The 72089-nt window shown below is 37.0% G+C and overlaps 1 protein-coding gene across 3 annotated transcripts; it reads left to right on the forward strand.

Annotated features, from left to right (window-relative positions):
• The first annotated feature begins 1270 nt into the window (after positions 1–1270).
• Positions 1271–57767, forward strand: NGLY1 (N-glycanase 1). 3 transcript variants are annotated; one of them, XM_059390829.1, is made up of 13 exons: positions 1379–1451; positions 3099–3171; positions 12327–12441; positions 16937–17182; positions 27921–28086; positions 35866–36088; positions 38615–38736; positions 39751–39896; positions 42142–42252; positions 43513–43677; positions 47515–47700; positions 54563–54740; positions 55109–57767. In XM_059390829.1, exons 3-13 carry the CDS (start codon positions 12427–12429, stop codon positions 55282–55284), a joined length of 1734 nt encoding a protein of 577 aa, XP_059246812.1. In that variant the 5' UTR covers positions 1379–1451; positions 3099–3171; positions 12327–12426; the 3' UTR covers positions 55285–57767. The 3 variants fall into 3 exon arrangements, with proteins under 3 accessions (XP_059246811.1, XP_059246814.1, XP_059246812.1); XM_059390828.1 differs by lacking the exon at positions 3099–3171 and having other exon boundaries at positions 1271–1451; XM_059390831.1 differs by lacking the exons at positions 3099–3171; positions 54563–54740 and having other exon boundaries at positions 1271–1451; positions 55109–55271.
• Positions 57768–72089: the final 14322 nt, after the last annotated feature.

A 72089-nucleotide genomic window follows, 5' to 3' on the forward strand; every position in this document is an offset into this window, starting at 1 on the left:
AGAAGCAAACAGATAAATCATCAAGAACATTTAAATAAGCAACTTACGCAAATAACTTACCCTAAAAACACAAGGTCAAGAGAATATTTGTTGAAGTTTGAAAGATATGTCTGCAAAGAAGGAAGCCATTGGTAAAGCACATTTTCAAGGACATGGTGAAGCAGAGAATGGATTAAAGAAGTTAGGATTCATCTTCTAAAAGGAATGAAGGACATTAATGACATGATCTACCTATGAAGCAAAGTCACAAAATAACACCTGCCCTTACCATGTGAGATGCATTTTTTTACTGCCAACCGCCCCCTCCCATTTTATTCTATTCTATTTTGTCCTTATGGTATATATGCTGGTCACCACACGGTAAATTGAGTCCACAACCCACTACGTTGCAACCTGGGTTTGAAAACTAATTCTCGGGGCGCCTGGGTGGCTCAGTGGGTTAAAGCCTCTACTCAGGTCATGATCCCAGGGTCCTGAGATCGAGTCCCCCATCGAGCCTCAACCGGTTCTCTGCTCAGCAGGGAGCCTGCTCCCCCCCCCACACACACACACCCTCACCCCGCCTGCCTCCCTGCCTACTTGTGATCTCTGCCAAATAAATAAAAATCTTTAAAAAAAAAAAAAAACTAATTCTTTACAGAGACGTCATGCTATTTGAACTGGCACTTATGAAAAAGATTTTTCCATCATTCATCTAATTCTAAAAAGAATCTATATATACCAGAAACCCATAGAGTTTACAGACACCCATTTTAAACATTTGTTTTATACAAGGTTTTAAGCATTTGTCGCTCGGTCCTTCTGGGGTCTTTCATCCACACTTATCTAGGAACACCGAGCAGTCTTCGAGGAGGAAGCTGTAAGACTGTTTTGTCTGGGGGGAAAGGGGTGGTTGTACTACGGCGTTTTCCCACCTTCTTGGCTGGATCAATGGAAGACCACACTTAGGCGCGGAAGGAGCGGGGTTTCTGGGACAAACTGGCCAGCGTGGGCCAGCATCTCCCTGCCCCACCCAGCTGAAGCCCCCGGGCCCTGACAACCAAGCACCCCGCCCCTTCTTTCTGATCGAAGCCCGAGGCCCTGGCGATGACGCCAGGTTTGGACTCCAGGTCCAAACCCCCGACTGTCCCAGAGTCGTCCGCAGCCCGCCCGGCTGAGGCCACCCCCGTCCCGGCCCCTGCCCCTCCCCGCCGAGCCCCCGACCTCCGGGTCGAGTGCCCCGCCCCTCCCGGCTCGCCGCAGAGGAGGCAGCGCGCTGTAGCGCCTGCTCAGTGCGGGACGCGGCGCGCGAGGGGCGGCGACGGCCGCGGGCGCTCAAGCATGGCGGCAGCGGCGCTGGGCGGCTCGTCGGGTTCCGCGTCCCCGGCGGTGGCCGAGCTGTGCCAGAACACCCCGGAGACCTTTCTGGAGGCCTCCAAGCTGTTGCTCACCTATGCGGACAACATCCTCAGGTGCGGGGCTGAGGAGTCGCGCGGAGGGGAGAGAGGGTGCCACGGCGGACGGTGAGGGGGCGCCTGGTTGGCCTGGGTTTAGGGGTGCCCGCTCGGGCCCCGAAGGGTGGCGAGGCCAAAAGGGACTGGGGTCTGAACCGGCCTTGGCTCAGTATCGGAGCCCACGGGCCAGGGGCCTCGAGACCCCGTCTGGCTACTCCCTCCCGAGAAGAGTAAGTTTCTTTGCACTTGTGACTTGGCACGTAATGTCGGGGTGTTCTAGGGTGAACCGGAGGTCGCGGGGATGGCGCAGGGTGGAGGAAGGTGAGAAGGCGTAACCTAAACATTTGCCTCCTTTCGGGTTAGCTGTCTTAATGTCAGCACAGAAACGGTAACAGTGTTTCATTCCCAATGCGTGGATTTTACCGAACAGAGTGCCTTAGCCACAAGCTTATGAGAAGTTAGTCTCGACAAAATCCTCGCCCCAACGTTTTGTGACTACCTTAATATTAAAGCCTACTACTACTGAAGTGGTGGGGGATTTACATTTTTATGGTCTTTTCCTGCCCGCTTTTGTTGGTTGAAATATTATTAACCATATTAAAGTTATAATTTTCATATTGATGCCGGTATTCTGCTTTTCAACATGACCTTTTAAATAAGAATTGATAAAGGTTACCTTGGCTGAGAGTAATTTGTTTCATTCTCTTGTGAGCAAAAGTACACTTGTAGATCCTTAAGGGACCTTACAGGTTTGGGGAATTGGGATGCAAGTTTGATTATTCATTTTGAATCATTATCTGCTTCAGTTCTTAGATCAAATCATGTAGTGGCTTGTGTGGGGGAGGGAAATGGAACCGAGGGTAAAAAAAGAGCTCCAGCTGCCAGGTACTTGTGGGGTTCCTTATTCATCAGGTCACCCTGAGAGGTACTCTCGCCCACCTCACCCCTTGGTGCACTTTTTCTTCTAAGTGGCGGGTATATTGGCATGAAGTCTAAAAGGAAATTCTTAGTTTCAAGGTTATAGATTTTATGTGACCCAATTTTAGAGACAGTGGTTACAAATGTAGTGTTTTAACCCACGGTATTTCATTGTTCATGGCAATATATTGTTCATAGAGGTAGCATTAAGAATTTTAAAAGTAAATTGAAGGAAAAATGAGCCTTTATTATATGCCAAATGCCATAAGGGATGTGCAGCATGTGTAGTGTACACAGCTACACATTGTGACCTATGTGGAGACTGCCTTTCTCCTCTGTGACACCTTCTCAACTCACCTCTACCTTGTGAGGTCTAACAGGTTTTCAAAGCACAGGGATGCCAATAGACTCTGCATGAATGAACTCATAAGCTGAGTCCTCTAGGTCTTACTGAGCTGGGACCTCCAAACTGGAAAGCCACCAAACTATTTAAATCCCATTATTCAGAAAAGGGAAGTGGCCTTGTAATAGGATTCACTTCTGCTTTTAATCTAGTGAAACCCAAAATGCTAAGATCAAGGTGTTTTGAGGAAGGAAAACTTTGCATGCAAATAATGACTTGGCATCATAATTACCAATATGAATATTTATCAAACTCTTAGAAGAAGCCTTGGCATGCTGTCAGTTCATTTTACAGTCTTTCGTATGGCTTGTGTTTCTGATCTGATTTCTGTTTCTGATTCAAAGGGTATTGAATTAGGAATCTGGAACTCATAATTGAAGATGGTATGAAAAGCTACCCTTGTTAGTTTAAGTACAGGTATACCTTGTTTTATTGCTCTTCACTTTATTGTGCTTTGCAAATACTGGCTTTTTGTTTGTTTTGTTTTTTACAAATTGAAGTTTTGTGGTGTTGAGTGAGTCTATTGGTTCCATTTTTTTCCAATAGCACACTGTGTATCTCTGTGTCACATTTTGGTAATTCTTTTAATATTCAAACTTTTTCATTGTTAAATTTGTTTTGGTGACCTGTGATCAGTGAGCTCTTTCAGTTAATTGAAATATAGTTTACACACAATGTTACATTAGTTTCACTAGTACAACATAGTGATTCTACAAGTCTATACATTTTGTAGTGCTCACAAGTGTAGTTGCCATCCATCACATACAGTTCTATTATAACACCATTAACTATATTCCTTATATGTATCTCTTATCTCCATGACTTTTTTTTTAAACTGAGCTCTGTCCAGTGTGGGGCTTGAACTCATGACCCCAAGATGAAGAGTGACATGCTCTACTGACTGAGCCAGCCAGGCGCCCCACCCCCACACCCGTGACTTACTTATTCTAGAACTGGAAGCCTATATCTCCCTCTCCCCTTCACCCATTTTGCCCATCTTACATTTCCCCCTCCACCCCTGCAACCATCTTTTGTACTCTGTTTTTATGTGTTTGATTCTAATTTTTGTTTATTTTGGTTTTTTTATCCACATAGAGGTGAAATTATGTGGTATTTGTCTTTCTCTTTTTGACTGACTTCTCTTATCATAATGCCATCTATCTAGGTCCATCCATGTTGTTGCAGATGATAAGATCTCATTCTTTTTATGGCTGAATAATATTCCATTGTGGTTATGTATACCACATCTTCTTTCTTCTGTGATCAGTTATCTTTGATGTTAATACTGTTTTAGGATGCACCAACTGCACCTACATAAGATGGTAGACTTAATCTATAAATGCTGTTTGTGTTTTGACTGCTCCACCCATTGGCCCTTCTCCTGTCCCTCTCTCTTCCTTAGGCTTCCCTGTGTCCTTACAGGGAAATTAGGCCCATCAGTAACCCTGCAGTGGCCAGGTGTTGCAGTGAAAGGAAGGGCTGCACGTCTCTCAGTTTAAACCCAAAACTAGAAGTAATTCAGCTTAGTGAAGGCATGTTAAAATCCATGATAGCCCAAAAGGTAGGCCTATTGTACCAAACAGCCAAGTTGCAAATGCAAAAGAGAAGTTCTTGTTTTGTTTTCTGTTTTTTGGTTTTTGGTTTTTTAAGAGAAGTGCTTTAAGGAGATTAAAAGTGCTACTCCAGTGAACACACAAATGATGAGAAGGCAAAACAGCCTTATTGCTACAAATGGAAGAAGTTTTAGTGGTCTAGATAGAGGATGAAGCCAACCACAACATTTTCCTAAAACCAAAGCCTAATCCTGAGCAAGGCCCTACCTCTTCAGTTCTCTGAAGGTTGAGAGAGGTGAGAAAACTGAAGAAGAAAAGTTGCAGGTTAGTTGAGGTCGGTCAATGAGGTGTAAGGAGAGAGGTTGTTTCCATAACACAAAAGAGCAGCAAGTAGCAGCAAGTGCTGATGAGAAGCTGCAAGTTATCCAGAAGACCTAGCTAAGGTGATTCATGAAGGTGGCTACACTACAACAGATTTTTCAGTGTAGACCAGATAGCCTTTTATTGGAAGAAGATGCCATCTAAGATCTCATAGCTAGAAAAGAGAAGTCAATGTCTGACTTCAAAAGACAGGTTGATGTTATGTTAGGGGTTAATACAGCTAGTGACTTTACGTTGAAGTCAGTCTTATTAACCACGCTGAAAATCCTAGGGCCCTTAAGAATTATGCCAAATCTATTTGGCCTATACTCTGTAAATGGAAAAAACAAAGCCTGGATGACAGCACATCTATTTGCTATGCAATTTACTGACTGCCACTGTTGAGACCTGCTCAGGAAAAAAGATTTCATTCAAAATACTCCTCATTAACAATGCACCTGGTCACCTAAGAGCTCTGATGGAAATGTACAGTAACATAATGTTGTTTTCATGCCTGCTAACATCCATTCTGCAACACCCATTCTGCAACCCATGGATCAAGGAGTCATTTGGACTTTCAAGTCTTTAACGATTACATTTTGTAGAGCTATAGCTGCCATAGATAATAATTCCTCTGATGGATCGGGACAAAGTAAGTTGACAAACTTTTAGAAAGGATTCCTCATTCTAGATACCATTAACATTTGTGATTCATGGAAGGGGGTCAAAATATCAACCTTATTAGGCATTTGGAAGAAATAGATTCCAACCCTCATGGATGACTTTGAGGAAAGACTTCAGTGGAGGAGGGAACTACAAATGTGGTGGAAACGCAAGAGAACTCAAATTAGAAGTGGAACCTATAGGGGCACCTGGGTGGCTCAGTGGGTTAAGCCTCTGCCCTCGGCTGGGGTCAAGATCCCAGGGTCCTGGGATCAGGCCCCGCCTTGGGCTCTCTGCTCAGCGGGGAGCCTGCTTCCCTTCCCCTCTCTCTCTGCCTGCTTCTCTGCCTACTTGTGATCTATATCTGTCAAATAAATAAATAAAATCTTTTAAAAAAAAAAAAAAGTGGAGCCTACAGATACAGCTAAATTGCTGCAATCTCTTGATAAAACTTTCATGGATGAAGAGTTGCTTCTTATGGATTAGCAAAGGAAGTGGTGTCCTGATATGGAATCTGCTGGTGAAGATGCTGTGAAGATTGTTGATATGACAAAAAAGAATTTAGACTATAACATAGTTTGTTGATAAAGCAGCAACAGGGTTTGAGGGGACTGACTCCAATTTTGGAAGATGTTCTGTCAAACAGCATTGCGTGTTACAGAGAAATTGTTCATGAAAGAAAGGGTCAATTGATACAGCAAACTTCATTGTCTTGTTTTAGGAAATTGCCCCACCGACACCAGCCTTTAGCAGCCATCAACATTGAGGCAAACCCTCCACCAGCAAAAAGATTACAATTCACTGAAAATTCGTATGGTAGTTAACATTTTTTAGCATTAAAGTATGTTTAATTAAGGTATGTACAATTTTTAAAAACATAATGCTATTAAACACTTAATAGACTACCGAATAGTATAAACATAACTTTTATATGGAGTGGGAAATTTAAAAAATTCGTTTGACTTGCTTTAGTGTAATGTTCACTTTATTACAGTGGTCTAGACTCAAAACTGTAATACCTCAGAGCTGCGCTTACAGTAGTATTAGTCCCTGCTCTTAAATTAGAGTTTAAATTCCTTTAGGCTTCAGGAAGTTAGAAAACACTCTTTTTTCCACTTCTAAGTCCAGTGACTTGTTAACCTCTAAACAGAAAAACCTCTGATCTCTTTTTTATTCTAACTACACTACCTTATAGATCCATTACTCTGACTTGTTTAAGAATAGAGAAAACCAAGAGTTCTGTTCCTTTTGCTGTTTTGGGAAATTGATTGGTGTTAAAGATAAGGGACTATGTCAGGGATGTTGTCTTGATAAATCTTGTTCCTGCCTCAGGGTTTGACATAGTATCTTATGAAATAAGTGCTGAAATAAGAATTTCATTAGTAGGTGTTTTGGTTTTGTTTTGTTTTTTAATTAAGATTTTATTTATTTGTCAGAGGGCACAAGCAGAGGGAGCAGCAGAGGGAGAGGGAAAAGAAAGCTTCCTGCCAAACAGAGACCCTGATACAGGGCTTGATCCAGGACCCTGAGATCATGACCCAACCCACGCAGGCACCCCTTGTTTTGTTTTTTTAACAGCATTACTTGTCACTGCACTCAAATGAAGATAATACCTTTGATTACATTTCAGATTTCTGCTTCAGGTGATGTTTGCTTATTCCCCAACTAAGAGTCATAAAGCTAATGAAATTCTAGAATAAAATGTAAGCTAATTCAATACGATATTCTATGGGTTTGAGACTTTTTACCTTTTTTTTTTTTTTTAGTTCACTAACTTCTAGATAAAGATGAGCTGTCTCAGTACTAATCTACTTTGCAAAGTTCATAATAGTTTGACTAGCATGTGTTCCATAGATAATTTGCTCCTTTCATTCTTTAAAAAAGATGGTTGATTTCCTTTGCAAACTGCACACAGTTATTGGTTACATACTGCACTGCATATGGTTGGGAAGGGCCAAGAATGGAAAGTGGTTTCTTCCAAGAAAAAAGTTATGTTTAGGAGAAGAACACAAGTATGGAAAGTAGCCACAGCATTAAATCTAGAGAACAATTGAAAGACAGTGTTCAAGAAGTTACATGTTTATGTCTGGAGATAGCAGAGGGACCTAGTGTGGAAGAGTTTTGAGAATGGAGGTTTGGTAAGATGGGATAGGTTCAAGGAATAGCAGAGAACATATGTTTGACATAAGAGGCAAGAGAAAATAATTTTACTTTCTAGAGTCAAAGAGAAACATGAAGGAATTTCATGTAGAATAGTGATGTAAGGCACAAGCATGGGTTTCATTTGTGAAGCTATTACAGTAATCATAAGCATAATTGGGGATAGAATGTAGAAAGAACAATCAGAGGCAGGGATTGGCAGTTCTTGATGACAGAATGCAATGAGTAGAGGAGACAAAATAATTCAAAGAACTTCAGCTTTCTAATCTAGGTGACTGTTGACAACTAGAGAAATTGAGAGAGGGAAGTTAATTGAGGATTGGTGAGTTTGTTGGTATATTATATCGTGGAGAGTATGTAAGCTTTGTAATCAGACCAATGGTTTGAATCCCAGTCAGCCATTTCCTAAGAGAAATGTGGCTCTAGGCAATTTATGTAAAGTCTCTGGGTTTCAGTTTCCTCAATTTTTTTTTTAAGATTTTATTTATTTATTTGTCAAAGAGAGAGAGCATACAAGCAGGCAGAGTGGCAGGCAGAGGCAGAGAGAGAAACAGGCTCCCCGCCAACCAAGGAGCCCAACGCGGGACTTGATCCCTGAACTCTGGGATCATGACCTGAGCTAAAGGCAGCAGCTCAACCAACTGAGCCACCCAGGCGTCCCCAGTTTCCTCAATTTTAAGAGGAAAGAAAAGTGCCTGCATTATAGGATTGTTGCAAAAGAGATTATTCAGTTTTTTTCATGTTGAACAAGCTAGATTACGTGTGTGGTTCCCTTTTTGTCAGCTACATAGAGTGGTAGAGTTAGAGTCAGAGATGGTTCCCAGATGGTTCTAAAGATGTTTTTGAAAAATTTACATGTATCACAGAAGAATAGATTTTCGGAAGGACTAGAAATATTTTCTATTTTCTAAATGGCCTGCAAATCAACTTTTGTGATTAGTAATAAATACAAGATTATAGGATCTCTTGTGTACTAGATTTCTATTTATGTAAACCCTTTCTAAGATTATGAATTCTAAAGAGGTAGAGGGCCAGTAAATGGCTAAATATATTTAATTACCAGCATTTCTGAAATTCTAAAATAGAAACATTGAAGGTTTTCTTTTTTCTGAGTCTGTGACCTCTGGGAAACCTACTGTTAACATGTCTTAGGATCTTTTTTGGGTGCCTGGGTGGCTCAGGCAGTTAAGTGTCTGCCTTTGGCTAAAGTCATGAGCCCAGGGTCAGGGGATCAAGCCCTTCAACAAGCCCTGCATCTGGACTCCCTACCGAGCGGGGAGCCTGCTTATGTGCAATCATGCGCGTATGCTCTCACTCTCTCTCAAATAAAGTCTTTTAGAAACAAAGCTTTTTTTTTAAAGATTTTATTTTTTTGTTTATTTTAGAGAGAAGGGGGTGGGGGAGTGGGATTTAGAAGTGAGAGGAACAGGAAAAGAATCACAAGCAAACCCCATGCTGAGCACAGAGCCTGACCTGAGGGTTTGATCCCATGATCCTGAGATCATGACCTGAGCCGAAACTAAGAACCTGACCCTCAACTGACTGAGCCACCCAGATCCCCAAAGTCAGTTCTGACTTTGAAGGTAAAAAGCATGGATTTTTTTCTACCATTCAGTAATAAAAACAAAGACAGCAAAATGTATTCAAAGTGGTAGTGAGGTGCAGGACATTTTGCTGCCCTTTCATGATCCCATTCTTTTTAACATTGTCCAACAAACACACCAAAAAAAAAAAAAGGTAAAAATTATTGCAAACAAGCAAGATAAATATTACAAATTGCAGAAATAGTTAAGGGTCAGCAGAGGTAGAAAAAAACACATTGAATTATTACAGCAAAAAAATACTTGAGAAAAATCTACAGAGGAAATTAAGTTAATGAAAGAAGAAAATGAAGCAAAAATAAACGTGATCCTTAGGGCTACTTTACCCACTGCCAGATAAGGAGAATAGTAACGAGTTCAAGGATGGTGGATACTTGGGGATGATGTTGTGAAGCTAGAGATTTAGAAAGTGTTTGTTTGTACTTTTCCAGAGGCAGGGAATGGGATCTGTTGGATTTGAGCTCTGATGGCTTTATGGCCAAATTCCCTCTGCCTTTGAGGGCTTCAGGACAAACTTTTGGCACTATTGTATGTTCAGTGCTATGGCTGGTGTACTCAGCATATTTAAAAACAGGAAGATAGAATTTGGGTAGCCAGACATTACTGTTGGTCTTTTTGGTTTGCTTTTGTTTGCATTATTTTTTTAGTGAGAAAAACAGATAAATGGTATTGTGAGGCCCATAATGTTAAAAGACAGAAAATTGCTGACTAGACTAGACCAGAAAAGCTGTATCAAGAGTTACTTTTAAACATGTATCAAAATAATAAGCTGTATCAGATCAACTAGTCTAGGTTTTTTTTTTTTTTTAATTTTATTTATTTATCAGAGAGAGAGAGAGGGGGAGAGAGCGAGCACAGGCAGACAGAATGGCAGGCAGAGGCAGAGGGAGAAGCAGGCTCCCCGCTGAGCTAGGAGCCCGATGTGGGACTCGATCCCAGGACGCTGGGATCATGACCTGAGCCGAAGGCAGCTGCTTAACCAACTGAGCCACCCAGGCGTCCCACTAGTCTAGGTTTTATAAGAATTTTTAAACAGTGGTGAAAGAGGGAGGAAAAAATATAAAATTAAAGCCAGAGAAAGACTGATCTTGTAAAAATCTGGGAGCTATTGGGGGAAAAATAGGTTAAAAAAAAATCAGGCAGTTTTGCACCAGTACATTCTATCATCCTGGTGGTACTGATGGTTATGACCCTGTAAAATGTGTTGAATATCATGCTTCATTTATCTATAACTGGCCTTGATAAAGTAAGAATATTGTATAGTTTAATGTTTTTTAAGTGGTAAGAAAAGGAGGCACACTTATGATATAATGTGGCATAAATGCTAGGGATGCTAAGTATCTTGCTGTGTTCAGGGCAGTCCCTACAATGAAGACCTCAAATGTCAATAATGCCAAGGTTAAGAAACTCTCATTTAAAACAAAGAATAAAAGAGTGGCACATATATTTTTCTTTGTGTTTTTTAACCATCCATGTTGAAGAACAGTGTTTTCATTTTTAATTTCCAATTTTTTGTGGCTCTGTAACTTTGTAAAGTACAATAAAAATTTCATGGCAAATTGTTATAAAATTGCTGAGTAGTCTCAATTTCTGCACTTCTCATGAATGACTAACAAGGAGTTTACAGGTGGGCATCAGTCTGTGGACCTTTTGAATAATACTATTTTAGACCTTTATCTCTGAGTATTTTGTAATAAACTTGTACAGTTTTTGAAATTAAAGAAAAGTTTAAAAAAGATTTATATATATATATATGACAGTTTGGCAATAGAGAGTTGCTTGATAGAAAACAAATGTGAAATATGTTGAAATTTCTACAAATTAGGACAAAAATGCTAAATGGTTGCTAGCAGTTGCTAGCATTTATCCATCATCACCATTCCATACCCCAGACAGATGGCCTCAGCACTCCTTCCTATGGACCCCTGACACGGCCTCAGAATCCTTCTTAGAATAGTGGTAATGGAAGCCACTACTATTGCAAGGGAGTTTGTATCAGATATGAAATTTGCTCATCGGGATTCCTGGGTGGCTCATTCAGCTAAGTGTCTGCCTTTGGCTCAGGTCATGATCCCCCAGGGTCTTGTGATCAAGTCCAGCATCGGACTCCTTGCTCAGCAGGGAGTCTGGTTCTCCCTCTGTCTGCCATTCCCCCTGCTTGTCCTTGAGAGCATGCTGTCTCTCTCTTTCCCTCTCTCTCTGACAGAGAAATAAAATTTAAAAAAATTTCACCATCCTAAATTATGTTCTGAAGTTCCATTGTGTAATAAAAGTATAATAAATGGTGTCATTATTTTTTTTAAATTTTATTTATTTATTTATTTGAGAGAACATGAGTGGGGAGGGAAGGCACAGGGAAAGGGAGAAGCAGACTCCCCACTGAGCAGGGAACCCAATTCAGGACTCGATCCCAGGACCTCAGGATCATGACCTGAGCCAAGGCAGATGCTTAACTGACTGTCCCACCCAGGTACCCCAATACTGTGGTTATCTTAACCTTGTATTTTTTTCTGTTGTTTTTTTTTTAATACAGCCTTTCTGATTTATCAAGGTTATTAAAAATATCAAAGTTTTTCATATGCTGGTCTCATCCCATGTGATACCAAAATCTTAATCATGGTAAAATTAATTTTTGGCTCTGACAAAAATGTATCTTGAGCTGAAGCAGAACTTAGTATAAAAACAATCATTGGGGGCGCCTGGGTGGCTCAGTGGGTTAAGCCGCTGGATTTGTATTTGTCAGGGGTAAAGTGAGGAACTGTGATCCTTTTTTGTAAAGCTTCTTAGTTTCTTTTATTCATTCATTTCATAAGTATTTATTAACTGCCATTTATATGCATCAGGCACCATTCTTGATTGATCAATCAGAACAAAATAGGCAAAACTTGCACCCATGTCTGGAGCTTATCTAGATTTTTTTTTCTTAGCAACCTAAAAACTCATAAAGGTATGTGGCTTTAACAGCATAGAATTAACATGTCGCATGGATTTCCCTTATGGAAGCATTAATATCATTAGCTCTGAAATTAAACAGTAAGGTGGTAGTAACTGTATATTGAGGTAAGAATCACAAAATCTGGCTATTTTTCTGGACTGTGCTTCCTTTTTCTTTAAGGCTGGGAACCTTACTACCTCGTAGCCAGTATAGCCAGTATAAAATGTAAAAAGGAGTGCAAAAACACTTTGGAACGTGTAAATTGTTGTATATAATCATACTTTTTTTTATTTAAATCAGAAACCCTAATGATGAAAAATATAGATCTATCCGGATTGGAAACACAGCTTTTTCTACTAGACTCTTACCTGTTAGAGGAGCCGTTGAATGTTTATTTGAAATGGGCTTTGAAGAGGTAAGTTAAAGGGTTTCTTTTCCCTGGTTCACATATAAAGAATTTATTATAATGTTGATGGATAAATATCTAAATAAGATATATTTTTAAATTAATACATTATTTTGAAAATGTGTGGAACTAATTACTTCTTCACCTATTAGATATTTAAAAGTTACAGTAAATAATTATGAAATCACAGTAAAGTGTAACAACTCTCCCCAGGAAAAATTCTTTCAAGTGTTAATTTTTTAGAACAGGAAGGTCAGATGTACAACCCAAAGACCAAATTGTGGGTCACTTTAGACTTTTGGCAAAAATCTGATTTGTAAGTATACATAAATACTAGTATGGTCTAACCACCTGTCTCCAGTAAGAATTGAAAAGAGTAAATGCAGAAAAGCTGAGTTAAGTTGACACATGTAAGGGATTTCTTCTGTGACAGAAGAGAAGAATGTCAGTACTTTTTTTGTTGTTTTTTAGTCAAAATAAAAGTTCAGTGTTTTCATCTTCTCAAGTCTTATGGCATAGCTTAATTTTATGACACAATGAAAGTTATCAATATTGTCAGTTTTCTTTATGTATATATGCTTAACCATTTCTAGTTTATGGACTATTGAAAGACTTTGAGCCAGGTTGTGGATGCACAGCAATCCATAGCAGTCAGAAATGTCAAGACTATAGAAATTGTTAAAAAGAGATATGCTGAGTTGCCATAAGAAGTATTTTCCTTCCTGCCTCTCTGCTTTTCTCCCTAGATTCTGTTTCAGGCCCTGAAGGGTATAGTAGTGAACTAGAGAAAATGATCTCATCTCACATGAAGCCTGATTCTAATAGGTTAGACAACAGTAGACGTGAAAGCAAAGATGAGTGCAAAAAAGAAAATAAGGCATGCTAATAAACTAAAAAGCAGCTGTAGAGGTGAGCAGCTACGTAAGAATGAGTGGTCAGGGATGGCCTCTCAGGAGATAATATTTGAGCTGGGAACTAAATGAAAAGAAGCCCTCAGGTAAGAGTACTTCAAACAGAAGCATTCAGATGTGCAACAGACTTCTAGTAGGATTAGCTTTGGCACAGAGAGTGGCTACACAGGCCAGCAGAATCCAGGGTGTGGGGATATAGACTTGGTCTTCATTATAAGTGAGATGGGAAACCATAGGAAGGTTTTAGGCAGGGAAGAATGTTTAAAAGATTACATTAGCGGCTGTATAGAGAATGTTCTGGATGTTCTGGGATGGGGGCAAGGGATCAAGCAGGGAGACCAGTTAGAAAGCTTTTATCAGCCTAAAGGAGAAACAAAAATGGTTTGTATAAGTTCCCTGAGGGCAGAGCCTTTTGTCTTTTTGTCCCCTGTGTTGCTAGCTCCTAGAACACATTGAGGCACTCAGAAAACATTTGTTGAATTAAAGACTAATAGCAGTGGAGATGGGGGAAAAGTAGAGGCATCTAGAATTTTTTTTGAAGAAGAGCCTGCAGGACTTGCTGATGAATGTGGGGTACAAGGGAAAGGAAGGAATCAGGGATACTACTAGGTTTGGGTTTGAGCATCTAAATGGATGCACGTACCATTAATTCAGATTGAGACATCTTGGAGTGTGTAGCAGATGTCAGGAGAAATCACTACTTCTCTTTTGGATAATTATAACCTATATACTGTTAAACATTCAAGTAGAGATAAAAAGTAGGCAGTTGAATATATGAGTCCATAACTCAAAACGAAAGGTCAACCTAGAGATAGAAGTTATGTTGTCATCTGCTTATTAGTTACAGACCTCTGAACATAAAGAACTTTGAAGTATAGTAGGCAAAATTGAGAACATTGCTGATTTCGTTAAAGGAAATACAGATTTTTGAGTTAAATGACAGAAAAATTTAGTAAATGACAACTGGAAATTATACTGATTTCTCAGTTTTGAAATGTCACATACTCTGTGGAATCATGTTTGTTGTTTCATTCAACAAATATTTGAGTGCGGCGTGTGATGACCACCATCCCAGTTTGCCTAGGGCTGTCCTGGGTTTAGGACTCAAAATCCCGCATTCTAGAAAACCCATCTCAGCCAGACCCAAAGGTTGGTCACACCATTGCCAGGTAACAAGCCACACTGAGAGCTGGAGTAGTATTTGACACAAGTGGAGCAAGTTTCAGAAAAGATTAACATGTTTTGATCAGGCTAATTTATACTTCAAGGTTCTGATTGTCATTAGACTTCACACCGCAGGACCCATCTGCAGTAAATGTTTTATCAGTGTGGCTAAGTTGCAGAAGGAACCAATGGAACTGCAACTGAACTCTACCATTAGAAAGAAACTTAGTAAGCTGAAAATGAAGTAGGAATCTCAGACCTGTCCCAAAATGTTTGTTGTATATTAAAATCTTGGGCACTTTTGGGCCTACTTGCCTCTGAGGCTACATTCTTTGTGAAGATTTTGAGGAGGTTGAGAAAGACTGGGATCCACATGAATATGTGACTCAGCCAGCTTGCTGAGTGAAGTGATTCTCGCCAGGTCCCATGGCGGGGGGCGGGAGTTAGTTGTCTTGGTGACTAGAAGATATTACCAGCACTTAGTGGGCAGATCCAGGTTGGCTTAGCATCTGATAGTGAAAATTGTCTTCGCAAAAATATGTTGAGAAATACAGATTTTGTTCAATACTGGAATTCTCATTAATTTTTTAAACTGTTATTAGATCTAGTGCATTAAGCCTGTAATTTTGTCCTTTTGCATTAAGCCTCTAATTTTGTCTTTTTGTGAAAAGACAGTGTAGTTGATGAAACTTTTTGGTACATAGCCTTTAGCCATAATCATACATTCTTTTAAAACTGGTTCTGTAAAGCTAGAAGGGAAGGGAGCAAGGCACAAGTAGCATCTCTGTCTTATCAGGGCCTTCTCTGAGGTATGGACTGAACATAGATCCCGGTACCTGTTATGCTGGATTTCTACCTCAGCCCGTGGTGTCTTCTGCCTCTCTCAGTGTTGCGGCACTAACAGTATGAGATGGGAAACCTCCATATTTGGTTTCAGCCAAGATACCTGATTTCTGAAGAGAAACCTCATCAGAGATGTGGGGTGGTTCCTTTCTAATGTTGGGAAATCATTATGATCCAATTTTTGCTAATCATGTATGCCATCACTGCTGTAGAAATACTTTTTGCTCAATACTTCCAACTATTAGTACAAGCTTATGGCTTTTGGGCCCTGTTCAGTCTAAGATGTAGTCAATTCTAATGTAATGATCAAGGTTTACTCCAACAATTAGTCTGTAGCATCAGGCAGATAATTTTACTTTTCTGAGCTTTCATAATTTCATATAAAGAATAGGGGTAAACCTAATACCTACATTTCAGGATGGTTGTGAGAATTACTTGAGATAACATACATAAAAGTTTATCATAGCACCTAGAACACATGAATACAATAAATGATAGTTTTGTTTTTATAAATTTTATGGGAAATGAATATATGGAGCTTAATGGTGTCTTTTGAAAGCCTTTTAAAAGGGATTCATATGAAATTAATTTTCATGTCATTAATGAGAAATGTAATGGTCAGTTGATTCTGAAAGGTTTGCCATCACCAGGGAAATAGATCATTCTCTGTTGTGGAGCTTAATTTAAGTGCTTAAAATCTACAAGTCTGTCTACTGCACATTAACAATATTTTATCCCATATCCATTTGGTAGAATTTCTATTTTAACACTGTTGTTTCTCACAGCTTTGAAACTTGATTGAAGATTTTTCATTTAACTTTTTTTTGTTTTGTAATTTGTTTCACATTGTGAGCTTTGTTGTAATCTTTATTGTGTCTTAAAGCACTCTGATTATATTATGGGTATTCATTAAATGAATCACTACTTGAGTGGGATTTTCATTGCTTGATTGTTTTGTTTGGACCACCTTTGTATTACTGTTAACAGTCCATAGTTTTGGCTTGACCACCAGGCTGTACTTTTTGTTTTCTAGGAAAAATTAGTGGACACCCTTCCCCCATCCAGACTTCTAATCACGTAGCTGTTCTTCAAAGTCTCGGGTTTGGAGAGTCAAACTTCTTGACCCCAGATCATTTTGTATGGCTACATCTCTAGTAGTTACTATTATTTCATAGGGAATTTCACAGAGAATAGTAGTATCATATACTACTATTGCAGAGAAGATAAGAATGTGCATTTTTATAATTCTTATGAGACTTTGTAACTTATTATTCCTAAAAGAAAGTATTTTTCTAATGGCCTTTAAACCAATCAGATAAGCTAAGCATTATATTGCAAAGGAGGAGACCAATTTTCTTAACTTCCTGGTTCATATATAGATACTTTTTACCTTTGACTATTTAAAAAAAAAAAACCATAATGGTAGGAAATGAGAATGATTGTTAAAATTATGAGGTATTCTATAGTATTGATTTCATTTTATATATATATATATTTCATTTTATATATATATATATATATATATATATGAATGACTATCAGTATAAAGCAAAGGTTAAAATTTTTCCCAATTTTATAAATTCCAGGGAGAAACACATCTTATCTTTCCCAAAAAAGCTTCAGTGGAACAGCTGCAAAAAATTCGTGACCTAATTGCCATAGAGAGAAGTAGCAGATTGGATGGATCAAATAAGAGTTACAAAGTTGAATTATCTCAGCAACCTGCATCCAGGACCCAGCTTCCTGTAACACAGCCTTCAAATCCTAGTGGGTTAACCCAGCATGCAGGGAACAGTGAAGGACAGTCATCAAATCCACCAACTGCTTCAACGGTAATGTTAGAATTAAACCTTTCTTAACTGTTCAAAGTATTGAAACAGCAAAAGCTTTGAAATATGTTGTGATTTATTCCTGAATTTTTGCTCTTGTTATTGTTGGTTCTTAGAATTGTAATTCATCCAAATTTCCTTCAGTCTTTAAAAAATTGTCAAATTTGTAACAAAGTAGGGAAAATGGTTATCTTTTTTTATACTTTTAAATCTTAACTTTTGGTTCATTGCTTCTTGGGCGTTTCATCATTTTATCATTCATAAATGTACCCATTGCCTTGGTACGTAAATCAGTAACATTCATTAGCATATGTTTTTAACCTAAAACCAGAGTAACAGACTTGCTGGACAATGGCAATCAAACCTCTACTGCACTGGTACTTCTGATCTAAATTTTACCTGCTGCCATTCATTATGAACATTATTAATTCCAATAGCCTAACCATTATTAACCCCTCAGTTTGGTAAAAGAAATCAGCCTCTTTAAGGTAAATAATAATGCATTAATTTATTGAGGGGGTGCCACCAGATTAATGAAGTTCAGTTAGTGGCATATGCAGTACATGTTTCTGAAGAACTGCAATCCAACTTTCTTCTCTTAACAGGCATCCTTGATACACTGAACTGATCTTATTTAATAGGAAACTGTCCTATTTACAAAAATTCCTTTTGATAGCGGTGCTTAAGTTTTCCTCCGAATTTTCACTCAGAAAGATTTCGCATTTTGTTTTTTTTTTCCTATAGTAATTTTATCACTAACCAGCTTCAACTCGTATCCTCTTATTTTAATTTTCATAAAACATTTTGTCAGTGTCGTCCTCCATAAAGCAGACCTTATATTAGAGAGTCAGTTATTAAATCTACCCTTAATTTTCTCCAGTTGAGTAATTCCAGAGTCCTTAACCTCACTTCCCTGGGGGTCATTTCTTTGTTTATGCTGAGAAGACACTAAGCTTGTCTTTAAAAAATAAAGAATAAAGGTGGTAAAGGCTATCAGGGGAAGAGACAGTGTTAACTGTCCTTTGGCTTTCAGACTTTTTTTTAAATGGAGAATTAATTCCTCTAAAACATATTTCTTTGTGTTTCAATTTACTTAGATTAACTTTTAAGTCTTGAAAATATTTTCTCTTCTAATTAGCTTCACAGCTAGTGTTTACAAATGTCTTCTAGAAACTATTACTGGATATGTCTGATCAACTAGAAATGATACTAAGTGGCTGTGGGTATTCCATGAGATAGCATATGTGAAAACATCATAAACTATAAAGGACTTTGTAAATTATAAAGGTTTGCTCTTGGTAATAATAATTCTTTTTGTATCTGAGCTGCTTCATTCACAGAGTAACAGAAAAATGTAACTACTTAACTCCAGTGTGACATAATAGTGACCCTAGTCTGTCCATTCCTTAGAAGAGTGGTTTTTGGTTACACAACTTAACAGTAATAAAATGTTGAGTATATAACCCAGCATCTATTTCCTTATACATTATATACTTCTAATATGTTATGCACTTATACAACAATTTTTTTAAAAAGTGAAATAAAAAGTAAATCTAAAATGTGCCCCAGTGGATTCTTTTTGTGCCCGTCTTGTGAGCATGTGTGTTCCATATTGGAATACCTGAGGTTGTCCTCAGTTTTACAATTAAGGTTGATAACAGAAGCACATTTAACTTCATTTTGAGCACTGTTTCTTTTGTTTTCTAACTATAGTGTTAGAATATATCTTTTAAGATTTCCTTTTAAGATTTAATTTCATTGTTACAATTTAAAATGCACAGTACTAATCAGCTTTTCAGAAAAGCGTGTAATACACAAAAACATTTTATTTTACAAAATAGCTATTTCCTGGACTAAGTAGTATTTTGTTAGTGTTCTGAGGGAGGAGGTAAATTCACATTTTCTGACTCTTCTGTAACCTCTTTTTTTTCTTCATTCCTTTTTTTTTTTTTTTTTTTTTTTAAGATTTTACTTATTTTGTTGGGGGAGTATGAGAAGGAGGAGGGACAGAGGGAGAAGCAGACTCTGCTGAGCAGGGAGCCCGATGCAGGGATGGATCTCAGGCCCCTGGGATCATGACCTGAGCTGAAGGCAGCCACCTGACTGAGACACCCAGGCACCCCTCTTTTTTTCTTAACCTTGTAATTCATATATAATTTGAGGCCTTTAAAACTCTATAATCACTAGAAAGCCTCTGTATTCTAAACTAAAAACAAAATGTCATTTTATTGACAAAACAAATGTAGAGTTTAGAGGAAAATAAACTTTACCAAAAACATATGCTTTTAGTAGGCAGTCTATTACCAATTCTTATTTCTCTAGTCCTTGGGACACAATATCTTTTTCTGAGTTCCTTCAGAGAAATTAGAATTAATCTTATTTTTTATCACCAAGTCTTGTTTATCCATGGATCACTGGAATGCATAGTTTAGAAAAAGTATTTTGTTTTTTAAGCATTCATCACCACTATTTATTATGTTACAGAATTTGACAGCTATGTTCCCCTGCCTTGCCTATTTTGAGTGGGTATACTTAATTGATAATTAAAATAGACCAAAGGCAAGCAGCAAGAGAAAGATTTAAAAAGCACTGAATGGGGTGCCTGGGTGGCTCAGTGGGTTAAGCCTCTCCCTTTAGCTCAGGTCATGATCTCAGGGTCCTGGGATTGAGTCCTGCATCAGGTTCTCTGCTCTGCAGGGAGCCTGCTTCCTCCTCTCTCTCTCTCTCTCTCTCTCTCTCTCTCTCTCTCTGCCTGCTTCTCTGCCTACTTGTGATCTCTCAGTCAAATAAATAAAAATCTGTATAAATAAATAAATAAATAAATAAATAAAAATAAAAAACACTGAATGTGTATAAACTAGATAAATCCTGAGCACTGATGTGCTCATAACTATTACAATATTTCTTTGGTTAAAACTGCATCAAGTAAAATTTTGAAATACAAATCAAAGTGATAGTGATGTTGAAGTTTGCCAGTAAGCTTTTCCTTTAAGATGTAAAGTCCTGGAATATCCTGATACTCAATAAGAGTTGATGTTGTTAGAAACTTATTTTGCTGCTTTCTCTGGATATTTTATGTAAATGGAATTACACAATATGTAGTTTTTTTGCTTTTGCCTTCTTTGTGTGTTTTTGAAGTTTATTCATATTGTAGGATGTATCAGTATTTTATTCCTTTTTGCTGCTGGATAGTATTCCATGATGGATATTTGTTATTTCCCATCTTTGCCAATTAGGAATAAGGCTGCTATGAATATTCACATACAAGGCTTTGTGTTTTCATTTCTCTTGGGTAGATTCCTAGGAGTGAAACCACTAGGTTGTATGGTAAGTTTATGTTTAATGGTTTAAGAAATTGCCAAGCTGTTTTCCAAAGTTGTTGCACCATTTTACGTTCTCACCAGCAGTGCATGAATGTTTCTCAATATCCTCCCTGACACTTGTTACTGTTGTTTTTATTATGGCAATTTTAGTGGATGTTGGGTAGTATCTCATTGTGACTTTAATTTGCATTTCCCTAATGACTCAATTGACTTTTAAATTTGCTGGTTATACATGCTGAGTGTTTAGTGTTCCTAAAGGACATAATTTCCCAATAAACCTTTATATATTTTTATACCCTTTGTCTTTGAAAAGCAGTTTTGAAACAGCAGAGAGAGTTTTTCAAAGACATAGACCTTGGAATGTTAAAGGCATTATATTTCCAATTTTGCAACTTTATCTAGGTTGAAAATATGTGATTCTGAAGTATGATTTGCTTAAAATAAGCCTCTGTTATTACAGAACTAGTTTAGCTGCATACTTTTATTTGCCACATGCGTGCTTTTAGCATTTGTATAGAATTGTTAAGGACTTCATCAACTCTAATCACTCTAGAAATTATTGCCCATTGTGTGTATGGGTATGCATTTATTTATTTAAAAGCATTATCATCTGAAATTACTCTTGAAATTATGTGTGTAATATTGTATTATTAGACAATGATAAAATGAGTTGGCTTATTTTTTTTGAGTTGGTTTAAACTTAATCTCATAGGAAATGTTTTAGTCTGGATCTCTATATGATCTTTATTTGATAAGAAGTCTTCTATTCGGACATTAGATTTCCAGTTTCTTGTGAATCTACCATTCTTCAAGGTAAACAATACTGCATAACCTTCAATAGTGGCTCACTTATATTACAACATGTCCATATACCAGGATTCTTAGCATCCATTAAAAATGATGATACGGTCTTTTGGGCATTAAGAGAGTTGTTATATGGGGGAAAAGTGATAAACTGAGAATTCCAAAATTAAACAACATATGTCGTGTATATGTATATAATATTTCAATTTTCTTATTAAAAATGCACATACACAAATACTTTAATTTTCAAAAGGTATGGAAAGCTATACACAGGTATCTTAGCCATAATTTTATCTTAGGGTGAAATTATGGGTGATTCCATATTGTTTATACCACTCGGTATTTCCTGACAATTTATTACAACAACATTTACTTTTATAAATAGAAAAAAAAAAAAAAAAGAGGGGTTGTAAGAAATAAGGTGATTAAAGTCACAAACTGTTTAAAACTAATGTTAAATTATTAAACAGAACTTCTATGCTTAAAAAGGCAGATTCTAAATTTAAAAGTCACAACAAGGCTGCATAAAGGCAGGAGGAAGACTGGTGGGCTTGAGAACCCCTGGTCCTTTACTAAAGAAGTAAATTTGCTAATCCAGCTTGTACGGATTATATCACATGATTTGACAAAATAAACATTTTTTTTTAATTAATGAAGAGTCTTGAATATATTTCAATTAGAAACCAAAATAATTGAAATATAAGTATTGATCAGTGAAGCAAACCATCGTTTTGACCTAAAACCAGACAGATTGCACATTTTGAACTTCTGTTTGTATGCTAAATAACTTCACCTCTCTCAGGCAATTACCTGCTACCTGTTTATGTGGTTGCCCCACTGCTGTAGTCACCATGCAACCAGCAGACTTTGCTTTTATCTCTTAGTGTGTATGGAGTTGTGCCAAAGAATATGTAAAGAAATCAGGCAAGAAAATAAACTCTCATTCAGGATTGTTTGAGTGCCATAAAAACCACAAAGAGTGAGGTGGTTTCCAGATTGGAAGTATCAAATTGAAAATAAAAATTCTCTAGATGAGTTCTTACCCTCTCTCAGTAAATGAAAACCTACATATAAAAACAACAGCAAAAATATAGCTGTGCTTCCTTTTTGTAAGAGTTCTTTAAAAATGGAGACCTGTTTTGTGTGTTTCTGTATCAGTTTTGGTAAAAGAGCGTACTCCTCCCTCTTGGGAATACCCTGGATTTCTCATCACGAGACCTTCAGTAAGTGTCTTTAATCCTCTGTTGCACTCATCCCTTCTGTGAATGGGGAACCGTGTCTGCTCTCAATAAAAGGCAGTTCCTTCTTTGTCCCTGCGTCCCTTCTCCTCCGTTCAGTGTGGAATCTCCTGTGGACTATGTGCAGTCTTGAACCTCGTCTTATCTCGGGAATTCTTTTCATTGGCATTTAAACCTTGCTTTAGTGCGGTTTTCATCTGAGGTTAGGCTGTTGGCATCAGGATGAGCTGCACATTCAGGTTCCTAGATGTAACCCAACCTTAGACTGGCTAAATCGGAAAGGATGGGGGTGGAATTAGGTAATCTGTGTTTTTCACAAGCAGATTAATGTTTAGGAAGCCTTCCTGTAAACTCTTATATCTGAGAAACAAGCCAACATACATATATCCCTGCGTACTACATGTCCTCTGGGTCTCATTTCTTTACAGACATTTTCTGAAAGAGCTCCCTGTACTCATCACTGTATCTTTACTTCTCATGTACATGTCTAGCAAGCTTTCCCTTCTTTAGTCATGTACACTATCAGTAAAATGTTTGAGCATAGCCTTATAAATTTTTGTTTATAAATTATATACATGTACTGTTCTGCCATTATACTGTATCAGGAAAAAATGTCAACAGAAGCTAGTGAGTAAATATTTTTAATTCTTTTTTTTTTTAAAGATTTTATTTATTCATTTGACAGACAGAGATCATAAGTGGTCAGAGAGGCAGGCAGAGAGAGAGGAGGAAGCAGGCTCCCTGCTGAACAGAGAGCCCATTGTGGGGCTCGATCTCCGGACCCTGGGATCATGACCTGAGCCGAAGGCAGAGGCTTTAACCCACTGAGCCACCCAGGCACCCCGATATTTTTTTAATATTTTAAATAACCTCCACACCCAACTTAGGGCTTGAATTCACAACCCCAAGATCAAGACCTGCATGCTCCACCAACTGAGCCAGCCAAGTGCTCCCAGTCTTTGTAATCTTTTACAGGTTGAGTGTTTGTTAGTGAAAACTGTATAACATAATCTGTAAATTCACTTAGCCAGGTACATATGAATTGCCGAACCTTATAATATGGTAAGTAGTATTAAATGTGAAAGTGCCAGTTCTAACTCCCCCTGTACTTTGTGGTCCTGTCTTTCCTCAGGCCAGCTTGCTAGCCACTAATCACCCAATACTAAGTGTTCTTATAACCTAATTGCTTTAATTATTTTTGGCTAAAAAAAAATAGTTCTAATAATTTCTGTACACTTTCCCATAGACCATTTTATGCTGCTGCTTTAGGTACTTATAGGCCATTTTGGGACACAGTTACACAACTAAATTTTTTACAATTTGTTTTTTACTAACACTATCAGAAATCTTCCTAAGATCATCAAAAACCTCCATGCTGCCAAATTTAATGCACTTTTGTTCAGTTCATTTTTACTTAACCGTTCATCATCTTTAGGTCAATCATTTCTTGGTTTTTCTTCTACCATAAGTGGTTCAGCCATTGACCCAGTTAGTTGTTCACTCAAAATCCACAGATATTACTAATATATTTTCCTACTTTTCCAGCTGCCCCCTGACTCCACAGTTCAGTCACCAAGATTTGCTGATCCTGTTTCCTAAGTTCTTTTTATTCAGTTTACTCCTACTAAAGCCACTAGCTCTTTCAGAGTTCTGCAGTAGGCCCCCCTTGGATCATCTGTAACCTCCGTTCTCAAGATTCAGCTAGAGTGATATTCTGAAGATGTAAATCTGATGGTTTTACTCCCTTGCTTAAAAGTCTTTAATAGGTTCCCATTGCAATGGAGGTAGACCAGAAAGATAGCTGCTTATTAACTCCGCATCATGCTCAGCATTCTCTACCATTCCCTCTTGGTTTCCCATGCTCTCAACACCCTGAATTTTCTCTGATCCTACATAATTTCCTGAACATATCCCCACAAACACACTCTCCAGCTACCTATATGCTGTTCCTTCCAATAGGATTCACCTTTTCCCTTTCCTATTAGCTTCTTATCCTTAGTACTCAACTGCAAATATAAAAAATACCATTTTTTCAGGGAGTTCTAGGTTCAGAACCCTGTTGTACAGTGTCACTATCTTCTGTATTTGCTTACTCTTCTTACACCTGTTTTAAATTGACTAACTTACTATTATAGCCCCGGTACCTAGCAAATAATAAAGGCACATTAAATATTTGAGTAAATGAACATTGTTGTACCAGTATTAGTTTCTGTATCAATAGACTACTTTGTGAGGATAATATCCTTGACTGTTTTGGTCTCTATTATTTTTCCAGTATGTAACATATACACACATTTATACACAAATATTTGTTGACTTAATATGGTGGTTTTGTCATTATTTAATACCTTTCCTCTCTCTTAGACAATAAAGTGATGTCTCTTAGACATCCATCCCCAGGACTTTATAAAGTCCTGGATAATAAGAGACTCTTAATGTCACAAAACAAACTGAGGGGGGCCGGGGAGAGGGGGTTAGGGAGAAGGATGGTGGGGTTATGGACATTGGGGAGGGTATGTGCTATGGTGAGTGCTGTGAAGTGTGTAAACCTGGCGATTCACAGACCCGTACCCCTGGGGCTAATAATACATTATATGTTTATTTAAAAATTAAAAAAAAAATGTTTAAGTCCTAGATAATGTCAGGGAGTATTTGATAATGGTTTTTATTTTTTAAATTAATCTGACTCTGCATTTTAATATACATATTTAATCTGTTCATATTTACCATAATTGTTAATATGTTTGAATTTATTTCTGACCTCTTATTTTGTGTTACCTGTGTCCTTGCTTTTGTTTTTTCCTTTTTTCTATCTTTGTTTTATATTGAGAGCAGTTTTCTTCCACTCTTTTCTGTTTAGAAGTTAGAAAGTTAAATATCTTCTTTATTTAGTCCTCTATTATTGCCCTTAAAATTTTTTTTAAGATTTTATTTATTTATTTGACAGAGATCACAAGTAGGCAGAGAGAGAGGAAGGGAAGCAGGCTAGCCTGTCAATGTGGCATCTGCTTCTAGCAACCATGGGTAGAGAGCCCGATGCGGGACTCGATTCTAGGACCCTGAGATCATGACCTGAGCCGAAGACAGAGGCATCAACCCACAGAGCCACCAGGCACCCCTATTGCCCTTAAATTTTTAATACAGATATTTTTTAAATTTTTTTATTTATTTACCAGAGAGAGAGAGATCACAAGAAGGCAGAGAGGCAGGCAGAGAGAGAGGGGGGAAGCAGTGTCCCCACCAGGCAGAGAGCCCGATGCAGGGCTCAATCCCAGGACCCTGAGCTCATGACCTGAGCCAAAGGCAGAAGGCAGAGGCTCAACCCACTGAGCCACCTAGCCACTCCAACTTTTATATTTTTTTAATAACATAACAAGACAGGAACCTCAGAAAGCTTTAACTCTTTCTGCTCCCTTCCCTGATACCTTCTTTATGAGAAAAATTGAGATTTTCCTTTTCAGTTATTATTTATAATCAGAACTTAGGTTTTACTAGTTTATTTTTTTAACTCACTTCTCCCGCTTTTATTTATATCAATTTCTACTCCTGGGTCATCTGTTTATTTACTTTGATTATATTGTATTTTGAGGGGAAAATAACTTCTCTAAGAATTCTTTTAGATAAGATTTGTGAGTGGTACACTTTCTGTACTGCTACATATCAGAAAACGTATTTATTCTGCCCTCCTGTGTGATTAGCTTGGCTGGGTAGGAATCCTATATTCCCAGTCATTTTCCCTCAGATTTTCAAAGAATTTGCTTCATTGTTTCCAATGATATTATCAGATTCATAAAAGGCTTTGGGATTTTGTTTTTCTACTTAACTGTTATGAAATGTCACTACTATATGCTTTGTTTTATTCTTCCATTCATACTGGCTTTTCAGGTCTCAGAAATTGGTTTCCACTGTTTCTTTGAGAAGTTTCTCTTTTCTACTGTTTCTTCTCTACTTTCTAGACTTCTGTTAACTGGATTTGGAAACTTGGATTTATCTTCGGCATCTATTTGGGTTTTTTGTGCCACATTTTCAGAAAATGTCTTGGCTCAGTCTTCTAATTGATTACTTTTTAACTATGTTTATTCTACTGTTTGACACAATGTATACTGTATTTCAGTGTTTAAATTTTTAATTTCCAAGATCCATAGTTGTCTTTCTCTGAATACAGTATGCTGTCAAATCTCTGAAGATAGACTTGCTGTTATGACCACAGGGTTAGTTCTTCTGATGTTGATTCTAGTGTATCATTGCAACAGTGTGGATTGTTGCAGATCCAGTGAGTCTGAGAGGTCCTGCTAGCCTGTCAATGTGGCATCTGCTTCTAGCAACCATGGGTAGGGGTAGAACATAACAAGATGGGCTGTACCAGAAGCCGCTGTTCTGAGCTTGGATGTTTCTCTTTCCTTTGGGACTAAGCAGCCTCTCTCACTTCTCAGAAGCATGGTTCTTTGTTGAGAAGGAATGATGGGGTGGGGACAGCGGGGAGATAACTGGCTATTCCTCCTGCAGAGCCCAGCCAGTGTCACTAATGTTTGTTCCAAGGCCCTTTTCTGCTTTGGATCCTGTGGCTCCTCTGTCTTTGGGATTGTTTTGAAAACTTTTTTTTTAGTTTGTGTAACCACTCTTTTGGGGAGTCATATTGCCATGGTTTTTTCCTTTAGACCATTTGTATCTGTTATTCTTAGGAGTTTCTCAAAATTCCTGATCCTTGAAGATCCTTGAAGATCCTTCCTTTACTAATGCCATATGGAGGGGTTTTTTTGTTTTGTTTTGTTTTGTTTTGTTTTAATTATGTTACTTGCGGGGATTTGAACTGGAAGGGCTGTTAAATGTATTGCTCAGAGCACTTTTTTTTTCTTTTTTTAAGATTTATTTAGAGAGAGAACACGCAGGTGCACGTGAGTGGGGGCAGGGGCTGCAGGAGAGGGAGAGAAAAGCCTCATGCAGACTCCCCGCTGAGCATGGAGCCTGACTCAGGGCTCAATTCCAAGGCTCTATGGCCATTACCTGAGCCAAGAAATGACCTGAGCCAAAATCAGGAGTTAGCCACTTAACCGACTGAGCCACCCAGGCACCCCTCAGAGCACTATCTTGATCCAAACTTGTAATCAAGAATCTAGCATACCTCTGTTTAAATATATCCTCAATAATGTATTCCGAGAAAGAGAATAGATAATCTTCGACTGTGACAAAGATATCTCCTAAAGATATACTCCTAGGGTATCTCCTAAAACTAATATTATTTAGGCTTTGAGTATTATATTTTAGTAAATCCATAATTCCACTTTACCTATGAAATCATAGAACCACCATTTTTTATTATATGTTATTTTTGTAGCATACAAAGAAAAGCTAACCAGTATTTTTTTTTTCTATTAGGTTACTACTGATTCAGTCATTCTAAAAGTTCTCCGGTCCAACATTCAGCATGTTCTGGTCTATGAGAACCTTGCTCTCCAGGAGAAAGCACTGGCTTGTATTCCAGTCCAAGAATTAAAAAGGAGATCTCAAGAAAAGTTATCTAGAGCTAGAAAATTGGATAAAGGTAGTAGCTTTATATAACCATTCATTGCTAAATATATATCTGTTGCTAAAGAGAAACACTGAAATGCTGCCTTTTGCTGTATACATCATAAAATTCTAACCTATTTCTGTTCTGATTTTTAAGATGTTTAACAGTGGTAAAGTATTACTGTGTGTACATCATAGACACATCATTAACACATTTTTTTTTTAAACCTCAGTATATGTTTGCAGCTTAATCATTGGTATATGAATTTCTTTAGGTATAATATAATTTAAGTCTGTGGAATATATGATAGTATTATTAGTGAATTTTAATGTGAATTAGAAGCCACATTGAGGATTAATCCATATGATTAGACCATTGATTCATTTCGGCTAATAAAGAGATAGTATTTACGGGTATATGATATTGTTCTTCTCACCTACTGCTGTCTGGGAATAAATTCAGCTCTGCCACTTTTCTGTACATTACGGAGCAAGTAATTTGATCTCTGTGTGTTTCTTTGTTTGAAAATAGGATGATTTTTTTTAAATAAATGAAAATAGTACATATAAATGCCTCAGAACGATACCTACCACATTCATCAACCAATAATATTTGTGTGTTATCATTAATAGTCTTAAGATCTTAGTTGTCAGGTTTTTCCAGTGTTAGCATTTTTACTTTGAGTTTTTATGTGATTAGCTTTTATCTAAGTCATTTCTTAATACTATATTTTCTAGGGGATTATATAATTTCTCTGGGGGTTACCTTAGTTTGCAATATATGTTTTAACTGTGTCTACCTTCAAAAACACTATTCTACTTAATGTATAATGCAGATACCTTTTAACAGAATCATCCCAGTTCTTCCCTCCATACTTATAATATTGTAGTCATATGCTGTAATCACCCAATACATTGCTCTTGTTATGATTTTAAAAAGTTACTTTTTAGGCCAAGAATAAGGAAATAAAAGATTCTCTTTTACCTTCATATATTCCTTTTCTGACACTTCTTTTTCATAGATCCAAATTTCTGATCTATATCATTTTCCCTCTTCCGAAAGAATTTCTTTTAATATTTCTTTCAGAGCAGATCTGCTAGAGATGAATTTCCTAAATTTTTCATTGCCTGAGAAACCCTTAATTTTTTCTTCACTTTTGAAGGAAATATCACTGGGATATAGAATTCTAGGTTGGTGAGGTTTTCTTTCAACAATACTTTAAATGTTTTACCCTCCGGTCCTCTTGTCTCCATTTTTTATGACAAAAAGTCTGTTATAATCCTCATCCTTATTCCTGTCTAGGTAAGGTTTTCCCCATTTCCCCCAGCTCACTCCCATCTCCAGCTTTATTTAAGATTTTCTCTGTTTTTGGTTTTCTACAGTTTGAATATGACATGTCTTGGTGTAGTTTCTTGATTGGTGTTTTCTAAGCATCTGAGGTCTGTGGTTTGGAATCTTACTAATTTTGGAAAATTCGTGGCCATTATTGCTTCAAATATTTCTTTTGTTTCTTTCTCTCTTTTCTTTCTGGTATTCCAAAATGAAGGTATCCTATTTTGCTTTTTTTTTTTTTTTTTTAAAGATTTTATTTATTTATTTATTTGACAGGCAGAGATCACAAGTAGGCAGAGAGGCAGGCAGAGAGAGAGAGAGGGAAGCAGGCTCCCCGCTGAGCAGAGAGCCCGATGCAGGACTCGATCCCAGGACCCGGAGATCATGACCTGAGCCGAAGGCAGAGGCTTATCCCACTGAGCCACCCAGGGGCCCTCCTATTTCACTTTTATCTGTCTCTGCCTCAGTTTCCCACAGTTCTTAGATGTTCTGGTCCATTTTGATATTTTCCTGCGGTTCTTGGATGTTCTGTGCTCTTTTTCCTTTTTTTTTTTTGGTCTTTGATTTTCAGTTCGGGAAGTTTCTGTTAACCTGCCTTCGAGCTCACTGACTCTGTCCTTGGCTGTGTCCCATCTACTGATGAGCCCACGAAAGGCATTCTGTTACAGTGTTTTGGATTTCTATCATTTCCTCTAAATTTTTTTGAAGTTTCTAAACAGACCAAAAAAAAAAAATCTATATACATTATCCATCTGTTTCTACATGTTGTTTACTTTTTTCGTGAGAATACCTAATATCTAGTTGTTTTAAATTCTTTGCTAATTCCAAAATCTGGGTGGTTCTGATACTTGCTTTATCACTTTAGACTGATTTTTCTTGCTTTTTAATACATCTTGTATTTGTTTGTTTTAAGTTAGACATGATGTATTGGGTAGTTGGAGCTGAGGTGAGTAAGCCCTTTATATAAGGTCTTACGTCCATTTAACAAGGAGTTGGGTTATGTTTAATGTTAGCAGTAGGTGTCAGAAACTTCAGACTTCCTCTGGTATTCTTGTCTCCCCTGTTGTTTCCAAAAAACTCCTCCTTAGATATAGTCTGCATCTTTTAGTAGATTCCATCGTTGTTACACCAGAGCATTTTTGGTGTAATGGTAAGGCAAGGGGGAGTAGAAGCCCTCTGTAATCTGATGATTAAATCTCAGTGCTTTAGTGGGCATGTATCCTCAGACCTGTGACCCTGCCAAGTCTTTCTTAACTTTTTCTCCCATAGATGAGATAGGAAGGCTAGATAGAGGTGGCTAGGGTCAGGGAAGTTCCCTTTCCCTACTTCTGCAAAGGCTCTGGTAAAATCTTTTTCCCTGAAGAGTAAGCCTTAATTGTAAAAGAGGCTCTGGGCACACTTTGCAATTCTTTTTTTTTTTTTTTCAAGATTTTATTTATTTATTTGACAGACAGAGATCACAAGTAGGCAGAGGGAGAGGGGGAAGCAGGCTCCCTGCTGAGCAGAGAGCCCAATGCAGGGCTCAATCCCAGGACCCTAAAACCATGACCTCAGCCAAAGGCAGAGGCTTAACCCACTGAGCCACCCATGCACCCCATACTTTGCAATTCTTAATCTTCTCCTCTTCTCAGAGCTATGAGGGGATCTTTTTTGGTTCTTCACCAAGAAAACCTGGTAGAATTGTTGGAAGGAAAGCCCACAAGAGTGTAAGGAACCCCTCCTAAAGATTGTGTTTCTTACTAAAGCTTGTCCATATTCAGACTCCAGCAGTTTGTCAAAATTATCATTTAAGTGTTCCTACCAATTAATGGCTCCAGTGGCTTCTGTTCCATATAGCAGATGGCTGGTTGTGATTCCATATATTTGGCTAAGATTCTCTGTATTTGTCTGTCTCTCCAGATTTCAGGGTGACAGTTTGCCCTGTGAACTCTAAGGAGCTTAAGAAAAGTCAATGATTTTGGTTCGTTCAGTTTTTTGTTGTTGTAATGATGGGAATGACAACTCTAAGCTCTTTACATGTCAGAGCTAAAACCGGAAGTCTCTCTGAGGGATTAACTATGAGTCTCTTTTCCATTTTTTAATCACTCCTCACGTATCTCATTTAGGTATTTTGCTGCCTATTGTATTTTGGTAGTTTTGTTTTTATTATATTATACTATGTCATTTTCTTGTATTTAAAAACCATTCTGGGCCTGAGACTTAATTCAACAACATTGTTGTGAGACCTTCAGACAATTCTTCATATTCTTGAATTAACAGGGTTTTTTTAATAATTTATGAAGTAAGAATGCTTATTAATATGTGATCACAAAGATCCTGTCCACATTAAAGTACTGTGCTCCTTTAGATAATCCTTGACATAAATGCCTGTTTAACAGGTACTTTTACCAGAGCATGTTTTATGTGTGACTCATTTGGCTGAGCCCCACAGAGGAGACACAGCAGTGTCCCTCTCGACATTTGTCTGGCATTTTTTCCCTATAATTATAAAGATAATACATGGCTTTTTTTTGTAGAAAATTTAGAAAATGGGGGTAAGATAAGCCATCCATAATTTCACATCAGAGTGTGACTTATGAGATTTGTCTATATATTCTTTCACACTTAAAATTTAAGAGCACTATAATGGAGCTTTAAGTAGGGAAGAAAGAATGGTAGAATGGTATTGTGAAAATCAGTAGAAGATTGAGGGTTTTTGTTTTTTTTTTTAGGTTATAAAGGATGAGTTGGAATAATAACCTGAGATGCCACAGGAATTACTAAGGCAGAGGTCGGGGTATTGTTCCAAATGTAGTGAACAGCATGTATGGAGGCAGAAGAGTTATATTCTATGTGGGGAACAGTGAGGAATAAAATCTGGCTGTGTATAGTGTAAGGAGTGGGTAAACGAGTAGTGAGAGATCAGGTAGGCTGAGATCGTATTTTGGTTGACATTGAATTTCAGGCAGAGAAATATATACTGAATTTATCAGTATATATAATTTATATATGCTCTTTCCTAAAAGAACTAGAGATAAAATGGAACAAAGAATACTTTCAACAAAGTTTTGAAATAGAAAATAAGGACCAAAGAAATTAGGAGGATGTACATGTCTTAGTGGTAAAGCTAACATTACAATGTTAGTATGATTGAACATGAAGCAAAAAGGTTATGTAGTCTGTTCATTAGCAAGGAGAAAATAAAGCCATTGCTCAGGGAAGTCAAGTATTCTTGATTACTTAATTCAGCTGCATTAACCATTGAAGCTTTAAGCACGTAAGTGACCTCAGAGGTGTGCTTAATTGATCTAGCTATAACTTGTAAGATGAACAAGAATAACAGAGTGCAAGGAGAGAAGAGTGGAAACACAGTAGTAATAGAATTTCCAAAAGAGGAATTAGGGTTAACAGGGTATTGTGACAGCAGGGGAGAAAATGGATGTGAGTTACTGGGGTGATAGAATACATGTTGTTTGCAGTTGCTGAGTACATTTGATGTGACAAGGCATTGTGTATGCTTAAGGAAAATGTTAAGGAGGACGGAACAGTCTTTGAAGGGAAATGCTTTAAAGTACCTGCTGGCCATTATCTGGACCAGGTGAAAATGTAGGCCTGGAGTACACTTTAGGGTGATAGGTAAATCTGTGCAAGTAAAGGAGATTTCCCAGAATGAAAAGACAAGGGGAAAAGGAGAGATTGCAAAGATTCTAGAAAACAGGGCAGTACTAGCCACATATAGGTATTTATATTTAAATTAAGCTTTAAAAAATCAAAAGTCCAGTTCTTTACCTACAGTCAACACATTTTAAGTACACATTAACCACAAGTGACTAGTGGCCTTGCATTTTTAAAAAGATTACTCTGCTTTAGGCACTTAATGGAGAAAAAGGGCGGCAGTGCTGTATTTCTGAAGTTCATTTGGAATCTAATACAAACTTTCATATTATATGAGAAAAGCTAAACTCTCCCTGCCAGTCAGTCCTATACCTCTTCTGTAGGTAACAGCTATTACCGTGTGATATGTTCCTTTTCATACCTTCTCTTATGTATTTACACGCATAGTTACCTGCAAAAATAGTTTCAGTTGTGTGGGTTTACATAAAATTTATCATCCCATGTATCTTCAGTTTCTTGGTGTTTTTCATTTACTAACTTGTCTTAGAAACCTTTTGAACCCTCCATAGTGTTCTATAGTATGCATTTACTAATGTTTATATAGTTCCCTGTTGCTAGACATTGAGACTGTTTACCATTTTTCTCTATTCTGAATGCTCCTGCAGTGAGAATTCTTGCAAAGCATGCCTTGTGGTGTATATGCACAAGTGTTTCTCTGAGATGAATACAGAAGTATCAGGGGTGTGTGACTTAACACTGTAAAGGGTCCTATCAAACAAATTGTCTTTCAGTTTACATCAGAAGTACCGAAAGTACTTATTTCTACTTAATGGAATTATTGGACTTCTTTTATAGACTTTGAACTTTTCTAATGGGTTTGCTAATATTCTTACCAATTTATAGAAATTCTTTATATATTCTGGATACTTTGTTAGATGTATTACATTTTTTTTTCTCCCAGTGTTGTTTTCTGTTTGTTTGTTTTTTTAAGATTTTATTTATTTGACAGAGAGACACGAGAGAGGGAACACAAGCAGGGGGCAGTGGCAGAGGGAGAAGCAGGCTTCTTGCCGAGGAGGGAGCCTGATGCTGAGCTTGATCCCAGGACTCTGGGATCATGACCTGAGCTGAAGGCAGACACCCCTTTCCTGGTGTTCTTTAATTTCATTTAGTGTATCTTTTGAAATTCATAAGCTATAACTTTTAATTTAAGAAAGCTTATTCTTTCCCATTATTGATTTCACAGTCTACATCTTGCTTAAGAAGGCCCTTCCCTACCACAGTCATTAACATATTCTTCTGTGACTTCTGTTAGCTTTCTAGTATTCCTTCTCTCAATATAGAATTGATATATTGTCCCCAAATTATTGAGTGAACAGTCATCTTCTTAGAACTAGTTTGAAAGGCTAACTTTATTAGATAGCATGTATCACTTAGAAATCTTTTAGGAATCAGGGCATCTCGGTGACTCAGTGGGTTAAGCCTCTGTCTTCAGCTGAGGTCATGTTCTCAGGATCCTGGTATCAAGGGCTCTCTGCTTAGCAGGGAGTGTGCTTCCCCCTCTCTCTCTGCCTGCCTCTGTCTACTTGTCATCTCTGTCCTCTCTGTCAAATAAATAAATAAAATCTTTAAAAAAAGAAAAAAAGATCTTTTGGGAATCATTCTTTTGTTTCAGTGATCTGCTTTTTGTTTTTCACCAATATCACAGTATTATAATTATTAAAATTTTGTAATGTGCTTTGACATTACTAAATGAATTTATTATATTCTTAGCCAAATTTTATGAAAATTTATTTTATAAATTTATTTTATAAATTCTTAAATAAATTTTTTATATTTTTAAATAAATTTTTTAAATTAAATACTTTATAAATTATCTTGTAATTGGGTTTACATTAGATTACAGGTTAATTTGTAGAGGAGTAACAACTTTGGAGTATTGTTTTCCCATCCAGGAACATAATATATTTCTAGCTTTTATATTCTCTAGTTTTTTTCCTAATACAGTTTTCTCATTTTGAACGATATCAAACAAATGGAGTATAACTATAGAAATAGAGTATAATGTATCAAACACCTGTGACCAGCATTAAACTTTACTAGATCTTCACATTATGCCATATAGTACCTTCATATGTATGTTTTATGATCACTTCTTAATAATAAAACTTGAAAGAGATGAGGACTCCTGTATGTGTCTCCTATATATTCTTTTCTCCTCTCCTTCTCTTCTTACCCAAGGTACCATAGTCTTGAATGTGGTTAAGAGACATTTTTTATTTTGACAAATAGGTACAATTTTATATAATATAGGCTGTACTTACTTGCCAGGGTTGTTGTATACTGTGTGGACATTGTTGTGCCTCTGGTGATTTATGGTGAATATTCACAGATGGATTATACTGTATAGTTGAAGCACTGCTAGAAAAGCTGATAGGTTGAATTTTTAAGGTGTCTGGAATTCTGTACTTTCTGCTAGTGATTTTGTTATTGTTTCTTGTTTACTTGTATATATACCTGATAACAAGTTGAATGTAGTTCTTTTTAAATGTTTTAAAATTAAACTGATTTCTTAACCTCCCTGTGTTTCAAGATCAACTACACATTGACCACAGTTCCCTGAAAGGTTGCTGTGTTCAGTTCACTTGTTAGTGCATGATGTTGATTAGAGGTTACAGAGTGGTAAATGTCCTGCCCCTGTAAATGTATAGTGTATTTGGTTCACAATATGCTGACAATTCTTTTCTTGCATCATATTTGAGAAAACCTTTTAGATCTTCTTATATTTTCATTTATTTTGGCTCAGTATTCGAGAATAAAGTATGTATGTGTGTTTTTAGTTTTTATCAGCTTTAGATCTTACTTGGCTCTGTTTTAACTTCTCAGGTACTAATGTAAGTGATGAGGATTTTCTTCTGCTGGAGCTTTTACACTGGTTTAAGGAAGAATTTTTTCAATGGATCAATGACATTTTGTGCAGCAAATGTGGAGGCCAGACTAAGTCTAGAGGTGAATCACTATTCCCCAATGATGATGAGATGAAGTGGGGTGCAAACAGAGTAGAAGATCATTACTGCAGTGCATGCCAGTTCAGCAATCGATTCCCAAGGTGGGTGTCCACGGGACAGTAAAGTTAGATTCCATTATTCTTTAATGGAATGGTTAGAAAAGAATTTTTGTTGAATGAACTCTTCAATTATTAGAAATACATTCCTCTAGGGCAGAGGTCAGCAAGCTGTGGCTGACAGGTTAAACCCAGCCCACATCCTATTTTTATAAATAAAGTTTTATTGAAACACATTTATGCTGATTTATGTATTTATGATCTATAACTCTTTACATTCCAGTGACAGGGTTGAATACTGGCAGCAGAGGCCATATGGCCTGCAAAGTCTAAAGTAATTACTGCCTTTTTATAGGAAATGTATGTTTATTCTTGCTCTGGAATATAAATTGAGTATAGTCTTAGCACTTCTAATGTAACTTTTGCATTAATCTTTATTTATATAACTTCAACTTTCTGATAATTTTAATAATGATTGATAGCACATAAAAATAACACTAGCAACATTAATAATAATACTGATAAATTGTGACACTAAAGACAATGCTGTACTTAAAATAATCATCAGATGGTAATGTGGAAGGTAGAAGTATAATACCATCTTGCTGTTTTCTTTTTAACAACAGAATTTTGTTTTAATCAGGTGCCTCCCCTGCTCAACCTAACATATCCTCATTACCTAAATTTTAAACTAAAGAAGTTTGAACTTTTCAGTTAACTTTTTTCATCCTTTAATTCACAAGCCTCTTACCAGTATTTTTTTAAATTGACAATACTCAAAAATGTTGATTGTATCACTGGTCAGGGAAAGATACTAAGTATTTGAAATCCCTGTTTTTGGAGCTTAAGGACTCAGTTGTATCCTAACTAGGAACCAGCCCTGTGGAATATACAGAATCTAGTATCTGTGAATGACATAAAATTAATTCAGGTTATTTCTTCAGTCAGCATACATTTGCACAGGTACTTTGCAAAGATTGGAAGGTAAAAAATAATAATTAAATCTCTTTCCTCATAAACTTTTCTAGGCCGTTAGATATAAACTGATAATGATATAAGAATCATACAGTGTATGTTCTTTTTGGTGAGTGTGGTCTGGTTTCTTTTACTCAGCATAATAATTTTGAGATTCATCCATGTTATCCTTACATATCCCTGTAGAGGGGCACAGGCTAACAAAAATATTTACTGTTTTCCTTTCTACTTGTTTGCTTGTTAACTGTTAATTTGTTGACGTTAATTTGTTTAACTATGTATAGAGTTGGGATGATGAACGCTATTAATTCTAGGCTAAGCTGATCATTCAACTGATACAAGTAGTATATAGAAGAGGCATAGGATACTCTAATTCTGTGGTTATTACTTCTTCATATAAATTTACATCTTTTTTCAATTACTTAACTACTTAATTTTAAATTCATTTAATTTAGCTAGTTTAAACAGCAGCGTCTACGTAAGACAAACTTGTCATGGTCGAGCCAGTTTATTCACGTAATGGCTTCCTTCCACAAGCTCACGGCCAGCATCTCTACTCAGCTAGGGACCATTTCTTGTTTAGTTTTATCAACCAAGATCCTTCTCAACACAGTATGCAAAGTTTGGTGTTCTCCAATTTATGATAATTTGATAATTGGAGTACCTTTTTAAAACATCTTTCAAAAAACAACTTCCAAATTAGCAAGCACCTTTAAGGAGTTAAGAAGGGGGGGGGGAATCAATCAAAAATATCATTAGAGGGATGCCTAGGTGGCTCAGTTGGTTTAGAGGGATGCCTGGTGGCTCAGTTGGTTTAAGTGTCTGCCTTTGGCTCAAGTCATGATCCCAGAGTCCTGGGATCACGTCCTGAACTGAGTTCCTTCCTTAGCAGGGAGCCTGCTTCTCCCTCTGCCTGCTGCTCCCCCTGCTTGTGTGCTCGCTCGCTTGCTTTCTCTCTCTCTGACAAATAAAGTCAAAAAAAAAAAAATCATTAGACAGAAAAGTAGTACTTTAAGTAGAATTGAGTTCAACTTCATTTTTAAAATTTTTATTGTTGTTTACCTTTTACATGCATGAGCTAATTATATCACTTATTAGAATAATATCAATGCTTTAAGCAGATTTTCTAGAGAATCTCTTCCTATCCAAATCTAATCTGCCCTTCAAGGCCCAGTTTAAATACAAGCTGTCCTCCCAACCACTCTCACATAAGACTCAATCCGACCTAATATATGGTTTTGTCACATTCTGCCATGTATTAGTTTTTGTGTTAATTTCTTCTTCCTCTAAGGCCTGTAAACTCCTTGAAGGCTGTACCACTGTTTAATCATTTTCATTAAAGCTTCTATTAACATAATTAACAAAAGTAACAAAAAAGCTTCTGTTAACAATAATCATATATTCTTGGCTCTATAATCACTGTCTAAGAATGTGAAATGAAACTAATACAATATTGTATTTCAAATATATTTCAATTAAAATAATTTTTAAAAATATAAAATAAATATTATTGTTTAGCACAGAGGTAATAAAAAATGTTTAAAATTCTTGATGTTGTTAATGAATCAAAGCTTTTTTATGATTATTTTAAAACAGATATAATAACCCTGAGAAACTTTTGGAAACAAGATGTGGACGGTGTGGCGAGTGGGCCAATTGTTTTACACTGTGCTGCCGAGCCTTAGGGTTTGAAGCTCGCTATGTTTGGGATTACACAGGTACAAAACGTGGTGTGAGCAGAGCAATAGGGCTGTGCAGACTTCAAGATTGGGTTTATAGTCTGGGCTCATCATTTTCTATCTGTTACTCTCTGGCCTTGTCATTCTGAGTTTCCATTTGCCTTCTGTAAAATAAGAATATCAACCTCGAGTTTTTTGTGGGGAATCTCAAGATTTTTGTAGTCCACTTACATTTTGCTGGGCACTTTAAACGTGACAATATAAACATTCTTTTATAAACAGTTTACCATGACACTTTAAATAATGCTTTTTCTGTATGAATAATAACATGTAATATGCTCTAGAAATCTTTGTTTTGATAGCAATTAGTGTAAAAGGTGTAGTAATCTTAAATCTCAGTATACAAAAAAAGGTAATAAAAACCATGTGAAATTTTTATTGTCCTTCTTTAGAAATGACTGTTCTCATCTACATATTTAAAAGTTGTTTCCCTTGTCAGAATTTTACTTGTGTTTCTGTTGTTTTTTAGGATAAAAGGAAACCTTCACTTAAGAATTACTGTTCTCTTACAATCAAATATAGAACATCAGTAACCAGAGATCCTTTGTTAGACCTCCTACTGGTTTGGGTCTTACAGGGCAAAAGAGACTGCAGTTTCAAAAGTGTCATTAGCTCCTTCATATTAGCAAAGACTGAGCCTGATATTTTTGATGCCATTGTTCAATATATTCACCTTTTTAGAGTTAGAGCTCACATTATTTTTAATTAAGCTTAAAACTGACCGCATTAAAGGACATAGTCCAAAAACATTTTTAAGGATTTCAAAGAGACAAAAAAATTTAAACAAATATGCTAAGAGTCCTGTGTGCCACAAAATGCTCAGACCTAATAACTAAAATTTAGACCCTTACAAATTCTTCTGTGATCCTTTAGAGTTTGTGGATAGTTGTTGGAAATCATTCTGGTTTTATAAACTTAACTTTCATTTCCTTCCTTTCTTTCTTTCTTTCTTTCTTTTTTTTTCTTTCTGTTGCTCTCTTGTCTCTTGAGTAGACCATGTCTGGACAGAAGTCTATTCTCCTTCTCAGCAGCGGTGGCTGCACTGTGACGCCTGTGAAGATGTCTGTGATAAGCCACTCCTTTATGAAATTGGGTGGGGCAAGAAGCTTTCCTATGTCATTGCATTTTCTAAGGATGAGGTAAGGCATAAGCACAAAAATTATATTCTGAGAATGAAATATTTCTTTTGTTGGACAGCCTTTGAAGGTATAATTGACATATAAGAACCAGCTTATATTGAAAATAAGTAATTTAATAAATTTTGTCATTTGTATACACCCATGAAATTACCTTTATAGTCAAGATAGTGAATTTACAGGGCGCCTGGGTGGCTCAGTGGGTTAGGCCTCTGCCTTCAGCTCAGGTCATGATCTCAGGGTCCTGGGATCAGCTCCCTGCTTAGCAGGGAACCTGCTTCCCCCTCTCTCTCTGCCTGCCTCTCTGCTTACTTGTGATCTCTCTCTCTGTGTCAAATAAATAAAATCTTTGGAAAAAAAAAAAAAAAAGCTAGGGAACTTGCTCACTATCCCTGTTAAGTTTCCGTATCTCCTTTTTTATCCCTCCTTCTTACCCCTCTCTAGGCAACCATGCGTCTGCTTTCTTTCACTATATAGGAATCTGCATTTCCAGAGTTTTATATACAATGGAATCATACAGTGTATGTTCTTTTTGGTGAGCATGGTCTGGTTTCTTTTACTCAGCATAATTTTGAGATTCATCCATGTTATCCTTACATATCAATAATTTATTATTTGGGGGCACCTGGGTGGTTCAGTCAGTTAAGCCTCTGCTTTTGAGTCAAGTCATAATCTCAGGGTCCTGGGATAGAGCCCCGTGTCCAGCTCCCTGCTCAGTGGAGAGCCGGCTTCTCCCCTTCTCGCTCCCCTTCACCTCCCTAACTCATGTTCTCTCTTGCTCACTCCACTCCCTGTCTCTCAAAAAGAATTTTAAAAGTCATTAAAAAATTGTTTTTATTACTGAATATTCCATTGTATGCATGCATCATAGTTTGTTTATCCATTCACCTCTTGATGGGCATTTGGGTAATTTCCAGTTTTTTACTATTTCTATTTCAAATAAAGTTGCTGTAAACACTTATGCACAAGTCTTTATAAAGCCATATGCTGTCTTTTCTCTTTGGTAAATGCCTAGAAGTAGAATGACTGGATCATATGGTAGGTGTATGTTTAACTTTTTAAGAAACTGCTAAACTTAAAAAAGAAAGAAAGGAATGAAGGAAGGAGGAAAAAGAAACTGCTAAACTCTTTTCCAAAGTCACATGCCATATCATATTCTCACCAGCAGGATGTGAGAGTTCCCAGTTTCTCTATATGCTTGCTAACTTCTATATCCTTAGTATGGTCATCTGGTTTTGGTTTTTTTTTTGTTGTTGTTGTTGTTTTAATTTTAGCCTTCTTAATAGATGTGAGGTGGTAATCTCATTGTGGTTTTCATCTGCATTTCCCTAATGACATAATACTGAGTATCTTCTTATGTGCTAATTTGCCATGTATAGTCTTCTTTGCCCATTTTTAAAAAATTGGATTGTTCATTTCCTTATTGTTGAATTTTGAGAATTCTTCATATATTCTGCATACAAGTCATTTTCCAGATAGATGCTTTGCAAAGATTTTCTCCTTGTTATTGGTGTGTCTTTTCATTCTGTCTATACTATTGAAGAGACATAATTAATAACAGCCAGTTAATCAATTTGTTCTTTCAGGGATTGTGCTTTTTTTCTTTTAAATGGGGTATAACAGACATATAGTTGCATTTGTACAACATAATGATTCAGTATTCATATAGACGGTGAAATGATGGGTTGTGCTTTTTGATGTATCTAAGAAATTTTTGCATAGCCCAAGCCACAATGATTTTATCCTGTGTCTTCTTTTGAAAGTTTTATATTTTCAGTTTTACATTTGGGTCTGTCATTTATTTTGAGTTAATTTTTGTATATAGTCCACTGTGTGGGTTGAAATTCATTGTTTCCCCTTAGAATAACAAGTTGCCCTAGCATCATTTGTTGAAAATGTTCTCTTTTTTCCATTAAATTTTCTTTGTACCTTTGTCACAAACTAGTTCTTTAATGTAAATTTAATACAATAAAAATGAAACAAGGTTTTATTTGTCTAATTTTATGAAATCAACTTTGTAAATAAGTTTTAAAAAACTAAATGTTCTGGAAATCTCATTTTATCACAGGCTTTCCTGAAAGTGTACCTCTTAGAAAAATAAATAAAAAGCATGTATTTTTTTAATAGGTTTTAAAATTTAAACAAAGGATAGCATTTTTAAAAACTAAGAATTATATACATTCTTGGTAGTTAGCAAATTAAGGTTCATGGTTGTATTCTTGTTAAATACTGTATTCTGTAATTTGAGGTGGTTGATGTCACTTGGCGATATTCTTGTAAACATGATGAGGTAATCTCCAGAAGAACTGAGGTTAAAGAAGAATTACTTCGAGAAACTATTAATGGACTTAATAAACAGGTATGAGCACTTGGCATTTTTGAGAGGACATTTAAAGTTTTTATAGAATCAGGAATGGCCAGTTTTTAACCCATTGAAACTCTGAGAGTAGCAGCATTATTTTGCAAGCAAAAATATTCTAATATGTTAAATGGTTTATTGTTCATTGAAAACTTTGAGGTCTTGTTTTAAATATCATGGCTTTTTTGTGTATTCAGTTATCATAACATCTCTTACCAAAGTTTAGTGAAACAAAATTTCAGTGTATATAATACTAGACATAAAAAGTATGTTTTTATTTTTCAAAGAAATTGTGTCTTAAATATAATTATAACATTTCTCCAAGAATGGAAATTTTTGAAAGAAGGCACAGGAAATTGTTAACAGTGACTCTTCTGGAAAAAGGCACTAGAGGTTAAAAAAGGAAGATTCAGATTTTATTTAATATCCCTTTGGTAGTATTGAAATTTTTTACTATTATACATGTGTGGGGTTTTTTATGATTTAAAAGCCAAACCACTAATTTTGCTTCTGGCAAGCAGTTAGGATAGGGCAGATCCCCTTAACTCAGTGATTGAGTTTCAAGGTGAAGTGTCTTTGGGTCTGTTTGTAATTTCACCTTCTAATGTACGGCCCTTGAGCCTCTCACCTTGAAAGGCTTTGAACTCCAACTGATTTAGTCCACCATACTGTGATAATGTAAAAATTTGCTGTGTTTTTCAGCACGTAAAATATCGTTTCATGGTTGCTTTCTCACCCTCTTTGGCTCAGACCAGTTAATAATTGGCAAATGCCTGGAAGGGAAGGAAGTGGAGTATGTTCAGTTGACCACAATTCATTTCTTTCTTTGGGATCTTAGCTTGTTTAGCTCTGGTTACCTTGGTAGCTTTCTGTTGTATTTAAACAGGTGTTTGTACATGTGTGCCTGCATATAATGTTTTGTCCAGCTTTTGCTACCTTTCCTTGGTAGGATAGTTGGTCTGACACAGCTAGTCTGTCATAGCTGGAAGCAGAAGTTGCTACCTCCATTTTAAAATCTAGGACAATAAAGGTCATAAAGAGTTGGCTATGGATGTCCAGTTATTTCTTTACACAAAATTTGTAAAATTATTTTAAGTTTTCCACATTGTCTTACATTCCAAATAACTACATGTGAACAAAAAGTTGGTTATGTCTTTCAAGATCCCATTAAAATACAAATGTTTTATGTATATTCTTACTTAGAGGCAGACCTCTACATTTCTCTAATCTTAATGACTTCTTTTAAAATATGAATTACAGAGGCAAATATCTCTGTCAGAAAACAGAAGAAAAGAACTTCTCCAGAGGATTATTGTGGAGCTTGTTGAATTTATATCTCCCAAAACCCCTAAACCTGGAGAACTTGGTGGAAGAATATCTGGGTCAGTGGCTTGGAGAGTAGCCCGTGATGAAATGGGTCTAGAGGTATTTAATTCTAATCTTCTCTATTGCTTCCAGTACTATGCTCTTTGCTTATAGAAAAATGCACTGAGCATGACCTTTTTTTTTTTTTTTTAAAGATTTTATTTATTCATTTGGTAGAGCACAAGCAAGGGGAGCTGCAGGCAGAGGGAGAGGGAGAAGCAGGCTCTCTGCTGAGCAGGGAGCCTAAGCAGGGCTCTATCCCAGGACCCTGGGATCATGACCTGAACCAAAGGCAGACATTTAACCTGCTGAGCCACCCAGGTGCCCCAGGCCACGACCTTCCAATGAACTTTTAGAGTAATTATTGAACAACACAAACATTTGAAAGAACCAGTAATTGATTGGCATAGTATATCCACATGCAGTAGTTATCAAGGCATTTTTTTTTTAGCAAGGCATTTTAAAATAACATTTTTCTATGTTAGTTTTCAGTAGAGTGTAACTGTTACTGATGTAACGTACAGAAAAATTCACAAATTATAAATGTAGAGCTTACCAGATTTTCACATTGAACACCCACATAACCACCAACCAGCCTGGGGAATAGACCACCAGAATCCAAGGAATAACCATCCGTTCCCTCCAGTCACTTCTGCCACCACTAAGAATAACCATGGTTATTATGGTTATTATGGTTTCTAACATAATAGATTAGTATTGCCTGTTATTGTGCTTTATGTAACTGGAATTGTACCATACATACTCATATGAATACTTTTTTTCTCAACATTATTTTATGAAATTCAAACTTGATGCTGCAGTTTTTTTTTTACTGCTTTTTTATGGCACGTTTATTCTCATTGCTCTGTAATATTCCATTGTATAAATGTAATTTATCCATGCCACCTTTGGTGGATATTTGGGCTGTTTCTGGGTTTTGACTGTTAAAAATCGTACTGCTGTAGACGATTTATACACATTTTACGTGAATGTATTTATCCATTTGAGTTAGGTGTGTACCTAGGAGTGGAATTGCTAGGTAGGTATCTGAGTAGGAGCTAGGAGTGTGTTCAGCCTTGGTGGATACTGCCAAGCAGCTTTCCCCAGCAGTTTTGCCAGTTTACACTCTCACCAGCAGTGTATGAGAATTTTCCACATCTTTACCTGTAGTTGGTATTGTCTTTTTCATTTTAGCAGCCCTGGTAGTATGTAGTAGTAGTATATTATGATATTACTTTGCATTTTGGTGATGACTAATGAAGTTGAATGCCTGTTCTTTAAATTTTGGATCTCCTCTTTTGGGAAATGCCTGTTCAAGTTTTTCAAAATAAGATTTTATACATTTTAGAGAAACTTGTTTACCTGTTTTCATGTATATATATACATACACATATAGTACGTGAGAAAAATAATAAACCTGGGTAATTCAGTGGATTAAAGTGTTTATTTCTTGTATACTTATTATATACATCTCATATTAGCTAGAAATTATCATCTCTGGTGTGATTATTATTGTCAAATTTATATTAAGACATTATGTCTTGATTAATGACCCAAAATTAAATAATGAACAGAGGAAATATGCCTATATTAGGGGCTAGGTGAAAAACAATGTGCTCTGTAATGGATATTAAGGAAGTACAGTAGACCTATCCCTTGCCCTTAGGGAATTCAGAGTCGATCACTACTGAGTATTTTATATAAATGTCTAAGAAGATATGTAATGAAAAATGCTTAGATGGAAAATAACCCTTCACTGTATCATATCAGAATTCCAAATAAATTAGAGTTTTATATCTGCTTTTTCTGAATTTGCCATTGTTGCCGCTCATTTCTCCAATAAAAAAATATGTCCAAAATGGGTGAATTATCCCCAGTAAACTTTATGTTTGCTTTTTAATTTATTTCATCATCTTTAAGAGACAGTTGAAAGTGTTGGTTCAGCCACAGAATTACAAGATCTAAATTCAACAGATAATTCAAATCACTGCTGATGCAGTGCAAGTTACAAGTTTAAATCTAAATGAAGCCAGTTTAAAAGAGCTAATTTAATTCACAGCTGTGTTCAGTTTAAATAAAGCATCGATATTAGGTCTTCATTCTTTTTTCTTTTTATGGACGGATATGCTTCCTCTTGTATGGCATGTAAGTTGATTAAACTTTAAAAATATGAATTGGGTCATATGCCCAGATTGTCTTCCCTTTTGAAATTTCTTTTTAAATTTACCAGTTACTGGAGATCATTACAGACATGGATTTAAAAAATCATTTTCCTCTTTAGAAGTAGATATTTATTTTAAAAGTAAATTGAAAGGCAGCTATGCTCACCACTATACCACCAACACTTTAAAAGTAAATTGAATAATGAAAAATGTTAGTCTTAAAAAATGATGAAACTGTACCTTGAAATCATTTGGAAAAAGAAGGAAACGGTGATATTATTTCTGGAGAGAAAAGTTTTATCTTAATCTTAGATTTAAAAGATTTTATGAGGGCTACCTGGCAGGCTGTGTCAGTTGAGCATCCAACTCTTGATTTCTGTTCAGGCCAGGATATCAAGCTCCACATCAGGCTCTGCCTCAGTGCAGAGTGTGTTTGTCCCTCTCCCTCTGCTCCTCCCACCACCTACTTGCTCTCTCTAATAAAAAAATAAAATCGGGGCGCCTGGGTGGCTCAGTGGGTTAAAGCCTCTGCCTTTTGCTCAGGTCATGATTCCAGGGTCCTGGGATCGAGCCCCACATCAGGCTCTCTGCTCAGCAGGGAGCCTGCTTCCTCCTCTCTCTCTGCCTGCCTCTCTGCCTACTTGTGATCTCTGTCTGTCAAATAAACAAAATCTTTTAAAAAAATAAAATCTTTTAAAAAACAGAAGATTTTGTGAAATATTAATGTTATTCTTACTCCAGATTATTCAGTTGCATATATGATTATGTTCAGTAGCATAAATATTTGTATTTTCCCTTTGGTAATTAATTATCCTTTTTAATGAATAGATAATGCTACTTTTAAACTTTATTTCCATTTGGTTTATGTTAGTACCCTAAAATACGTTTATTAAGGTTTTATTTATTTATCTGACAGAAAGATAGCACAAGTAGGCAGAGTGGCAGACAGAGGGAGAGGGAGAAGCAGGCTCTCCACCAAGAAGGGAGCCCGATGCGGGACTTGATCCCACATTGGGATCATGACCTGAGCCAAAGGCAGCCATCCAACTGACTGAGCCACCCAGGTGCCCCAGTACCCTAAAATATGTTTGATAAAGAGGAAAAGAACTGGGAAGTTTTGTTACACACTTGGTCATTCATGATTATAAATCATTTTCTAAAAATAAGCTGCTTTTTTTCTTTACCTGTTTGACAGTAATATCACAGTTTCCACTAGGGAAATATCTTTTTCATACATTTAATGTTACTATTTTAATAATGCTGACAGTGATGTATATATACACACACACACTTCTTTTGTTTCTAAGATGTTTTATATTCTGCTTTTGAATATAAAAGCATTTGAAGTTTTCTTGTACATTTGAAGCTTTCTTATTGTTTAATACCTAGCACCCAATGTTGCTTTAAGTTGAGGCCAGAAGGATGAGAAAGAACCAAGTATATGGAGAGTAGAAAGAAGAATATGTGTCAGGGATCTGAGCTGGAAGTACCTGGATGGACCTTTTTGAGGAGCTATTGGAAGAGTAACTTGAGATTGATTGGAGAAGTAAGTAGGGAATAGATCATTTAGAGTCCTAGTATAAAGGTTTGGAGTTTAAGTACAGTAGAAGTTGTAGGAGTGAGTTAAGCAAGAAGGTGACATATCCTAATTTACCCCAATTTCTAGGAAATCACGTTCATTACTATGTGGAGTCTTCCATTATTTTGAAAAGTAATTCTGCTTTCTTTTTTTAAGAGAAAAGAAACCCTGTTCATTCCCTCTGAAAATGAGAAGATTTCGAAACAATTCCACCTTTGTTATAATATTGTGAAAGATTGTTATGTCCGAGTTTCAAATAATAATCAAACCATTTCCGGATGGGAGCATGGTGTGTGGAAAATGGAATCCATATTCAGAAAAGTTGAAACAGACTGGAACATGGTAATTTCATGCATGAGATTGTTTAAAAACTTTGTCATTGTTTAAACAAATGTAGACTGTTTCAGTGAAAACTGTGTATGTAAAGTGAAAACTGATCTATCAAAAAAACTGTGTATGTAAAGTGAAAACTGACATATGAAAATTTTAATAATACTCAAACCTGTAAAAGAAAATCCTCCCAACGTTTAATTAAAAGTCCCTAAGAAATTTGTGCATTTGTATCAAGGAAGTATCCATTTTCATTAAAGAGGCTGAAATTAATTCATTCATGGGGAAAAATAAATGTATGGCCAACTCATGACTAATTTTTGCATGAGTGTATAAAATATAGTGTTATTTAATTCCTTGATAGGTGCTTATTGATTACCTACTAAAGCAGGCTACTGGGGACTCTAACATTTAATCTGAAGTCCCAAGAGTTAACCATTTAACACACTTTCATGTAATAAGAATGCAGATGATTGAGCAGCAATATTGGTTATTTCTTCTCCATGCCCTAAAAAATAAAGGTATAGATGCTAGGACTAGTAGTTTACTTATATCAACCTGCATTGTCGTCACAGACTATCTGTTACAAGTAGAAGCCTTGCCTTTAAACTGCCCTCCCCTTAGATAGACACCAAAAATGAACACAAAATTACGCATATGACCTCAGTACATCAAACCATATTATTGATAGATTTTTCATAGGAGTTCATCAACCTAAAGGGAGCTTTTAAAGTTGACTGCCCAAGATTTTTGAGTTGGAAGGGAAGTTTCTCATTTGTAAGACACATTGGCTAGATTTAAAAAGTGAGTCATGGTTTAACAGCTGCTAGCGTTTATGCTTATCACTGTTCTAGGCATTGAATACAGAAGACATACAGAGATAGGATCCCTGCCTTTTTTTCCAGTCATGTTTTTGTTCTAAAATTTACCTTGGTGCTTATATTGGTGATCTTTTTGTATTAAACTAAGAATAGTTTACAACATTATTATAATTGTAGGTTTAGGAATTTTCTTCTTGAGTTGAAGACCATAAAAAATAGAAGAAGATCAAATTGAAAATTTTAAGATGTCTGTATCTGTAATTGACAATATAGTTGATGAGAGCGGATGAACTTCTCAGGAAGACTATCCTTATCCCAAAGATTGTTCTGAACAGAAAGCTGGATAGGATAGACATGTTATGTATCCAAGGACTAAGCTACCCTTCTGAAACTAATGAAAGAGTATGCCCTTCTCCCTCACCAGCAGCGTTAATGGAGAAAGTTAATGGAGAAAATAATGACTTTGTGCAGAAAATTTGGTGTGATGAGAAACAGGTCGATTCTATGTAATATTTCTTCTGTCTTACTCATTTGTTCATCAGCAAACATTTATTGAATGAATGCCTGTTAATATCAGGCATTGTCTCAGCTACATGGGTAAAAAGATAAAGATACAGTGTCTACCCTCACAGTCTAACAGGGGAAGCCGAAGCATAAACAGCCATCTTACCCATGATGCAGAATGCTATAATAAGGATATCAACACATTGCTATGGAAACACCGAGGAGGGAGTAATTAGCTCTGGCTGTGGGAGTTGGGGAAAGCTCCACAGAGCAAGCGACATTTGAGCTGGACGCTGAAGGATGAGTAGGTGTTCATGAAGCAAGGGAACAGCAGGGGAAAGGCATGGAGTACAGGGCATGTTTTGGAGTTCTCTAAATAGACCATTGTAGCCAGAGGGTGTATTTATAAGTAAGATTTAAATATTGTAAATGAGATGTGGAGGCCATTAAATAAAAAACAGACTCCCACTCAATTAAAGCTTATGCCTTGATGTACCTATACAGAGGATATCACTTTTAAAACTCGCGTGAATCTGTTTCAAGTTATAATATGAAGAAAATATGAAAATGTTCATTACACTTCCAGAGTCTGATAACTTAGAAGTAATATATTGCCATTGAAACACTGAATTTTCTACCTAAGCCAGTATTTTTAGTTTTGTATTAGCATGTTCCCAATTAGAGATTCTCTAGCTCCACTAAATAGAAGAAGCCTATTTCCCACCACACCTTTCCTCAGTAACCTCCAGCATGGAATCCTTACAGATAATAAGCAGCTTGCCCTCAGATATTTAGAACAGATTCTTACTGTCTCAGAGTTAGCCTCCCAGGAATGTGGAGACTCATAAGTGTTACTATTTGGCAGATACACAGTTCAGTGATGTCTAATTTGGAAGGAGTATAAAAAGCTGAATCAAAAAGACCACTATATCTTTTAGGAGGCAAGTGATAACACCTTGATAAAGGTGTTAATAGGTTCCTAATTAGTCTTCCGGGATCTCACAGTTGTTTTCCATGCTGTTAAGCCAGAAAAGCATTTCCCAAACCCCAGTCATTACTGAGTGCTCGTAGAGTAAGAAAGAGCTCAAGTCTCTTCTGAGCCTGGCCTCTGCTTTCTTCTCTGGCCTTGCCTTGCACCATGCTATCCCTTTGCTCTGCGATGCAGTTGGACTGCCCTTCTGCCTTCTGCACAGAGCCCTTTTACTTTCTTTTGTGTTAGATTCACTTATTCCTTTGTTTGGAACTGAGTGTAAGCCTCACTCCCTGTAGTCCCAGCTAACTGGATCCATTTCCCCCTTTATTTATTCACTGTTCATGTACCTCTCCTTCATGACATTTATTTAACAAATTTGTATAATAGATTATTTGTCTCTGTCCTACCAGAATTGTAAACATTCTCAAAGAAAAGGCTTTGTCTTTTTCTACTCACTTGTACTTTCAGTATGCATATATCTAGCATAGTGCCTGATAAATGTTTAGTAAAGATTAGTGAATGTAAGAAAAATGTTTGAATGCATATGGCATAAATTCTATACCACCCTCAGACTCTGTAAGACTGTGTAGACTGTCAAAGATGCTCTGTCTTCATTCAGACGATCCCTTGGCATGTTCTTAAGTACTTTGCATTTTTGTAAAGTATCATCTTTGTCACTAGAGTCACTTTAGCACTTTTTGGTGCATGGCATTATGTCAAGAATTGATTCATTTAGTCATTCAGTAAACGTGCATTTTCAGACATTGTGTTTGGCACTTAGATTGTAATGATAAATTAGGAGTCAAGCCTCAAGGTGAGCACAGACTAATGAAGGAGAAAGACATGTGGGCCAGTTGTTTAGATTAGTGAGATAAGTCCTAGAAGAATATGGGTTTGTTTGTGACTCTAAGGGAAAGAAGACAGAAGGAAGAGCCACTGTGCCTTCTTGAGTCAGAGATGATGACCTTGCAGAGGAAGTAATACCTGAGTAGGCTTTTGGAGAAGGAGGCAAAGGCAGAGTTTCTCAGTGTAGAGAGAGGATATAGAGATGTAGCATGTGCAAAAGCACTGGGGTGAGAAACACCTGGTATATTCAGGGAAGAGTAAGTTGTAGGGAATATGGGGAAGAAGAATGGGAAGTGAGACTAGAGAGGTGAACAGTGGACAGGTCCCAAGGACTTTGATTACCTTGCAGTTATGTAACAGGAAACCATGAAAGATTTCAGGCAAGAGAAGGACATGCTCACACTAATGATCCAGAGATAATTACAGAGGCTGCAGATAAAAAAAAAAATAAGCATAGTACAGAAAGATGTAAATACAGTGGGGACAGTGAGTAATGTTTGATTGCAGTGATAAAAAGGAATAACCAAAAATAAGAATCATGAGCAATACCAGTTTACCAGCATTAAATTAAAATCAATTGAAATGCAACTTGTTTCATTAGATATGTGTAGGAATATGTGCAGAGTGTCTGCTGCACAGTAAACTTAATTAAGCTAATCTCTTTTTTTTTTTTAACTAGAGTTAATCTTAACAGGCTAAGCAGAAAAATCATTTTAAGAGCAGAGCAAAGAACAGCTTCAACAGTGCAGTACAAACCAAACTTCCAGAAAACCATAGCAGTGGACAGAAGAGCCTGGCATATAGTGATCAGAAAATCTTTAAGTGAGAATCTTCTGTAGACTGTGAAAAACGTAGAGCATAAAGAAGCTCACATGCAAATTGTTCTGTTTTGAAAATAGTGGTCACAGCCATAACCCAAAGGATAAGTTTCTGTTGTGTCCCTTGTTAGTGGCATAGCTGAGACCTTAAGCCTTACACAGACTGGTCTTATTCTCACCCACACATTGTGATCTGCCTGTACTGTATGCCTTAAACTTGCCAAAAAACGGGCAAGGATGGGTCACTAGAGGGAAGGGCTGGCATACTGTATAGATTTCAGGTCTATAGGGGTAAAGTCCGTGACTTCTGATTTTACTCTTCCTTTTGCTAAAGTAAGGTAGCTCTTGGTAGTCCCCAGAACTGAAAAACCAAGCATGTAGAGCTGCACACAGTAAATGATACCAATGAATTAAAAAGCTGACCGGCAAAAATTTGTCTACAATAACTCAAGAGAGTGAGGAACATCTAATAGTAAAAAAAAAAAAAAAAGTAGTTTTTTTTTTCTCTAGACCAAACAATTGAATATTAAAAGCTTGTAAAATATTTTTTTCTCCTAAATTAATTATAATTACCGGTTCTGTTGCTATTACACATAGAAAGGACTATAATTAAAAAAAACAGTAATATAAAAATCTTACTGTTTGGGTAAATTTCAGTTATCAAACTGAGTATACATGTTCTTGATAACTTCCACCTCTAAAAACACTGGGTTAAAATTAGTTGGGTAGAATAGTACAGACGGAATATATTGTAAGAAAAAGATGACTTGAATTTTCAATATCAATAGAGTTTGTTTTATTTCCATATACTGTTTCTTTAGCCTGAGAGACCTTTTATTTGCTCACAATATGTTTGAATGTTTATTTAAGCATTTAAGAATTCTGTGATGAATTCTATCCTATCCTTTAGTTTTTTAGAGTCTTAAAAGCTGATGCCTTTATGACTGAAAAATGTATGTTTTAGAATAAGCAATTCTCTCAGACATGTTCAACAGCTATTATAAACCTTGTTATGACAGTTTAAACCACAGTTGTGGCCTGGTGGCCGTGTGGTATAACTAAGACAATTCTGAGGGTAAGCTAGGAATTTGAAATTAACCTGACTTGAATCTGTCGGATTTTATACCCACACTTTCGGTGGGGAGGGGATCATTTGAAACCACTGAGCTCTTAAAAAAGACACAAGAGATAAAAAAAAGCATACACTGAGACCTAAATCTAAGTGTATTTGTCTTAAGATTTCTTTTCCCCAGTCTTTGTTTTTTTCAACCACCTTTCTTCCAATAACCCTACTATTTGGCTCATCTTTTACAGCTAATCCCCTTTACTATCCACACCCTTGAAGTAGTAATTATAGGTAATCCATAGATGGCCAATAGTTTAGGATAGATGGAACCAGTGACCACTGGTCAATAGCCCCAGGTTCTCCTCACAGACAGGTGTAGGAGGAGCACTGCAGTAGGAATACATGGACATTAGAGGAGGTTATAGTGAGGTTGCCCTGAACTTGAACAGTTGACACTTCCATACATCTAGGTGTGCCATCCCATACAATCTAGTCTAAAGAGTTTAAATCATTTTCCTTGGGGAGTGATTGTTTTTAATTGTTGATAATCTCTGGCTCACTGATTCTAAAAACTTTCCAATTAAATTAGCTGACATATTTAGCCTGGATGAAGAACGATAGGCTGTAGAGTACCAGTAGAATACTAGCAGTGATTGATTTTTTTTTACTTGATGACTAAAAACAGGTAGTAGGACATTTCCATGGGAGATGTGTTTGTCCTGAGAAGTAAGTTAGAGGTTTCTAAAAGAATAGGTTGTGTATGCAGACTTTTAATACTTAAGTACTATTTATTAAATCCATATGAATCCCAAGCCTGTGCTTACAGAAAATGGGTGATTTGGTTAAGATCATACCAAGTTCATCTGATATAAGTTACATTTGGGTGGAGAATTATTGGCAGTTCACAGTGGGGTGAAATTCTGTGAAGGACTGAAAGCTGAGAGTTTGGATTTAAAGCTCTAGCCAGTTACTTACTGTACATTCTAAACTATGCAAATGTAGGAAGGAAGTGGGCTTTTAAAAACGTTAATTAGGCAGTTGGAGAGAGATGAGCATTAAGTCATGACTATAGTGGTAAGTATGGTATAAATGAGGACAGGTCTTTTTTTGAGACTTACTTCAAAGAACTGCATGAGTTACTGTGTGAGTTTGAGCATGAGGGATAAGTGAATAAAGAGTCAGATTCTTAGGGGTTTGAGCCTGGGTGAAGGAAGTGTTAGTGTTCACATGCACATTTTCTAGAATGTGGATGAAACTATGAGAGAAGATGAGCTGGAAGCAGCCAGTAAACTTGGATGCCTTAAACAGTATACATTTAAAGTGATAAGGGTCTCTGATAGTGAAGGAATGGGAGCATACTTTGTGGAGGCACAGCATGAATACTACATTTTAAACCATTACTTAAGAATGACTCAGTTGCTTTCTTGACTTGGATAGCCCATCCAGCTCTGGGAAAGCTTATCTGAAAATCCAGACTTAGAAAAGAAGATGAAGAAAAATTGCATTTAAAAGGATTCTTCATTTTCAGCAGGACTCATCATCAAGTTCATATCAAATAGCTGGACTTAACTAATTTAAAAGAAAATAAGATTTACTAAAATTTGGTTAACATCTACCCTATTTAGGGCTATACTTATCGGAGCACCTGTATCCCAAGTATCTTTCTTCTGGAACAAAATACACTATAGGGAAAATTGCTGATAAAATGCAAAATGTTAACAGTGAAAATCTCCTCAGTGGGGAAGAAATTAGGTCTTTATTAATCATGACAGTAAGACTGACTATATGTGTTCTCTACACTATTTTATTCTTAATGACAATTCTTTGTTCTCTTCCTCCTTTGTAGGTGTATTTAGCCCGAAGGGAAGGATCATCTTATGCTTATATTTCCTGGAAGTTGGAGTGTGGGTCAGTTGGCCTAAAAGTAGATAGCGTTTCCATTAGAACAAATAGTCAAACCTTTCAGACTGGAACAATACAGTGGAAATTGCGATCTGAAGCAGTTCAAGTAGAACTGTCAGGCGGTAAGCATTTGAATGGAGAATTAATCATGATGAGTATATTTAACACTCTGAAGAATAATGGTACTTATTTGAGCTTTTCATACCCAAGAGTCATTCATATAACTGCAGAAAAAAAAATTAAAATTAAAACCTGTATAACCTCATTCTAATAGAACTGTTTTATGTTTTTATTGTGAAACACAAATGGATGAAGAAAAGTCATTTCTTTGTTTCAAAGGACATATTTCCTCCATAAGGAATTTGTATTTATTTTTTTAAGAGTTGATTTTACCTACAGGTTAGATAGAAAATATGTATTCCAAAACTATCTCTTTATATTCTTTAAGTTACTAAAAGCGAAGTGTTAATTATTTTTTTTCCTCCAACAGACAAAACTCTTCGCTCCTATCATGATTTTTCTGGTGCCACTGAAGTTATTTTGGAAGCAGAATTAAGCAGAGGAGATGGTGTTGTTGCTTGGCAACATACCCAGCTGTTTAGACAAAGCTTAAATGACCATGAAGAAAATTGTTTGGAGATAATTATAAAATTCAGTGACCTTTGAGAACCTCAACATTATAGAAAAGCTGGCAATAATCAAGGACTTACCATGTTCTAAAGTAGTCTGTTGGTTCAGTGCATGCTTAGTTGGCAATTTACTACCCTCTGCTAGCATATTTCTTTTGCTGGCTATCCATCATGTACCCCTCATGAAAATATATCTTTATACTATGGACCATAATGAAACCTTGAATCAAAAGCTCCCTTCCATATGTGACTGTAATTTGAAGTAAAGTCTTACTGCCTCAATATGAGATTTTAATTTAAAACTGTAAGTATAATTTTAAAAGTAAAATGAAGGTATTCATGATGAAATGCTATTCATGATTATGATATAATCTTAAGCTAATAATAGTAATATGATGGTTTTTGATCAGCCATTAATTTCTTCATAAGTAATTAGATTTCCCAAGATTTTTAATTTTTAATAAATGTGAAAGTATAGTATCTCATGAGTTATAATGCATGAACATTTTTATGATTGTAAATACATAGGTATTTAAGAAATAAAATGAATTATTTTGCCTTATATCATTTTAGTGTTTACTTTGGCTAAATAAGAATCTTTATTAAAGGTATGCTAAATATTGAAAACTGTTGGAATAGACGAATGTTAGGAAAACATTTAACATTGACTGTGTATATTCAGAAATTCATTATAAATCCATGTGTGGACATTTCAGAATATGCTTTACTTTTGAGTTTACTTTTGAGTATTTCTATCTACCTCATTGAATAAAGATCTGTTCCTGTCTTTGAAACTATGTAACTAGATTCTGCAGTATATGCTCATCAAGAGTTTTTGGTGTGTCCATATAACCTCCCCAGTTGAATTTAGTGAACATTTAAGTGTTTGTGTTCAAGCATTGTGATACCACTGAAGGAGGCAAAGGTTAGAAGGACACAGTTCCTGTACTCTCACTCTTTGTAATGTTCTGCAAAGTGAGTTCTTAACTCTTCATACAAAAAAAGTACATTCTGAGAGATTCTTATCCTGTGTAACTCCATAGGATATTCATGTGCATTTAAAAAAAAAAAGATGCACTAAGATGCTGAACAAAATTCTTATATTTGTCTTTTAATTATAGTCAAACTGTTGATCAGTTTCTTGCTAAAAAGTTACATTTCAAAAAAATTTTCCTGCATCTAAAGGTATGCATCTTAATATTAAAAAGGTTTCTGGAATTCTCCTGCATTAATCATAGCTTCATATAGTGGCCAAATACATAAAATTGGAGAGCCTTGACTCTACGTGTCTTGAGGTATCTGGTATTGACACAGGAGTATTGTGATTGAGCAGGTGGCCCAACCTTCTTAACCTCATGAGAAAACCTAGAGATTGGCAAGCATAAAGATGTAAGAAAAATGTCAATCTCAACTGAATGTACCTTATCTGTGAAAAGAGTACATTCTAATTTTTACTGTGGCTGTAAGCAGAAAAATGGAGTTCAAATGTCTTATTTTTATAGATGTGAAATGTTGAAAAGGAAAAGTGGTTCACGCTTTTCTTACGTGTATTCCATGAGAGTCTCAACCCCAAGGGTACCCAATACATAATAATAGATATTTTATTATACAGAAAATGTTGGCAATAGTACAGAAATCACGGAGCAAAGCAATTCTTGGTAATGTATAAAGCTAAGTGACAGTAAACTGGTAAGGCCAAATTGGCAAGGAAGGGCTGATAGGAGAGCCAGCCTCAAACCGACACTTGTGTCAAAGCACAGTTTGTGTAGCCGTCCTCTGGGATCCTCTCGCTTAGAGGAGTACATGGTGTGCTGTGCTGAGAGTGACTGCCAGGGCAGGGCGGGTGTAACTGCACCACCTTCTGGAAACAGGCTCTGTCTGGTTGAGTAGCTTTTTACTGCCATTGCTCATTGTTTAAAAAGGCTGTTTACTCTGGCTTCAGTTCAGGTCCCATCGTGGTAATTTTACAGCCTGCTTTCTGTTACAGTGAGTTTGGGTAGAGAGTGGTTTAAAAAAGGACTTGTGCTGGAATTCACATTCTCAAGACGAACAAGAAGCTTACAACTGATAAAATTGTGAATTTTATCAGTTTGCAAGGAAAAGAAGTGCCTCATGTTGAAGGAGGGTTAGAGAACCATTTATCATGGACTTTTGGAATAGGAAGCATTGTTGGTGATCATTTCACCCTGAATCCTCACTTCCCACTGAGGAAACTCAAACCCAGAGAAGTTAAATGACCTATGTAAACAATGAGTTGCTGTTTTAGTGAGTGTTTCATGAATATAGATACTTCTATAGGAATGTTCAAGTTGAGGTGTTAAAATTGATATTAGAATCAATGATTTTTCTACCTATAGGTAAGCTTTCCTAGAGAACAAATCTACTGTAATTTGATGATGGATTGTCTAGATACAGTTGCTTTGGTGTTTCTGTGATAATTTTTTAAAGACTTTTTTTTCCTCTGTAACAATAAATTGTATGTTGATTTTATAGTCCAAGTGAATACACTCTTCTAAGCTAGTAACTGACTCAGGTGGTATTCCTTCCTTAAACACTTTTGGGGGAAAAAGAATAAGAATAAAGCAACACAAGTCATGATTGGTTTTACCCCACTTAGCCTGTATTACAGTCACATTTTTGTATGGACCAAAACAGTGCTTTATTTCTGATAAAAGATTTAGAATGGGGGCGCCTGGGTGGCTCAGTGGGTTAAAGCCTCTGCCTTTGGCTCAGGTCATGATCCCAGGGTCTTGGGATCGAGCCCCGCATCAGGCTCTCTGCTCAGTGAGGAGCCTGCTTTTCCCTCTCTCTCTCTCTCTCTGCCTGCTCTCTGCCTACTTGTGATCTCTGCTTATCAAATAATAAATCTTAAAAAAAAAAAAAGATTTTCTCTAGATTTAGAATGGACCTGAGCTAATAATGGTCACCTTTGTAGCGTCTAATGAATGCCCATGACTTTGGTGTCTCATTCGATCTTAGTGACCTCTATGTATTTTGAAACTGAGAGGCTAAGAGGAGCCAGCAGTATTTCATTGCCATTCCCTGTCATTATAACACCACAAGTAAATACAGATTCAGAAGTTCAGAACTTTCTCTCTTCTCTTAATTTGCTAAAGACTTGCTCTGAGATCAACACAACTGTAGCAGCAACTAGAAATCTGTAAGTAAGCCAGAGAGGGCCTCAGAAGAGCTAAAACAAATATAATGATGTCTAACCACTAAAGCCCATATTCTTTATTATGAGAGTGTATTTTGGGTAGTCTCTCAAAATCTGTTATTTACTGATTTTAAATGTTTAAATTGCTAAAACCATTTTTATTAAAAAATTCAAACTCGACAGTAAAGTAAAAGTGCTCCCCACACTACACCTGTTTACAGAAGTAACTGCCAAAATGTTTACATGTGTTTTTCCAGAGCTTTCCTGAAATTCTTATATTCATGCACGTACACGTGCACACAAAATCAGTTTCCATGTATTTGGTTTTTGTCTTTTTATGTAAATGGAAGAGTATTTTTTTTTTCTGCTTGTTTTCTTAACAACGTGTCTAAAGTCTTTCCATGGTTGGCAATAAATCTGCACATTCTTTGTAACTGCCTCTCAGTATTCCGTTATCTATTCCCTTATTTACAGATATTTAAGTTTTTCCCTTTTTTGTTATTTCAAACACTGTGCAGTAAACATCAGTATACATATTTCTTTCACACAGGATATATGCAAAGATGGGCATTTTTAATCTCAACCTGACTACTGTCCCATCATTTCCTAAAGGAAGTACATCAATTTACACACTCAGTGTATGAGAGCACCCATTTCCACCCTTTCTTACCAAAACTAAATATTGCAGTTGCTGTAGCCAGCCTCCAATGATCCTCACCTCCTGGCTTTCATGTGTTTGTGTTGTCCCTTTCGCAAGAAATTAGGGCTGGCCTGTGTGTCCAGTAGAACATGGTACAAGTGACCACATATTTCTGAGGCTTTGTCATAAAAAGCCTTGCTTATATTGCTTACTCTGGAGAAATCCATTGCCGTGCCCTAAGGCCACTCACACAGATCTGTGGGGAGGACCTGAGGCTACTTTCAACCTCAGCACCAACTTGCCAACCATGGAAGTGGAGCCTCCAGCCCCAGCCAGGCCTTCAATGACTAGCTTCATGAGAATGAGACACCTCGCGATGGAAATGCCAAGCAAACCACTACTGAATTCCTAATGCCCAGAAAACCATTACAGCTAATTGATTTTTAAAAAGACACTTTGGGAGTGGTTTGTATGTACAGCATTAGATTACTGTTAAACCCCTCAATGTGGTAGTATTAGCAGGGGAGGCCTTGGGGAAATAATTAGGTTATGAAAATGGAGCCATCATAAATGGTATGGGTGCCCCAAAGAGCCTTTGCTTCTCTCTGGTTCCCACAACGTGAGGACACAAGAGGTCTATCTATAAACCCAGAAGAGGCCTTCGTCCAGAACCCAACCCAATTTCAGACTTCCAGCTTCCACACTGTGAGAAATAAAGGTTTGTTGTTGAAGCCTTTGGGTCTATGGTAATTTGTGACTACAGCCCAAACTAAGGCAATTAGTAAAATAGCAATGTTATATTTGCCAATCTCGTGGATGAAAACTATCTAGCTTTGAGTTACATTTCCTTGATTAGCTGTGAGGTTAAACAATTTTTTACATGTTTATTAGCCATTTTTGTTATTTCACTTTTCTACGTACAGGTGTACCTTGTTTTATTGCACTGTGCTTTATTATGCTTTGCAGACATTGCATTTTTTTACAAATTGAAGGTTTGTGGCACCCTTGCTTCCAGCAAGTCTTATCAGCTCCATTTTTTCAACAGCATTTGCTCACTCTGTGTCTCTGTGTCACTTGCAGGTAATCCTGGCAATATTTCAAGCTTTTTCATTATTATTATATTTGTTACGGTGATCTGTGATCAGTGATCTTTGCTGTTACAGTTGTAATTGCTTTGGGGTGCTATGAACGGCACCCGTATATAAGACAGCAACCTAACAAATGTGTGTGTTCTGACTGCTCTACCAACCAGCTGTTCCCTTCCCTCTCCCTCTGCTTGGGCCTCCCTGTTCCCTAAAACACAACAATATTGAAAGTAAGCCAATTAATAACACTGCAATAATGGCCTCTTAGCTGTTCACATGAAAGGAAAAGGTACACATCTCTCATTTTAAATCAAAAGCTAAAAATGATTCAGCTTAGTGAGGAAAGTGTGTCAAAAGCAAGGATGGGCTGAAAACTTGGTCTCTTATACCAACCAGCCAAGTTGAGAATGCAAGGAAAATTTCTTGAAGGAAATTAAAAGTTCTAATGAACACACGAATAATAAGAAAGCAAAACAACCTCATTGCTGATATGGAGTCTGAGTGGTCTGGATAGAAGATCAAAGTAACCACACTACGTTCCCTCAAGCCAAAGTCTAATCCAGAGCAAGGTCCTAGCTCTCCTCAATTCTGTGAAGGCTGAGAGAGGTGAGAAAGCTGCAGAAAAAAAGTCTGAAGCCAGCAGAGGTGGTCTGTGAAGTTAAGGGAAGAAGCCATCTCCATAACATCAAAGTGCAACATCAAAGTGCTGAATTGTAGAAGCTGCAGCAGGTTATCCAGAATTCCTAGCTAAGACTATTAACGAAGGTGGCTACACTGAAAAACAAATTTTCAGTGTAGCCCTGGCTTTCAAGCTTTCAAGGACATGCTGACTCTTACGGATGAATGCAGCTGGTGACTTCAGGTTGAAAGCAGGTTTCCTTGACCATCCTAAAAATCCTAGGGCCCTTAAGAATTATGCTAGATCTACTCTGCCTATACTCTATAAGTGGTACAAAGCCAAGATGACTGCTTCCCTACTGCTCAGGGAAAGAAAAAAGATTCCTTTCAAAATATTACAGCTCATTGACAATGCACCTGGTAAGCCAAGAGCTCTGACGGAAATGCACAACAAGATTAATGTTTTCATGCCTGCTAACATCCATTCTGCAGCCCAGGGGTCAAGGAGTCATTTGGACTTTCAAGTCTTATTATTTAAGAAACACATTTTTTAGGCTATAGCCGCCATAGATAATGATTTCTCTGATGGATCTCGGCAAAGGAAATTGAAACCTTCTGGAAAGGATTCACCATTCTAGATGACATTAACATTTGTGATTCATGGGAAAAGGTCAAAATATCAACATTAACAAGAGGTTGGAAGAAGTTGATTCCAACAGTCGTGGATGACTCTGAGAGTTTAAGACTTAGGTGGAAGTCACTGCAGATGTGGAAGAAGCATCAAGAGAACTAGAATTAGAAGTGGAGCGTGAAAATGGGACTGAATTGGGGCAATTCCATGATAAAATTTGAATGGATGAGGAGTTGCCTCTCATGGCTGGCTAGGAACTGGTTTCTTGAGATGGAAACTACTGGTGAAGATGCTGGGAAGACTGTTGAAATGACAGCAAAGAATTTAGAATATTTCATGAATTGAGTTGATAAAGCAGCAGCAGGTTTGAGGGAATTGACTCCAATTTTGAAAGAAGTTCTATTAGGGGTAAAATGCTTTCAAACGTCATTGTATGCTACAGAGAAATCGATTGTCATGAAAGGAACAGTAAATTGATGTGGAAAACAGCATTGTCTTATTTTCAGAAATTGCCATAGCCGCCCCAGCCTTCAACAATCACTACCGCCTGATCCATCAGCAGCCAGCAACCTTCAAGAAAAACCCTCCACCAGAAAAAGTTTATGACTCACTGAAAGCTCAAATGATGGCTAATATTTTTTTAGCAATAAAGTATTTTTAATTAAAGTATTTTAGGCATAATGCTATTATACTTAATAGACTATGATATAGTGTAAAGACAACTTTTATATGCACTGGGATACCCAAGAATTCCTTTGACTTGCTTTGTTGCCGAAACTCACTTTATTGCAGTGGTCTCAACCAAACCCACACTTATCTCCACGATATTCCTGAGTAGATCCTTTGATAATCATTGTTAAATCCAACTCTTTAAGATTGCTTTCCTTCATATCATCTTGTGCTTGCTTAATGATTATAATATTCTATCTGTTTCTATAAGATTACTAATTAGAACTTTTCTAGAGATCTCTTTGGTGAAATAATCTCTATTTTCTTCCGGATCATACATTGTTCATTTTGATTTCTCTTTCATGTGACTCATTTTCTTTAAATGTTTGCTCCGCTGTATTTATGATTAAGGACTAAGCTGGTAACAAGTAGCTGGTTTGGGTTTTCTCAGTGTGGATGGTATTTCTTCACCAGGCCCCACCTCTGGTGGAGAACCCTCTTAAGTGGGGGGTGTGGCAGGCCAAAGGTGAGTTTCCCCGCTTGGTGTCTGGATGTCAAGCAGGCAGATGTGCTGGAGACTCACACTAGTCCCTCCCTGCTCAGCATTCACAGGCTTATTTGTTTCAGGAATTTTTTTTTCTTTAAGGTCTAATTAGGTGTTTTTCCTAGATCAAACATTTACATAATTCCAAAGTCAAAACTATACAAGTTGGAGGCATAGAAGTCTTGCTTCTATCCCTGTTCTCTTCTCCCACCCAACCCACCCTCACAGGTAACCATATTTACTTATTTGGGTTTGTTCTATTTTTAAAAAAGATTTTATTTATTTGTCAGAGAGAGAGAGAGCACAAGCAGGGGAAGCAGCAGGCAGAGGGAGAAGCAGGCTCCCCACTGAGCAGGGAGCCTGATGTGGAGTACCATCCTAGGACCCTGGGACCATGACCTGAGCCAAAGGCAGACACTTAACCACCCAAGCATCCTAATTCGTTTTTTTTTCTTATTGAAAATATAAGCAAAAAAACAAACAAAAACCCTCCCCCTTTCCATCACAATAGACACTCTACTATTCTACAGACACTGTTTTGCACCTTGTCTTTTTTACTTGCTGTACCCTGGAGATCACTCTCCATTGGTACCTTAAAGCCTTCCTCATCTATTTTACAGGTGCATAGTACTCCTTTGAGTGCATGATAGTTCACGTTTGGCTTTCTCCCGCCTTTTACAATGAATAATATAAAATTATGTGAGGAGACTTAATTAAAAAAATCTGGATTCCAACTTATATTGTAAAATCAGATGACATGACACAATAACGTGTCCAAAATGACAGCACTTAGCTGAGGTTGACTAGAGGCTGTGCTTCCTTTAAGACAGGACCTGCGGGGGGTCGCCTGGGGGGCTCAGTGGGTTGAAGCCTCTGCCTTCAGCTCAGGTCATGATCTCAGGGTCCTGGGATCAAGCCCTGCGTCGGGCTCTGTGCTCAGCAGAGAGCCTGCTTCCTCCTCTCTTTCTCTGCCTGCCTCTACACCTACTTGTGATCTCTGTCAAATAAACAAAATCTCTAAAAAAAAAAAAAAAAAAAAAAAAAAGACAGGACCTGCGGGGCACCTGCGGGGCACCTGGGTGGCTCAGTCGTTAAGCGTCTACTTTCTGCTCAGGTCATGATCCCCAGCATCCTGGGATCGAGCCCCATATCAGGCACCCTGCTCCATGGGGAGCCTGCTTCGCCCTCTCCCACTCCCCCTGCTTGTGTACCCTCTCTCGCTGTATCTCTCTCTCTGTCAAATAAATAAATAAAGTCTTTGGGGAAAAAAAAAAAAAAAAGACAGGACCTGCATTCCCCATTATGGGGGCTTAAGGGACCCATATCCCCTGCCCCCAGCTCCAATGTTAAAACCCAACAGTAGTCACCATTTACTGTAACACTTGCACTGCTGTTCTTCCAGACAAGACTGTAAGCTGAAAGACTATGCGGGTTGCATGGTTTTATTTCTTCACTAATTCATTCTTACCTACAGTCACTTAGAAGAGTTATCTACCTATTCATGTTAGAGTACGTGATTGCCCTAAAGAGATGCACTATTTTATTTGTGCTTACTTCAGTCAAGTTTAAAGTAATTACTTCATATTACAAGTTGCTTAAACCAAGATAATTGGCATATTGAATAGCTTTGGGGAAGGTTGTTGACTTTGAATTTTCAAGAACTTCAAATTCATCAGTAAGTTACTTAAGATTGTAGAAATCATTCCTGTTAACCAAAACCAAATGTAGGAAATCTACCAATTTTTATATCTTTATTTCTATAATTTGTACCTTTCCCCACTTCTTTTAACTTTCTGTGAGGCAAATATACTCACTTCTTATAGTTGTCTTTGGATTCTTGGATTTAATGCTGAGAATGCCTTATAAGTGCCACCGTTTGCATTTTACGAAAATGGCTCCGCAGAGTGGCCGCCCCATCAGAGCACTCTTAGAGTTTAAAGGATCATCATGGGTACCTACCACGTTTTTTTCTCCAGTTAAGCCCCCCTCTTACTTGTTAATGTTCTGGTTGTAAAACATTTTTTAAAAATACACAGAAGTGCAAAGAATGATATGACAAAAACCAGTATACTCTCCACTCAAAAGTGAAATACACTTGTTATTTTATTTGCTTTGTATTCTAATGAAAATCAAAACAGTACCTACAAAGTGAAGTCCTTTTTGGACCCCTCTGTCAGCCCCACTCCCCCTTTCTCCTTCCCAGAGACAACTATAATCAGGACTTAAACAACAAATTAGAGTTTATTATTTTATTATTTTTTCCTTTCACTCTACTATTTATTAATTATATTGATTTGTATAGTTTTAAGTCATTATAATAGTACATAATGTTCTACAATTTGCTTTTTCCATTATTTTCTATATCCATGTTGATATGTGTAGATCTGAACTCGTAGCGGTGCATAGATGCCATCACTTAACAGTATCCCTGTTGATTTCTCCCTTACCAGCTCGATGGATATGTAGTTGATGCTCAGTGTTATGACAAGCAGTTATTACTACTATTACAGCCGATGCTATCTAGATCTCCTTGTGGACAAGTGCAGTTTCTCTAGGATATATTCTTAGAAATAAAACTCCTGAGTCATAGGCTATGCACATTTTCAAATTTATTGCCAATTGTCTTCCAAGATGTTTACTGCCAACTTCACAGTGCTATTGGCGACTTACCCAAATTTCTGCTTTTCTGCTTTTCTGCATCCTGGCCTGCACATAGTATTATTAAGTTTTATAATTTTTGCCATTATTATCTGTGTGAAATGGTATTTTGTTACTTTACCTGGCATTTTCCTCATTACCGGTGAGTTTGAGTTTTCTTTCACATTTATTGATCACTTGGGTTCCCTATTCTGTCAATGCCTGTTCATTATTTTGCCCCCCCCTTTTTTTATTGGGTTCTTTGTCCTTCTCTTACTGACTTTTAGGTCTTCATGTATGTGGGATGGTAATCATTTGTCTATTATGTGTTTCCCTCTATATGTGATCCATCTTTTTTGTGTATGTGATCCATCTTTTAAATTTGTTGATGATCCTTTATTAGACAGAAATAACACAATATAGCAAAAAGCTATCTTCTCAACAAGATCTACTTAGGAAGATAATAATTGCTGACTCAAACCTTCTTATAAGCCCGGAAGCAAAGTCAAGGGACAAAGCAGTATCTGGCGACACTATAGAATGTTGTGTTATATTCCTGGAGTTCTCCAAACTGAGTGGAATTCCATGTGTGATGGCAGCATGCTTACAATTTGGAGAGTATTTAGGCTTAGAAAGAGGCAAATGTGGGGCGCCTGGGTGCCTCAGTGGTTTAAAGCCTCTGCCTTCGGCTCGGGTCATGATCCCAGGGTCCTGGAATCAAGACCCACGTCGGGCGCTCTGCTCAGCAGGGAGCCTGCTTCCTCCTCTCTCTCTCTACCTCTCTGCCTACTTGTGATCTCTGTCTGTCAAATAAATAAATAAAATCTTTAAAAAATAAAATAAAGAAGAAAGAGGCAAATGCTTGAAAATGAAGGCATTCTATGGTGGAAAGAAAGACTGTCATCTGAAATGGCATGTCACCCCTCACAGATGTAAAAGACTAAAAAAAGCAGAGAGGGCCTTTGATCTTCATTTAATAAATATGGAATCATCAAAGCTCTTGCACGTCTTGTAAACTTAAATTTGAAACAGATACAACGCTGAGGAAGAAAGAGGGTGGAAGAACTTTGTGAAGGGAATCATGAAGTAGTTGAATTTCAAAAATCCACGGTTGAAGAAAAGAGTGCTGTAATTTCAGTTGGATTCAAATCACCTCACAGGATAAGGAGTGTCAGCCCTGAACGGTCATGCAGTCAAGTCAACCATCTTTGCCACTAAGGAAAAACACGTTAGTCTGAAAATGCCAGGTGGGAGCGCAGCTGCACAAAGAATTCGGTACAAACTGGGGTGCCACCTCCACGGAGGTGTCACCAAGTTCCTGTACTGCCTGGGCTGCCAGCCAAGAGTGGGTGCTTCACCGCCGGCTCTCCTTCCACATCTCCATGGAATGGTTCCACGCCAGTCCCCGGATCACGGAGTTGCTGCAGGAATGCCTGCTAATACATATGCACACATATTAAACGCTCACTAAAGCGTGTTTGCAGTGGGAGCATGGAAATTCTACATTTGACTTCTCAAAATGCTACTCTCCATATCATAAATCCTAACTTACAGTATTTGGGGGAACCTTCTCATTTTGCTCTGTGAGTGCAAGTTAATTATGTTTCTTAGTTTGAATGCCCTGCTATGTTTAAGCCACATTTTCTGATAAAAGCATAATTTTGATTTCATTCACTGCAGAATGAACTGCATACAGATTAAATTATGCTACTTATGAAATAACTCCTAAAGTATTTGTGAATATATTGCAATGGGAATACATAAATAGAAACAGTAAGGAAAGAAATGACAAGATGTGTATTTAATATTTCTACATCCCCTTTTGTAATGGTGATACCTTACACAGAGTATCTTTCGGGTAGGTTCGCTCAGGACTTTTCAGGCTGTTTCAGGCAGTGTGCCCCAGAACAAGGACTATATCACAGCATCTGAGGGGTTTGCTTAAAATGCAGATTCCTGAGCCTCTCGCAGGAAATTCTGAATCAAAACCCTTAGGATGAAGCTAGTGAATTGGGTTTAAAAACAATTCCCATTCTTAAATGGACAAACATTTGAAAACTACTGTTCTAACCTAATGCTGTTATTTTCCTGATGAAGAAATCGAAGGTCAGAGAGGTTAAGACAACCCCCGCAAAAAGACACCAGCCCAAGAACATACAACCTAGCAACATTGTGTTGTTCGTTGTTTTGTTATTTCCTTGCATCCTTACATGCTAACTGCTTTTTTTTTTTTGGTTTTTAATGGAAAAGGATTGGTATTTTTTTCTGATTCTCTTCTCTCAAGTCTTAGAGCAGTCCAAGATAACCTCTTTAGGCAGAGGGTGAAAAAGGAAAGGAAAAGAAAGAAAAATGGTGCTCCAGGCTAACTGAGCCCATTTCTTGACCTCTTTTTTCACTTTGAACACATTGCAGTTTGTTGTTCTGTACTCTGCTGAAAACACAAGATGGCAAGTCCGTTAATGCCAGCAATCACACCCTGTTCTTTTTCTTCTGTTGCCTCTAATACCGCATGCAGGACAGCACGCAGAAGGGACCTACAGTTGATCCTTGAACAACGTGAGAGCTCAGGGGCACCTGCCTCTCTTATATCAAAAACTCCCAGATAACATTTGACCCCACCCCCCCCAACAACTTCACTACTATTCGCCTACTGCTGAACAAGAGCCTTACCGATCAACAATCAATTAACACATATTTTGTATCTTACATTTATTGTATCCTGTATTCATTCTTGCAATAGGGTAAGCTGCAGAAAGAAAATGTTATTAAGAAAATCATAAAGAGAAAATACATTTATAGTACTGTATAGCTGCAATTATCCGGAAAAAATGCATATATAAATGGACCCATGCAGTTCCAACTCGTGTTTTTCAAAGGTTAACTATAGTCAGAGGCAGCTAAGGATAAGCAGGTAAACTACAGAATAAAAGGAACCCCAAGTGGCTTCCCTGCCTCCCCAAAGGAGACTACTCTTTGGGGGAACATTTAGCAATTTCGCCCCAGGACATATTTTTTAACTTTTGCACCCACTGTGATTCTTGTAGAAAGTTGTGAAGTGTCACTGAAGATCTGCTCCTGAATTCCTCTTTACCTTCTTTTTTAGGTAGTAGTCTGAGATACATATGTATCTTTTCATTCTTTAGTCATTGGGACCTGCTCACTCTCAACCCACATCCTGGTTCTTTTTCGGATTGTATCTATCAGCATGATCTAAATTGAATTCGTTTTACCCTAATCAGTAGTTATCTATTAAAATTGATATGCTATTTTTTTAGTTTATTTATTTGATAGAGATCACAAGTAGTCAGAGAGGCAGGCAGAGAGAGAGAGGAGGAAGCATGGTCCCCCAATGTGGGGCTCGATCCCAGGACCCTGGGATCATGACCCAAGCTGAAAGCAGAGGCTTTAAACCACTGAGCCACCCAGGCGCCCCTTGAAATGCTATTTAAATTAAAATCTATGGTTAAAATAATCACTGGGATGATGGAACAACTAGTGGCACATACCACATCTTTCTTACAACTGTGTTTTTCACAGTCGGTCTTGTCCACCTTTCAGTTCATTGCAGAAGAAGTCCTTAACCAATGCCCCATTTGAGTCTTCTTTCTAACGCACAATTTCTCTTATAGAAGTTAACATACCTCACAGTTTCACTGATCAGTCTAAACACAGATGACTCCCACAGTTGAGCCTCATGCTGACCTCACAGAAACGTCTCAGTTCCACGTCTTCAGCCACCTGTGTCCATTTCCATGGATATCCCATCACCACTCTCAATCATAGCCCTGCCTCCACAGCAGCAACCTTCTGGTTAACAATTGCATATGCGCCATATTGATGTCCATGACACAGATGACTCAGTTATTCAATAAATATTATTAGCATCCTAGTCTGTGTTACAGATTATTTTAGCTACAGAGAATACAACAACAGAGAACAGACGAAACTCCCTGCCCTCGTGGAATATATACTATGGAGAAGGAGATGGATTTTAACCAAGATTCACACAAGTATTTTTTATTTTATTTTATTTTATTTAAGTAATCTCTACACCCAATGTAGGGCTCGAACTCATGACCCCAAGATCAAGAGTCACACACTCTTCCAACTGAGCCACCAAGGCACCTTTCACACATGTATTTAGATAGCAATAAATATGTAGATAGGTATTTAGATAGTGAAAAATTCCCAAGAGAAAGAAAATATGTGATATTATTTTACCAAACAAAATTTTAGTCTGATGAAGCAGAAGTGACCTGCTTAGCATGTGAACCTGGTCGACTGTCCAGCCTCTGAGTAGAATGGCATTTTGTTGTGGCTTCATTGCCTACACTCACCTCTACCTGACAGATAATGACTACAAAGAACACACTAGCATCCTACCATGATTCTTGCATATCTGTGGATTTTGCACAGTTCCTTGAGCTGACATCCCCCTTTCTTTGACATGGGGTTGCCCACACATTACCTTTGTGGTAATGTCCCTTTTCTACCATATGAAATGCTTTGCTCTCATACCTGTTGTGTTAGTGATGTTAACTATGGCTTTACCTGTAAAAGGACCAGCCATTGGCCTAGTGGTGTTGGACAAATATTGATTAGGAGAAACATGGCAGTAAAATTTCATGCTTATTAACATCTCTCCATCTCTACCTGGATCAAATTTGCTCTCTTGTTTTGGTCTCACAATATCTTGTCAGCTCTAGTGCAGCAACCTTATTAAATAGTGTGTAGCTTTAAGTAACTTCCTTCTGTGTTATTATACAATACATAGGGATAATGATTTCAACCTTTCAAGAATACAAAGCATAAACGCAATGCTTGAATATATTAGGACTCAATGCATAGTAGTGGTCATTTTGATTGATCTTCCCTCTCCCCTAAAGGACCAGACCTGACCAAACAGTACCTTCTTCAAGAATTTTGACTTTGGCCATTCCTGTTTTGATATTTTTCTCCTCATTCATAATTTTGTTTCACTTTTCACTTCTTTTTGTAAATTTGTAGCTTTTGTTTTCAAAAATGTAACAAGAATATTAGAGATATGAAGACAGTTAATAGTATGCAGTAATATTTTATTGACTTGAAAGCAATTAAATTTTTAGATTTTTTTTAGAGTTTTTATTTTAATTCCAGCTAGTTAACATACACTGTCATATTAGTTTTAGGTTTATAATATAGTAATTCAACAATTCCTTACAACACCTGGAACCCATCACAGCAAGTACCCGCCTGAATTCCCACCACTTATTTCACCCATCCCCCACAACCCCTCTGGTAACCATCAGTTTGTTCTTTACAATTAAGAGTCTCTTTCTTGATTTGTCTCCTCTCTCCCTTTTTTTCCCCTTTTACTCATTTGTTTTGTTTCTTAAGTTCTACATATGAGTGAAATCATATGGTATTTGTCTTTCTCTGACTTATTTCACTTGGCATTATACCCTCTAGGTCTATCCATGTCCTTGCAGATGGCAAGATTTCATTCATAAGAAAGAAAAAAAATATATATATATAGTGTTCTCAGTGTTCTCTAATTTAAATATGTGTATGAATCATAATGTGCTTTGCATCATTTTTTATGATTGCACAGTAGTCATTTTTATAATGCAATGTAATTAAGGCATGCCAGGCTTTTGCTGGATTTTTAGTGATTTAATTAGTTTGTTGTTTTGTTGTGGTTTTTGCCAAATTTTTTAAGAGAAGAGGAAAATGAAAAGAAAAGGCAGCTCTCAGTAAATACTTCAAAAAAAAAAAATCAAATACCTGGAACATGTCTTGAGATGATATAGACTCAGTCTAGTTTTCCACACTTTGTTGAATAACATCTTAGAAACTTCACCAATTCACTGTGACCATTACCAAGGACTTTAATTCCTTCCTTCATCCTTCTGTCACCACTGGCTACCTCCTCTATGTCAAGTACTATAGTGGAAACTGAGGATACCAGCCCAGGCCTCAAGGAGCTTCTTGACTCCTCAGCATAGGACTAATACTTTTGGGGGAGGAAATACTTAGGCAGGGTTTCCTTTTGTATTGTGTGTGTATATATATATACACATACATACATACATACATACACACACAAATATATACATATATATATACATTTTTCCTTTTGTTTCCATTGTTTCCATTTTGTTTTGTGTGTGTATACACACACACATACACACATACATATAGTATTTTTAAATTATTTATCTATTATATATTTTAATTGAAGTACTGTTTAATTGAAGTACTGTTGACACAATATTATATCAGTTTCAGGTATACAACATAGTGATTGATAGCTCTATATGTTATCCTGTGCTCACCCCAAGTGTAGCTACCATCTATCACCATACAACACACCTACAATACCATTGGCTATATCCCCTATGCTGTCCCTTTCAGCCCCATGACTTGTTCTTTCCATAATTGGAAGCCTGTACTCCCACTGCCCTTCACCCATTTTTCCCATCACCACACATGCTTCCCTCTGGCAACCATCAGTTTGTCCTCCATATTTGTGGGTCTGTGTCTGTTAAGCAAGGGTCTTAAGACAACATTTTTGGTTTGCTCTAATATAAGTTAAATCAGTCCAATTTTGTGGCATATACATAAATGGTACAGAGATGTTCTTTAAATTTGAATCTCAAATTTATTAACTAATCTAAATATACAGAATATTGAATATACCATTGCCTAGTTCCGTTTCTTGTCACGTGCTTCAAAAACAAAACACAGTCGTACTGCTTATTCTCATGTAACATAGAAATTAGCTGAATATGACAAGAGTTGGAAAGGGCTCCATAATCAGTGGCAGATATGTTTGGAATTGCAGAATGACAGTAATTTTGAAGAGGAAGTGAGATTAAAATA

Source organism: Mustela nigripes, chromosome 2 (assembly GCF_022355385.1).
Source record: "Mustela nigripes isolate SB6536 chromosome 2, MUSNIG.SB6536, whole genome shotgun sequence".
Classification (NCBI taxonomy): domain Eukaryota; kingdom Metazoa; phylum Chordata; class Mammalia; order Carnivora; family Mustelidae; genus Mustela; species Mustela nigripes.

Coding starts and splice junctions, on each gene's coding strand:
- NGLY1 (XM_059390828.1), top strand. CDS start 1,321: ATGGCGGCAGCGGCGCTGGGCGGCTCGTCGGGTTCCGCGTCCCCGGCG. Junction 36,089..38,614: donor TTCAGCAATCGATTCCCAAG/GTGGGTGTCCAC, acceptor ATTTTAAAACAG/ATATAATAACCCTGAGAAAC. Junction 38,737..39,750: donor CTATGTTTGGGATTACACAG/GTACAAAACGTG, acceptor TCTCTTGAGTAG/ACCATGTCTGGACAGAAGTC.